Here is a 70,508-nt window from a genome sequence, read left to right as displayed (position 1 = left end):
TCATGACATGAGCCAAAATCAAGAGTCAGATGCTCAACTGATTGAGCCATCCAGGAGCCCCTGAATGATTCTCCTTTTTATTTATTTTTTATTTTTTTAATTGATTAATATTTCTTTTTTTTTAAGATTTTATTTATTTATTTGAGAGAAAGAGAGCGTGCATACATCCTTGAGAGAGAGAGCAGGAGTGGGGTGAGGGGCAGAGGGAGAAGCAGACGCCCCACTGAGCAGGGAGCCTGACATGGCACTCTATCCCAGGACTCTGGGATCATGACCTGAGCTGAAAGCCGACGCTAAACCAACTGAGCCATCCAGGCGCTCCTAAATGATTCTCCTTTTTAAATAAATTTATGTGTAAAAAGTAACTATTTACATATGGGAAAGAAATGTCACTTTTTATAAATAAAAGGTATATACAAGCACACTTTAAATGTACTACTGTTATCGTTAATGTGGAAAATATTTATATGTACATTTCTGAAAATCATCTCACATACTTCTTGTGTGCGTGCCACACTTTGCTAAATAATGGTAGTGTTGGCAGTCACTATACCCAGGCTGAGTTCAAATCCTTGTTCTTGGTAAGTGTGACCAATGACCAACATAAAGCAGCAAGTTGCTTACTTTCAGTTTGCTCACCTGTAGAAAATGACTTTGCTCTCACTGCCTTCATTGTCGTGAGGACTGAACAATGCTAGTGAGGAGTGCCTGCCCCATAATAACAGTGCAATAACTGTTAGTCTGTGTTTATTGTTGTTTTTATTATTTTAATCCTCAGATGTCCTCACTGTGTGACTATAGTCATCCCAAACAGGATGCACTACCCAAGGAAGATGGTGTAAAAAATGGTGACATAGATGTAGACTTTAGTCAGCTGAAACTTGATGACAAAGGTCAGTGTAAAGATGTAGTCCTGTGTCATTGCCCAAAAACAAATAGCAAAGTTTAAAATATTCCTAGTGCCCATTCATTAAATCAAAATAAACATTTTTAATTGACTGAATGGCATCATTCTGATTATGAACAATAAGTAAGTTCTTATTACATCTATTTAACATCTGTCAGGTTACTTAATATATTTGATAATGTCAAGTAATAATATAAATTTATTCTTCTGGCTCATACTTGCCAATCTGAAAATTCTTTCCTCTGTCCAGTTTGTATCTATGTAAGTTGTATTTTGTTTTTATTTTTGTCCTCTATGAGAAGAGATTATAATCATTCCAGAAAGATCATTTATTCAATTTTTAATGAAATAGAGCTGCAGTACTGATTAATCCCTTTTTAAAGATGTTTACTATTCTGTGTATAAAAATGTGTCTTGTCTTCATCAGTAAAGGATAATTTAAAAATCAGAAAAATAAGGCTTTTAATAAGCTAGGAATCAGTGTTCATTAAAAAAAAACTGGAAGCAGATCACTCAGAATAGTATTTTTTATTCAGAGACTAGCGAAAAAACCTTTCCCAAAGAATCTTTATGCTTGGTTTATACTTTGCTGATATTTATTTTTACATAAAACTAGTAATTGTCCTCATGCTGATTCATTCTGAGAAGATTTTTAGATAATTTCTCAGAGTTTAATATTATACATAACTCATATCTACTTCTGTTCAATTTGTCAGACTGCAAAAATTATCAAGAAGTAAGTGAAGACTGGTTTGATGCTAAAGAAAACCTGACAGGAGTTGACTTGTCAGGAATACAAGAAAATCAAATAGAAAAAGACAAAGGGGATCCAAAGTCTCCACCAGGTTGGTTCTTAACAATTTGCTAAGAAATCCTACTATATCTCATTTTGTAACCATCTTCTGTGTTATTCTGGGAACTAAACTCTTTTAATATTTTATTGTTTGTGGCTTTCCTTTATAATTACAAAAAATGAGAAATTGGACATTTAGAGGTCAATTTTTCTAGAGAGTAAATCAGTTTAAAATGTTCATTTCTTTCAGAAAACCGCTTAAGCTTAAATCCCACATTTCTTTAGCAGTAGAGGTCCAAGTCCTTCCTGCCACTCCGGGCCAACACCGGTGCTCCTCCCGGGCACTCTCTTCCTCCGAACCCTCAGCAGATTTTGTCAGATTGGCATGAGGGATCGAAACTGTCTGCTTTCCCTTATTTCCCTGAAATAGATCAGCTTCATCTTTTGATAGTCTTTAATTGCTTATAGTAGTTGGAATTTCCTCTAGTATCTAGGATCATTGCCCTTCTATAATTGCTAAATATATGCTACCTTTTATTTTATTTCTGTATGCTTCCATGGATTTTTATTTTATATAGTAGCAATGGTTTTATTGGGCTTTTTTGCTTGTATAAATAATGCTTACCAAGATTTTTAAACAGGGGCGCCTGGGTGGCTCAGTCGGTGAAGCGTCTGCCTTTGGCCCAGGTCATGATCCCAGGGTCCTGGGATTGAGCCTCACATTGGGCTCCCCACTCAGCGGGGAGCCTGCTTCTCCCTCTGCCTCTCCCCCTGCTTGTGCTCTCACTCTCTCTGTCAAATAAAATCTTTAAAAAAAAAAAAGAGAAAGATTTTTAACAAAATATAAGAAAATTTAAATTACATGAAGTTTCTCCAATCTGCAGTAACCACTATGAATATTCTTTACCATTCATTTTTATGCATATATTTAATATGCATGTACAGTTTAAAATAAATGACATTATATCATCTAGTTTTATCATAAATACTTTTTTCCTTCCCTTGCATTATTTTTGTCCATATCACTTAGCACATACTGTGTACTTATCTTACTTGATCTATGGACTACCTTCCCACATCACATATTAGCTCAGTGAGGTTGGATTTCTTAATAGTTTGTTCACTACCCATCCCCAGTGACATGTACAGTGTTCTGCCCATGGGGTAGTTAGTCGTTCTGTTGTATTGAACAAGTGCCAGTTGAAGAGGATGAGTCGAATATATGTCTCCTAATACTATTCACTGGAGCTTCTTGCTCTCTCCATACCCCAGTGTAGAAGTATACAGATAAATAAATAGTTTCACTCTCCTCTCTAAAACTGTACATTATAAACCAAAGAGATTACGCAAGCTAAAGGAAGTAAGTTAATGAGGAAGGTTGGGTTATTATTGTCTTGAGATGAAGGAGTCTGCTTGAATTCCAGCACCACCGCTTAACTAGATTCATGATCTGAACTCTGAAGACTTCAGCAGCCTCCTCTGGAAAATGGAAATGGATAACATTTGCTAGGTCACGGGGCGAAGTTGGGGCATCCTGCCTGCAGTGGGAGGGACACTCAGGTGGTGTTAGGCTATTATTATTGAGTGAAAAAAATAAAACTTGGAACTATCCCATTATTATATAAAAATATAAAACAAATAAATTAAAACTACTCTAGGAATTCATTGAACAGATGTTTATTGTGTATTCGTTTTGACAGTAGACTGGAAGAATCTCAATTCAGTGAATCCTTTTTGATTTTAGACCAAGTTCTCTTCAAAATGGAAACCATGAAAATGCATTCTGAAAATGGAAAAAACTGTATCTGTAATCCTAATATTTGTGGTTCCCAAAAAGTCCTATGTAAATCAAGTTGTTTATACCCCCCCCTTTTTTCCTAATGTGCCATTACCACTAACAGGCTATATACCTGCTATTGATATTTTTCTGATTTCAAGGTTTTGTTAGTGTGATGTTTCTCCACAGGAATATACATAAGCCCTAGCCAGAATTAACATGGGGGCAGTTGGGGTCCTCTGCACATCCAGCTTCCTAGATAGCTCTTCTTGAACCAACGACAAATGAAAGACAACTTTCTTAGTGATGATGTAATTGATTATCCTGATTAGATGTTATTGACCCATTTTTGAGCTACAAGAGACTTAACATCAACAATCCAGCCTCTTTATTTTGAAGATGATATGTTTAAGGCCCTAAAATCTTAAAACTATACTCAAGGCTCTTGATCTTCAGACTAGTGCTGATATTCGGTAATAACTTTATAATAAGCTTTGTGATAATAAAAAATTTTTTTCACATTTCTTTTAAAATATTGAAACAATAATGGTCATATATTATGTTTCTCTACAAGCAGAAGTGAAGAATATTGAAACTTTACGAAAAGATAAAGGTTATTTGATACATGTTGGCGGTCTCTGCCCTTCAGTATCTGAGGTATGCCAGGACTTATTTTCTGAGTTTCTTTTGAAAATCTATTAATTGTTCATATTTTGATTATTTTTTATTTTTTCTACCTTTCACAAACTTTTATTTTTCTTTTAGGCTGATTTAAGATCTCATTTCCAGAAATATCAAGTTTCTGAAATTACAATTTATGATTCTTCTACTAATTATAGGTAGGTTTCCCAGATTCAGTAAGGTGCATTTACTGGGCGTGTGCTGTGTGCCAGGGGTTCTGTAGTAGACACCAGCCACAGTGGCGGTAAAGTCAAGGGCCATTTCCACAGAGCTTTGCCAGCCTGGTGGAGGGAGACACGTCGACAGATAGCTACATCACCAATGTGCCGTTCCTAATCAAATCTTCCATTATACTTTTTAATTTGCCATTAATGCTTATTGATTTTTGTGCACTTAATCCTGTTTCATTACCATTTTATAGGGGCAGTAGAGTGCATTAGTTAAGAAAATGGGCTCTATAGCGAGATGGCTTATGGCTTGGGTTCTGTTCCCAGTTGCATCAGTAGCTTGCTGAATAAATTTGGGCAAGTTAACCTTTCCATACCTCAGTCGCTTCATCTGTAAATGACGATAATAGTAGTACCTTCATCGCATTGCTATGAGACAATTATTAGTTAATAAGTAAAGCAATAGGAATATAACCTAGCATATAATAGGCACTCAGAAAATTGTACTTGGTTTTATTATTTTAAATTTTAATTACCTTTTAGTTGATGCTTTTGTTTTTTACATCATCTACATACAGTCATTTCTAATATGTATCATGCTACTTTCTGTTTTGTGACATTGTGAGAACCTTCAAAATTATCAAATAAAATGGTGATAGCTTAATGGAAATGCCTTAATTATTTTACCACTAATGGGGATAGCTGTTTATTTCAGATATAAAAGTCTTTGCCAATTAAGAAAGGATCCTATACGGGTGCCTGGATGGCTCAGTCAGTTGGGCATCCAACTCTTGATTTCGGCTCAGGTCATGAACTCAGGGCTGTGAGATCGAGCCTGTGTCAGACTCTATGCTGGGCATGGAGCCTGCTTAAGAATCTCTCTCTCCCTCTCCCTCTGCCCCTTGCCCCAACCTGTGCTCTCTCTCAAAAAAAAAAAAAAAAAAAAAAAAAAAGTAGTTGTTGAGTTTTATCTTAAATGGAGTCACTTAAGAGCATGTGCTTTTTTATTTGACCTATTGATGTGTTGTTAATACATTCCACTAATTAAAGTAGTTTTGTAATCCTGGAAGTATTACTTGATGTGAGATATTCTTTTAGTATTTGTTGAATCCTTTTTTAAAAAATCTTTGTTTTTTATTACAGAAGTATTATACATTCCGTGTGGAAATTTAGAAAACACATTTTAAAAGAAAAATAGAAGAAATTATAACAATATATCCATAGTTCTGTCTTTTGAAAACAACTCCTTTTCAGATACGGTGTATGTCCTTCCATTGACACATCTAGGGCTGGTGATTTCAGAAGGATGACTCTTGGCTAACTTTCTCAATCCTATGGTTAAAATTCTGGTTAGATTTGCCAGCTTCTTTTTTGGTCCTCTTATTTTTCAGTGACAAGGTCCTAAGGACATTATCTTATATATTCTGTCAAATGTTTTTAAAATTTGCCTTTCACATTTAAAAAACCTTTGATCCACATCGAGGTTGTGTTTTGCGTATAGAGATTAATTTTACTTTTTTTAGAATGGATAACCAATTGTCCTAAGACTACTAATCTATGTAACTCTGCCATATAGCAACTTTGCAAATGTTTTACATTAAATTTTAATATAAAATTAGTAGAGAATTCATAAGAAATGCTGTCTTTTACTTCCCATCTTTGTTTCTTTTTTAAAGACTGTATTTATTTATGTAACAGAGAAAGTACAAGCAGGGGGAGCGGCAGGGGGAGGGAGAAGCGGGCCCCCAGCTGAGCAGGGAGCTGAATGCAACATGGGGCTCAATCCCAGGACCCTGGGATCATGACCTGAGCCAAAGGCATATGCTTCACTGACTGAGCCACCCAGGCGGCCCTAATTTGCTTTTCTTTTCTTTTTTTTTTTTTTAAGATTTTATTTATTTGAGGGAGAGAGAGCAGAAATGGGTGGGGACAGAAGGAGAAGGAGAAGCAGGCTCCTCACTGAGCAGGGAACCCCAAGCAGGGCTCGATCCCAGGACCCTGAAATTATGACCTGACCCAAAAGCAGATGCTTAACCAGCTGAGCCACCAGATGCCCCTAATTTCTTTTTATTTAGTTATTCTAAGTAAATATTCTTTCTAATCCCGAGGTAAGTATAGTAACCTTTTTATTTTTAAGGGCAGCTATTCTTGTAAAAGAGACGTATGTATCTAGTAGTTACAAAGTGAAGAGGTAATTTAGTAATTAACAATCTTTTGGTTTTCTGCTTTTATATGTTAGATATGCATCCCTTGCTTTCAAAAAAAACACTGATGCAAAGATGGCCATGAAAGAAATGAATGGGATAGAAATAAATGGAAAATCAGTGAATGTGCGGCTTGTTAAAACTCCTGGAGAATATACATCACCACTTTCCTACAAAAATGGAAATAAAGTTAGTTGGAGTAATTTGGAGAGAAGCACCAACAAAGAAATTAGCTCAGTCTCCTCTATTTCAAGATTGCCCAGAACTAGGCCGAGGCAGCTGGGATCTGAGCAAGACAGTGAGTTTTTTCCTTTTGACCAGAAGGTTAGTTTTCTTGACGGAGCCCTTCAGTGGTCTTTGTATGGGCTGTACTGCAGTAAGTCTTTTCGTAGAACAAATCACTCTAGAGTCAGGGAGCTTGAAGTGGGAATGAGAATGTTAATCTGTGTCCTTTCTAACCAGGGATCCACCCTGACCTGTTTTTTGTACAAGTCCAGGTGCTCTGGGGGGTGGGGGATGTAGATTTTTGTAGGTCTGGCTACAGACTATTTCTCTCCACCTTTATCTAGACTCTTTGCCAGTGCTTTGCAGTCTTTTGTCCCTATTCTCGGGTAGTATTCCTGTCTTAAGTAGTTAATTACTCTCTCATTATCCTTTGTCGCAGTTAATCTTGGCTCATAATCATTTTTTTTTTAAGATTTTATTTATTTATTTGACAGAGAGAGACAGCCAGTGAGAGAGGGAACACAGGCAGGGGGAGTGGGAGAGGAAGAAGCAGGCTCCTAGTGGAGGAGCCTGATGTGGGGCTCGATCCCAGAACGCTGGGATCACGCCCTGAGCCGAAGGCAGACTCTTAACGACTGTGCTAGCCAGGCGCCCCAATCTTGGCTCATAATCATTAAAACTATAAAAACCCATCCCCCCACCCATCTTCCTTCTGGTAACCATCATTTTGTTCTCTGTAGTTAAGAGTCTGTTTCTTAGTTTGTCTGTCTCTCTCCCTTTTTCCCCCTTTGCTCATCTGTTTTGTTTCTTAAATTCCACATATGAGTGAAATCATATGGTATGTGTCTTTGACTGTCTTATTTCACTTAGCATACTACACCCTAGCTCTATTCATGTCATTGCAAATAACAAGATTCCATTCTTTTTTATGGCCGAGTAATATTCCATTGTGTATATATACCACATCTTCTTTTTCTATTCATCAATCCCAAAAAATGAGTAATCTGATTAAAAAATGAGAAGACACGAGTAGACATTTTTCCAAAGGAGATACACAGATGGCCAACAGACACATGAAAAGATGCCTAACATCACTTGTCAGGGGAATGCAAATCAAAAACATGATGAAATACCACGTCACACATGTCAGAAGGGCTAAAATCAACAACACAAGAAACAGGGTGTGGCAAAAGGGGAACTCTCTTGCACTGTTGGTGGGAATGCAAACTGGTGCAGCCGTGGAAAACTGTGGAGGTTCCTCAAAAAGTTAAAATCAGAACTGCCTACCCTGCAATTCAGCAATCATACTACTGGGTATTTACCCAAAGAATACAAAAATACTAATTCAAAGGGATACATGGACCCCGATTTTTATAGCAGCATTATTTACAATAGCTAAATTATGGCACCCACCCAAGTGTCCATTGATTGACGAATTGTTGTTTATTTTATTACTGAATTTTGAGACTTTTTTTATGTTCTGAATACAAACCTTTTATAAGATATATATGTGATTTAGGGAATACTTTTTCCTACCTGTACTTAGTCTTTTCCTTCTTTTAATACTGTTTTAAAGGAGTTTTTAATTTTGATGAAATGCAATTTATCAATTTTTTTCTTTTTTAACTCGTGCTTTTAGTGTTGTATCTAGGAAATCTTTGCAAAACCCATGGTCACAAAGATTTTGAGTTTATTTTTATTTAATACATGAGGTATTATCACCTTTCTTTTCTCAGCTTCTCAAGATTTATTCATTACATTCATTTATTTAGAAAATATTTATTATCTACAATGAGAGGCAGAACCTGGCTCTGCTATCTGCTCATTATGTGACTGGACAAGTTACCTAATCTCTGTGTCTGAGCTTTGTTATCTTAAAATGGGAATAATCCTGCTTCACAAATGTGAGATTTAAATGACTTTCATACAGAAAAATCCTTAGAACAGTGCCAGGCACAGAAAATGCACTTGGTCAATAGTAGCTGTTACTGTTGTTGAGCAGTAATTTGGCTCTTTCTTGGGAATCTCATCCTTTCTGTGGTTTGAACTATCAAACTGTTGTATCCCAAACTTTATTTATTCAGCAGTTATTACATACCAATTGTATATATAAATATCCTAGGCACTGGGAAAGCAGCAAAGAACAAAACAGAAGAAAAATATGGGTTCTTGTATAGCTTAAATCTAGTGAAGGGAGGCAATAAGCAATTAAGTAAAATAGATAATGTTCTGATGGGATAGAGTATTTTATGTATTTTGCCCTGTCTTTTCATCTAGACTTTATAAAGTCTCAGCTGTTCCTCTAGTTTGAGTTTTTAATGGGATATATAGTGCTTTCATACAATTTATAGCTTATTTGCATGGTTAATACTAATTAATCATTTTAATTTTGTCTGTTCGATTGGATTGTAAGATTCATAGGTGGAGGGGTTTCTATTTTACATGACTAGTTTTCCTTCCATAGTATGTGTTCCAATTCTGGACACATAGTCTGTGTTGATTACATATTTAGTAAATAAAATGTAGAATATTTATAATTACTATGTAAACCAGCGTTTCTCTGTCAGATTAGCTAAGAGAACTAAGCCTCCATGCCATAAGCCTAAGATATCCACTGTATGTAGTGAATTAACCTCTCTCCTGTGCACTGGGAATGAAACTAATTGTGTCCTGTCTTTGGGGAAATTGAGAAAATAGTTAACATCTCTGTTCTGTGGTTCAGATGAGGAATCCCAGTTGAGAAAGGCTGATTTAGACATAACTTCAAATATTTTGTCACTATTAGAAAACATGTGTGACTTTTTTTTTAATACATGGCTCTGAACACAGCTCAAGTAAATCTACTTGGTATAAATAATCCCAAATCAAAGTAAATTTCTTAGGAATTTTTATTTTACCATTTGTAATTAAAATTTTTTTAAATAAGCTGAATGTCTGTGTAATGGTCACTGATTTTAAGAAAACTTTAAAATGCTTATTTAGGGTGTCAAGAAGAATTGTAAGCAGATTGAATCTGCTAAATTATTACCTGATACACCTGTTCGGTTCATACCTCCAAATACATTGAATCTGCGTAGCTTTACCAAAATCATGAAGAGACTGGCTGAACTACATCCAGAAGTTCACAGGTAATGACTACAGTTCTATTTAAAATGGTTTTAATATTTTTATGTAAAAATATAGTGATAACTTACCCATATTTAGAATGTGTTACTTTGGAAAGGACAGATGCTTATGTGTGTTTTCCTTTTGCATAGAGACCATATTATAGATGCTCTTCAGGAAGTAAGATTAAATCATAAAGGTTTTCTGAATGGCTTATCTATTAATACTATTGTGGAAATGACTTCATCTGTCTTGAAAAATTCTGCTTCCAGTTAGGAGTAAAAGAAGCAACAAGAGGTAAATCAGCATATCTTTTATATTTAAATATTACTTACAATTTTTAAGCTATTTATTTTTTAAATAAAAATAGTATTAAATTTAAAGTAATAAAATAATGATATTATAAAATTAAAAAGCAAACATACTGTATTAACTATTAACGTAAAGCCAGTTACCCAGCGCTTAATTGCTCAAACAACATTCATCATCTCATAGCTTGCAGGTCAGTATTCAGGAGTGGCTTAGCTGGGTGGTTTTCACTTACGAACTCTCGCAGTGTTGCAGTCAAGATGTTGCTTGGGCTGCAGTCATCGGGAGGCTTGACTGAGACTGGGCTGTTGGCCACATGGGCCTCTCTTTGGGGCTGCTTGAGTGTCTTTACATTGTGACAGCTGGCTTCCCTAGAGAGAGTAAGATGGAAGCTGCAATGTCTTTGTGACCTGGTCACACTATGGTTTCTATCACATTTTAGATGTGAGTCACTGTGTGCAAACCACACTCAAGGGGAAGGGAATTAAGCTCCCCCTCTTGAAGAAAAGTGTATCCAAGAATTTGTGTTTCTGTTTTAATTACATGCACAAACATGGGATTCTTTGTTATAAAGTAGTGAATGGGGATTTGTTTTCAGTTAGAGCTGTCTAGGTGATTAAAGCCAACTTGCTATAGAGAACAGCTAGAAAAGCTGAATAAATGTAAAGAATATCTGTTTAAACAAGGCACTGGGGAGCTATCCACGTAATCATGAATTAGTGGGCCAGGGTACAGAGATGAGTCTCAGAAAAATATGCCCAATGTTTGGGATCACGTTTCCCCTGGTATTATTTGCAGAGGGGTAGCTAGTTTAAGGGACCCTTCTGATAACATTGAAGCCAGAGAGATGGGGCCTTGGTGAACTCTCAACAATGGGTTGGAACCCCAGCAAGCTGTACTCTAGTAGTAACTACGAACCACAAATAGATAATTCTTCAGAGGGACTGTAACTCAGCTTCAGAATTTATTCCCTCAGTTAGAGTGAAATGATATGAGGTTATTTCTGACATGCACCCAGCAGAAATGAAGATAAGAATTCCCTGGAATAAAGTAATGTCATTTTAGGCTTCAAATTATTTCTACCAACAATTTTGCGCATACTAGTTATTTTGTAAGTAAGAGTGCACAATCCAAAATAACTAATAAATGAAATAAGGCCACATGAATGAAAACTACTAGATAATAAACACTAGATAACAGAAACCAGCCACAGGGACTCCAGATATTTAAGTTATCAGACACACTTAAAGAATATATGCTTTATGTCATAGACTGTTTGCAAAAATGGCCATGATTCCTCTCTTCCTGCATTCGTGACCCTTTGCAATGTCACTTTGAAGCTCCTTTCATCAAGATGTGGAATCTGTTTTCCCACCCACTTGAATCCAGACTAGCCTTTTGACTTACTTTGACAAGTTGTGCCATTTCCAAGCCTAGTCTTCCAGAAGACTTGATTACTCTGCTCTCTCTTGGAAATTTGCTGCAGCCACGTGAAAAAGCCCTAACAGTCTGTTAGAGGACAAAAGATTACATGAAGGCTAGCCAAGGCATTCCAGCCTATAGCCAGCTGCACCTAAACGTGACAGAATCTGGCAGAGATCAGGAGCCCCACCCCCACCCCACCCCCAGCTGGCAGCCGTCCATAGAGGCCTGAGCAAGCCCAACCAAGATGCAAAAAATCCCTCACCTGAGTCCAGCGCATTGCTAAACCGGCAGAATTATAAACTTCAATAGGTAGTCATTGTTTTAAGCTACTAAGTTTTGAAGGTGGCTTACTGCACAGCAAAAACTAAATGGTTCAGATGTATTATATTCAGGGTGACAAAAGACAAGATTGAGAATTTCAATATAGAACTGAAAATTTTTTAAAAATGAAAATTCCATTAATAAAAAAAGAACAATTTAAATTAATAACTCAGTTAATAGGTTCTATAGCATATTAGACAAATAGTTGAAGTGAGAATTAAAAAGCTAGGTCCGAAAAAAAAAGAAAGGTCAGGGAAAAAAAAAGAAAGGTCAGAAGAAACTATGGAATGAAGCACAGAGAGAGAAAAGGATAGAAAACCTGAGAGAGAAGGTGAGGGAGAGATAGAGTGAGACAGTCTATGTATGCAAATGGGTTTTAACAAAAAGAAGGGAAAGAAAATAGAACAGACAAAATTTTTGAAGAAAAATGGCTGAAATATTTTTTAAATGATGAAAAACATCAAGCCATAAATTCAGTAACACTCTTTCAAATGCCAAGCAGGAAAAATAAAAGACATCATTATATCAGAGAAAAAAACAAAGCTCAAATCTATAAAACAGCCAGAGAAACAAGAATTTACTTCAAGAGTACAGCAATTAGATTGACATCTGATTCTTAACAAAAGCCGTCAAATAATTCTACAAACCTTGGGTTCTATACTCAAAAAAAGATCCTTCAGGAATAAATGTGAAATAAATATATCTTTACTCAAATAAAAACTAAGATAATTTGTTACTTAGAAGTCTCACTTAGAGTAAAGACAATACTAAAGAGTATTCTCTAGGAAGAAGGAAAGTGATTTTAGATGAAAGGTCAGAGATGCAGGAGAAGTGAAGATAAAAATGTGGTATGTATCAATTAGTATTGACTGTATAAAACAAGAATAGTGGTATTTTACAGGTCCCATAAAAATATATGACAATAGTAGCATCTAAGTTGAAAGGAGATTAGGTACTTACTCTTCTAAACACCTTGTAGGTTGGGAAAAGGGTAAAATGTACTATGTTGGGGGTCCCCAGTACTACCTCCCCCCAGGCTCAGTGATTCACTTGGAAAACTCACATGACTCAGTATATGGTGTACTCATGTCTGTGATTTATGACAACACAATAAAACAAAGCAAAATCAACAAAGGGAAAAGCCATACATGGTGCTGTCTAGAGAAGAACCAGGCATAGGCTTCCAAGAATCCTTTCCTAGTGGAGTCACTAAAGACCTGCTTGTTTCCTCCAGTAATGAGTATGACAAAACATATGAAATGTTGTATACCAAGAAAGCTCATTAGAGAATCAGTGCTCATATTTTTATTGGGGCCTGGTCACATAGGACCCACTGCTTAGCACATACCAAAGTTCCAGACTCTAAGAAGGAAAGCAGCTGTTTGGTATGAACCACATTGTTCATACAGTTTTGGTACAGTGAGCCACTCTTATCACTTCTGGGATTGGTGGAAACCCTTTCAAAATCCAAGTTCCTATATTCTAGCCAAGGGCCAACCTTGCAAGCAGGTCTTTGTAAGGAGAGCAGTCCCAATCCAGCTGTGTTAACTCTCCTTTTAAACATATACCAGTTGATACCAGACTTTGAGAGTAAGTAGAGGATGCATGTTGTAATCTTTGGGGTTATCACTAAAAGAACAATTTTTAAAAGCATACACAAAATGAAGTTGGAGCCTTACCTTATAACCATGTACAAAAACTAATTCAAAATGGATCAAAGACGTAAACATAAGAGCTAAAACTATAAAACTCTTAGAAGAAAACAGAGGAAAAGCTTCACAACACTGGATTTGGCAGTGATTTCTTGGATATGAAAAGATAAGTTAGACTTCATCACAATTAAAAATGTGCATAAAAGGATACTCTCAACAGAGGCAGCCCACAGAATGAGAGAAAGTACTTGTAAATAATTTATCTGATAAGGGCCACTATCCAAAATATATAAAGAATGTCTACAACTCAACAACAATTTTAAAAAAACATAATTTTCAAATGGGCAAAGGATTTGAACAGACATTCCTTCAAAGAAGGTACGCAAATGACCAATAAGCTCATGAAAATATGCTCATTATCACTAGTCATTAGGAAAGTGCTGTCAAGACCACAACGACACAGCACTTCACATCCATTAGGATGGCTATTACTAAAAAAAAAAAAAAAAAAAAAAAAAAAAAAAAAAAAAAAAACAAAAAACAAAACCACAAAAAACAACAAAAAAAACCCAAACAGAAATGACAAATGTTGGTGACGATGGGGAAAATTGGAAATTTTGTGCATTGCCGGTGGGAATAGTGCAGCCACTGTGGAAAATCGTATGACAGTTCCTCGAAACATTAAACATAAAATTACCATATGATCCAGCAATTCCACTTCTGGGTAACTGGAAGAACTAAAAGCAGGAACACAGACAGATAATTTGTATACCCATGTTCAAAGTAGCATTATTCATAAGAACTAAAACGTGGGAGCAACCCAGAGATCCATCAGTGGGTGAATAGAAAAAAATGTGATATATACGTACAATGGAATATTATTCAGCCTTGAAAGAAATGAAATTCTGACCTATGGTGCAACGTGGATGAACCTTGAAGACTGAGATAAGTGAAATAAGCCAGTCACAAAAGGACGAATACTTTATGGTACCACTTGTACAGGGTACCTGGAATAGTCAAATTCATAAAGACAGAAAGTAGAATGGTGGTTGTCAGGGGCTGGTGGATGGGGAGAATGGTGTTGCTGTTTAGTGGTAAGAGTTTCTGTTTAGGAAGACAAAGTTCTGGAGATCGATGATGGGGATGGTTGCAGAACAATGTGAATATACTTAGTGCCATAGAACTGTACACTTAAAAATGGTAGGTTTTATGTTATGTATATTTTAACCACAGTGTTTAAAAGCTTATAATTCCAATGTTAATTTAGGGGATATGGATTAATAAAAGTGTTTTTTTAATCTTCAAAAGTAGGTAATAAAGGAGAGTAAAATTTTGAAATTTGTATGCATCTCATAAAACACTTTCAAATATATAATGCAAATATAGAACTACCAGGAGAAATTGGCAAGCTTACAATTATAATGGGAGTTTAACATACTCTCTGATAGAAGCAGCAAAAATAAAATCAGTAATGGTAAAAATGATTTGAACAATCCAAATAATCAACTTGACTTATTGGACATTATATAGAATGTAAAGCACATCACAACGGCAAAGTCTCTTCAGGTCATCTGAAATGTTTCCAAACTTTGGCCATATGCTAGACCGTAAAATAAGTCTCAATAAATACTAAAGGATTGAAAAACAAGTGTGTTCTCTGGCTACAATTCAAATAACCTACAAATCAGCAGTGGAAAGATAAATAGGAAATCCCTATGCTTGAAAATAAATGCCTAAACAACCTGTGAATGGAAGAAGAAAACAGATAATGAAAACTAGAGCATAGGTTTTAGTTAAAGGATGATAATGAAAATCCTCCACATCAAAACCTGAGGGATGCTGGTAGAACTTTGGAAACGGAAATGGACAGCCTTAAATTCCTATGTCGTAGAAATGATACAAAATTTATGAGCGAATTACATAGCTCAAGAAGTTAGAAGAAAAAACAAAAGTAATAACCCAAAGGAAGTACAAGAAGTGTGAAAACTACTGAAATAACAAATATACAGTAAGGGTCAACAAAGTTGATTCTTGAAGAGATATAATAAAGTTGATAGACCCTTGAAGAAACTAATAAAGCAAAAAAGTGAAAACACAAAAAAGGTAATATTTTTCACAAAGGAAATATCACCACAAATCTTAATCATTGAAAAGATGAGAGGACGTTGTGAATGACTTTAACATATTCAAGTCTTTTATTAAATGGGCAACTTCCTAGGAGGATTCAGCTTAACAAAAACAGACACTAGAAGGTATAGAAAACCTTACTAGTCTTGTATTTATTAAAGAAATTGAATCATAAATAAAACTCTTCCCACAAAATAAAATTCAGGCTCAGATGGCTATATTAATGAATTCCCCAAACATTTAAGGAAGAAGGAATATCAGTCTGAAGTTTTCCAGTGAAATCAGTAGAGTCAGACACCAAAACCAGACCAATAACATTCCAAGAATGGAAAATTATAGACCAGTCTCATGAACTTGGAAGCAAAAATTCTTTTAAAAATATTAGCAGACTGAGTCCAACAATTTGTAAAAAGAATAATACTTTATGGCCAACTTGACTTTATTTCAGGAATGAAAGATTCATTTAACATTTGAAAATTAATGTAATTTACTCATGTAGAAAACAATGGAGAAAAATCACCTTATTATTTCAGTAGATGCAGAGTAGTTGATAAAATTCACCACCCACACATGATAAAATTTTGAACAAGCAAGAAAAAAAATGTCAAATCTTTTCTTCATGAGAAATCTCAGGGTTTGAGATTTTATTTTATGTACAAACTAACAAGTTGACTTGCCATAATTTCATTAATGCTGGCAAATGACATGAGCCTCCTGGGACAGGGACAAAACGGGTTTTTCCCCACAGCAATAGCAGTAGCCAGAATATTATTTTCTTGCCTCGTTCCTCGAGCCTCATGCTCCTAGGGCAACCCAGTGAGGGCAAGCTGACGCCACATGTACAATGGGTTATGTTACAGGAAGAACCTACACTTAGGGAACCCAAATATTTTATTACGGGCTGCAGACAAACCCACCAGACCTCTGTTATGGAGGGAGACATCTGTATGATACTGGACATATTTGTCTTTAGAATAATGATTTTCATATCGTAGGTATTCATTAATAAACCAGTTTGTGAGTCTACCTGTATGATACCAGCCGAGGTTCTTCCCAGTGAAAAAAGATTTAACATGTCACTTAAGTGATTTTCTGTTCAAGACATGCCACATTTTTACCACAAGGACAATCTGGTTTTCTCTGTGGAAACAGTCAGAACAGTTCTCTGTATGTATAATATCTAGTGGCCTGTTTCTGTTTTGATGTAGTAGTAGAGTTTAGTGATATGCTCGGTCGGGGGATAGAATTTAATGTAAATGAGTATTTTTTATATTCATAAATACGAAAAATGAGTTTAATGACAATGATTGGTTTAGTAGTAGAGTGTACTGACAAATAACCACAGTAGTCCCCCCTTATCTTCAGGGCATAACTTCCAAGATTGCCAGTGGAGGCCTGAAAGCACAGATCGTACCAGACCTTACATATATACTGTGATTTTTCCTATACACACAAACCTGTGACAAAGTTTAATCTGCAAATTAGGCACAGTAAGAGAGTAACAGCAATAGCTAATAAAACACTTATAACAATATAGTGTTAAAGGCATGTGAATGTGGTATTTCTCTCAAAATACACTGTCCCTAGCCTTCTTGTGATGGTGTGAGATGATAAAATGCTCCCGTGATGAGATGAGTGACGTAGAGGGTGATGTAGCATTAGGCTACCACTGACCTTCTGACAGTACTTCAGAAGGATGGTCGTCTGCTCCTGCTCCTGGACCCCAGTTGACTGCGGGTGATGAAACCTCGGAAAGTAAGAGCCCAGAGAAGGGGGCACTTCTGTGTATACTTCTGTGGAATATTGAATTTAGCATAATCAGTATGTTTTATGGTTGATTTCTCCCTTCTTTTCTTGATCTATATAGAATTTCCTTGGAAAGCATGAGTTCGTCCTACAGAGAATGTTCTATACCACTTAGGAAAAAACTGTGTAATAGCAAGATGCTGTGATTAAATAGGCTTAAGGAGTGGATTTAGCTGCATATATTCTACTTTATAGCCTTCCCTTCACATCTAGCAGCTGTTGTTTCTACAATATTACCATCTTCTCTATATTAAAAATAAAAGATAATTTTAATGTTTATAAACTTTATATTTCAAACTTGTTACTTAGAGACTTCAAGCTTTTGGGTTAGAAAAAATGCTCATGTCTATTTTAAAAATTTTTGTTAAATCGATTTTTAAAAATAGTGACCAAGAGAAGGTTTATTGTTTCAGAGTCTATTAAATAATATGCATACGTGAAAAATATAATTTTACCCAAAGTTCTTAGTTCCAGTGTTCAGTTATCTTAAGATTCTTAATTGGACCACAGGATAACAGATAATTAAACTGAATTTGAATTCATAGATACATAACATTTTGAAATGTGTATATTTTTAGGCTTCCAAGACAATTAAATTAATGCTCTGATACATTTAATGCATTTTGACTTTAGTATACTAAACATTTAGGTGTATTTTCCCTATTTTCACTAAGAAGAGTGAACCCATGCATGCTTTGGTAAAGCGCTTAGTCACCATGTTGCTTTTTTTTGTTTTTTGTAGTAGGTTCTGTTATATTAGGTTAAAGTGTTAAGTTGCAACAATTTTCAAAGCCTAATTTTATGTCCTATAAATTTCTTTAATGGATTACTTTTTAAAGTAACATACTGTTTAAAGTTGCAGTTTTGCCAATATTAAGATGAACACTTAAATATGCATTTTCTTCAAATGTTTAAAATGTTTAGAGCATTCAGTAGTTGGTATCATTTGATTAAAAGTTACTCATTTAACATTTATATTGATGTATTTGTATTTAATTAAAAGCAGAATCTGTAGTGCCATTTTAAATTTAATATTTTCTTCAGGTTTGATGGCATTTCCCAGGTGTGCATGAGCCTACCAGTGTTTATGTGGAGTACACATGAATGGGAAGGCTAACCACCAAATTATGCGATTTCAAATTTTTCCTCCTTTTAAGGGATTTTTGGTTTTATTGCATATATTAATTTGTCTCCAGCTATTACCAGATCCACATATTCTACCCATATATATTCTACCAGGATTTGGGTTCCAGGATGGAAAAAAAAAAAGGATTCTTAAATGAAACTTGAGAATCCTTGCTTTTGGCCATACATCAAACTAGTAGATTCCAAGAATTGTGGAGATTTCTTCCTATATGTTAAATCATATGTTTATATTAAAAGGCTGCATTCAGAGTTAACATTGAATAAGCTGAAACATGGACTAGACATTATTTTCAACATGCTAGCAACAATAAGAAGCATACCTCTAGTCATTGGTTTCCAAAGGTTTTGTTAAAGTGAAATCCCCCTTTAGAATACAAACAGACCAAGTTACTGCATTCAATTTGGGGAAAATATAGAAAGGATCATTTGATATTATAATTTTCAGGTTTCTTGAATAAAGATGTCCTGTTCAAAAACTAAAGGTAAAGCTCAGATAACTTTTGTATGCCAAAAAGTTATGACAGTAAATTGATCACTGTTATGAAGCTTCCCAAGTTAAATGTAACAACTGGGGTCATTGCTGAATCTCTTGGAACTCAAGTGAAAAAATCAATATTTAGCTTAGTCTCTAAAAATCTCTAATTTGACATTAGTCAATAATATAAAACTCTGGTAGAATTCTAAAGACTGATCAAATTATCCAAGTTTTCAAATATCTTAAACTAGCAAAGTTTCAGATAATTTTAGCATACTTACATTATTGCTCGGACTCACTTTGCTTTCATACTGTGCTATTGGGACAATCAAGAACACTCCCGCTATACCAACTAGAATACACAAATAATTATGTTTAGTGATCACCAGACACCTGGAATGTTGTAGATACCCTAAGACTATCACCAAAAAGTGGGATCAACACTTCCCGGTTGGCTCTGCCTGATGCCAATGTCATTTCTGGTCAAAGGAGATAATGTGTGTAACTGAGCAGCCCAGTATAATCAGTAGTTTCTTTTTAAAGGAATAGTTCTCCAGCCAGTGTTCTGCGTATATTAACTCTACTGCTCTTTCACTATTATCATTGTTACTTATTATCAGGTATTTACCTCCACATAAAATGTTTATTAAGTGTTAGCTCTTCTGGTCAGAATAATGACCTCCAACCCATCCTGTCCTCACCCCCCAGGCGTGTGAATATGTCACTTGGCAAAGGGAATTAAGGTTGCAGAAGTCAGTAAGATCACTAAACAGCTGACCTGGAAGATGATCCTGGGCTATCTGGGTGGGCAAAAGAGAAAACCAGAGAAATAGCATTTCTAGAAGCATCTCTATCTACTGTTGCTGGCTGTGAAGACGGAAGAAGGGAGCCAGGAGCCAAGGAATGAGGGTGGCCTCTAGACGCTGGAAAAGGCAAGGAGACAGATTGTTCCCTAGAGCCACCAGAAGGAACGTATCCCTGCTGACATCTTGATTTTAGCCTAGTGAGACCTGTGTCAGACTTCTGATTTCCAGAAGGGTAAGATAATGAATTTGTATTGTTTAAATCACCAAGTCTGTGGTAATGTGTTACATCAGCGATAGGAAGCTAATGCAAACAATAGAAGATTGTTTATAGGTTCCGGGTATCTTTGCCCAAATTTGAGTATGGGTGGGGGAGCGAAAACAGTTCTGCGTGAGCTGTGAGTGCTATAGAGCTCCTCGACTGCTATTGTTTACGTAGAACTTATATCTTAATAACAGCATGATAGTTAGGGCTGATAGCAACAGTGTCCTCACAGATCAGAGAATATCATTATTATGTGTATTATGGGCACTGATTGCTATAAATCACTTTGCTTTTATTGCCAGGAAGCTGAAAGCCTAGTAGCTACTGCTTAAGAATGCAGGCTCTGAAGCCAGGCTTTCAGGGTTCAAATTCCTGCTCCAACTTTGTTACCTGTTTAGCCTTGGACAAGTTAGGTAATTTCCCTGTCCCTCAGTTGTCTGGTGTGTAAAATGGAGGCAAGTATCTTCCGTTGTAGGGATGGCGTAAAGTAGAACACAGTACTTGTTAAAATAAAACAGCCTTCAGTCAGGGTGTGCTGCTGGTAGTGCTGTCAGCCAGTGGGCTGCAATAACGCCTCTGACTGTGTTGTATCTCCTGCTATTTTATTTTCATTTTACTTATTTTTTTCTCTTCTATGAACATCCGTAACCTGCCTCAATATTAGAACAAAGCAGACCATAGAAGTTAGTATATTAGAGGGTACTTGATGACAAATTATAAAAACACAACTCTAACAAAAGTTTTAAAAAATCAGCTTATAATTGATAACTCCAGGAATGAATTCAGGTTAGGCTGGATCAAGAGGCTTCTGGCATCATCTCTCTATCACACACACACACAGTCCTGAAATACTTAGGAGTGGTTACAGTGCTCACCAAGAACATCTGGGAAACAGGCACATGGGCAACGTTCAGATTGAGTACTTGGTACAGAGCTTTTTAACTTTTATTTATCAACACTTAGACTTACAGAACAGTTGCAGAAATAGTACGGAGTTCGTGCGTGCCCGTCATTGAACTTCCTCTAGTGCTAACAATTTATATGACCACAGCAAAATTACCAAATTTTGATTTACTAGGTCGGTTCCTAAGTATTTTCTTGTCTTTCACGGTCTTGATGCTTTTGATGAGTATTGTTTGGCTACTTGGTAGAATGCCTCTTAATCACAGTTGATCAGATGTTTTCTCCTGATTAGACTGAAGTGATGCATTTTTTGAGAAGAGGGCCACAGGAGTGCTGTACCATCAGTACCTCACATCTGGGGGTACGTGATAGGTCTCTCACAGGCCATGTCCTTCACTTGGTTATGGTGGCCTCTGCTGGGTTTCTCCACTGGAAAGTTACTGTTTCTCCTTTACAGTTGAGGGAGCTCTTTGACAGTATGAAAACTTCGGCTCACTGGTTTCGGCATCCATCAGCAGATCTTGCCTGAAACGACTATTCTTGTGGTGTTTGTGTGATGATGATTGGGTATGTCTTTCCTTCCTTCTACGTTTATTACTTAGAATTTGCCTGTGAGGAAAAGCTGTCCTTCTCCCCCATGTATTTATTCAGTTGTTTAGATCAGTGTGGACTCACTGATGTGTACTTGGTCTGTGAGTTATAATACAATACTATCATTTCTTATGTCGTTACTCCGATTGTTCTACAAGGACTTAGGAGCGACCAGCCTTCAGAGCCCTGTTAGGTTGGGTTCTGCATCTCTGAAAATCACCCTCCTTTCTCGAGTGCTCATTTTCTGGCACCACAGGCTGTTTTCGGCTCATCTTACTACCCCTGCCCTGGAATCAACTACGTCTCCAACAAACTCCATTTTCTTTTATTGGAGAATGCTATATGGAAGCCAGGATCCGGTCAGCAGGTGTGCTCACTGCTGTTGGAGTTGGTCTTAGGCCCTCTCCACACAGACTCACCTTGATTTACCCAGCCCTGGTAGACACCTGAAGGCACTGCGTTTCCAGACCATGGCCCTGTGAGTACAGCGTTGCATGCAGTTCTTTTCAGCCTTGCAGTGTGCAGTCAGCAGATTGACTGCTTTTCCAGTTTGCTCAGGTGTTTCTCATTCCTCACCCCCCCAGTGCGGTTATGTGACACATTTGTAATAGCGTCTCCTGGAGGGTAGAGGAGCCCTCAGTTCCCGTGTGTGAAATCTCATCTCCTGCTTTTCTGCAGTAGCTCTGGATAGATTGACTTTTATTACTTTATATAGTATTGAGATACTTTAAAAAGTATTTTTATTTCTTGGATGTTAAGATTTAATCTTAGGGCCTGCACCAGCCCCCCTCCCCTGCCCCCCAGTTCTTCTCAAGCTCCCTTTGCTCCCTGAGGTGGGGTGGCTGAGGGGGGTGGGGGAAGGGAGATCCCACGCTGGCATCTGGTGACTTTCCTCTCCGTTATTTTGCAGCTCTAAAATTCTCCGAGTGATGCTGGCAACACAGTTTTGTGCAGGATTTACTTTTCACTTGTTTTTTGTTTGCTTTTGGAGAGGGCATTTGGGGAAATCAGAAACTATGCAAGCTCTTCTCAGCCACTTGCGAGCCCCAAGTGTTTGGGTTTTACCAGCAAGACTCCCTTGAGGGATTTAAAACACTGAAGTTTGATGAAGCTCAGTGCTCCTGCAATGCTGTTTTTGTTTAATGCTTAACAATTGCACTACACAAACACATGCCAGAACTGAGTCGTTACTGCTTATAAACATATCTCTGCAACCACCCATTCATCACTGATGACGATGAAAACTTAACCTCTAACTTGCTAGCCTCGTGGTGAGGACGTCAGCAAAGTCTTCCCCTTTGTATCAGCAAATTATTGAAAAATTGTACAGAACTCTTACTGGTTTTCTCTTCCAGTACTTACTGCTGTCGCCCCATCCCTGTCTGGTTGGCACTGTTTCCCAGGAGACCTCTTCTGTCGTCTGAATCCATTCCTCGGTGTACAGTGTGCTTTTTGCCTGGCCACCTGTAAGATTTTTTATTACTGGTTTTGAGCAACTTGATTGTAATGTGTCTTGGCGTATTTTCTTCTTCATGATTCTTGTGCTTAGGGTTTGTCCATATTCCTGAATTTGCAGGTTTATAGAACAGTGTCCACACAGTAGTCACATATTGCTGTCTGACAGGACTCCCAGTTACATGTGTCTTATGGTTCCCTGGTGCTTCGTTCTTTTTTTTTTTTTTTAAGTCTTTCTTCTGGGATGTAGTAGTTACTTGGAAATCATTTGGTTTCATCAGTTCTTGCTTTTAAGCTTTGTTAGGTAGCCCCAGGGAAGCCTGTGTCATTTTTCTGACGACAAAGGCAGTACCGTGCTAATTACTCTATCAGACGTTCTGCTTCTCTCCAGGTTTTCCCACCAGGATTGGTGGAAAGCGGAGCTACTCCAGGCCCTGTGTGAGTTCTCGGGGATTGTGCCAACCTGTTCCTTCTTGGTGGTTCTTTTCTCTGCCTTGGACAGTGTCCTTCCATGTGAGCACCAGTCAGTATTAGGCCGAGGCTAGGGGAGGGGACGTGATTTCCTGCAGACCTTCCCTGGCAGCGTTCCTCCCCGGTACTGCAGAGCCCTGCCTCCCTAGCCGCCTTGGCCAGGGCTTCCCTGGACTCCCAGCTTTCTCCTCCACGCCATGAGACCCCAGGCTCTGTTTGGGTTCCCAGCTGCCCTGTGGTCTGGAAGCTGCAGGCAGCAAGCAGTCAGGGCTCATCTCACTTGTGTCCCTGCTGCCCAGGATCGTGGTCCTGCCATGCCTGTGGTCCAGAGTGGCAACTGTGGCTTCCTCAGTCTTGTCCAGTGTTTTTATTTAAGGCGGAAGGGTTAATCCAGTCCCCGGTACTTCATCGTGGCTGGAAGCAGCAGCCTTCTTATGTTAAATATGAATTTTTAGTAATGTTGTCCAGTTCTCGTTGACCCATCAAGGTTGTGTCTCTAACCTAGCTGTGTGCACAGCCAAGCATCTGGCCATTTTCTCACCTCTTCCGTTGTGCACCCTAATGTCCATCTAGCTGGAGGTGCCTGGGGAGTAGGATGGTTTCCCATGCTCCCTACCACCAGTTAGAAGTCCAGATGCTTCAGGGAGACTCTAGCCAGGGCAAAGTCGCCGACTCTTGTGTGTCATGGCTGTAGGGCAAGTGTTGAGATTGCCCACATTCCTACCCTTGCAGAAGAGGGAGCCTGTAGTAGTTACTGGGTATCTCTTGCCCAGACCCCGGTGCAGACTGGGAAAGACAGTGCCACAGGGTGTCTACTGCGCGCTCAAGTACACGCACGTGCACACACACACACACACACACACTTTGGCATTCTCAAGAGAATTGTGAATCTACAATGAACTTGAGAAGTACACTTTGTTTAGGTGCGTGCATCTGTTAGGGGGTATGTGTGGGCACATGGAGAAAGGAAATGGCGAATGGCCTCCCTACCCTCACATTGCATCCTATCTGTCGCAGTCGAGTTTCAAAGAGAAATTTTTGCCAAAAAAATGTCTCCTGCTTAGCCTGAAGATGAGAGTACAGGAGTCCCAAAGGGCCCAATGAGGAGAGGTTGCAGAAAGGTTCATGAGCCAAGAGTGGGAAGGGCAGCCATCTGCGAGTGGAAGGCGAGTCTGATGGCCGAGTGATGCGTGTCCTTGGCCCCCACTGGTGGCCGCTGTTGCCTAGCACATGGTTCACAGTGGAGCTGGGCCGGGGTCCCACCCTCACCCCTCACCGTGCCCTTTCCTCTGGCCTGCAGTCCTCTCGTGCATTTCTGCTGGCCAGCCCTCAAGACTTCTTACACTACAGCGGGGCCAGGTGTCCCACACCCCGTATGTATAGTTCCTGTCTCATGGGCTGTTGAGAGTTTCGATTTGCCCATTAGAGTCACAGGCTGAAGGGCAGGACCTGCATTGTTCATCTAGCTCCGTCTCGCACACAGTAGGGACTCAGATCTCTCTTAAATGAATCAAGTGGGGAAGCCAGGCCACCCACCTTTCTAAGGTTTGGGAAGAGGGGCTAATCAAGTCAGGAGCTTGTGCCCTCCCCTGCCATCTGATGCAGACCCCTCACTGCCAGGACGCTTTGGTGCCCCCAGTTGTAGGCATGCTGGCCCTCAGTGCCCTCCCAGCCTGTGTTCAGAAGAATGAACGGATGACCACCAGGTTGTCGGCTGCCTCCTGTTCTCGGAGCAGACAGCAGGTGGCTCTGCTCCCTTTCCTTTAGCTAGGGAACGGGTCCTTCAGGGCAGACCTGGGCCCGGCACCATGCTAAGTGTACGAAACCAGCAAAGCCGCTGTGGCCATTGCACTCAAAGCAGCGATTCTCCCCCCTTCCGCCTTCAGTGAGCATTTCTCAGTCCATTTCTCAGAGTTCTCCTTGGGATAAGGTGTTACAGGAAGGAACCACTATGAGGTGAGATCCAACCACCAGGAGAGCTTTCTTACGTCTCCCACTCACACCTCTGCACGGGGAAACCTTCTCCAGGGCTCTCATGTGTACCCCTCGGAGCCCTTCTCTCCCATACTATAGCCAATATGCCCAGGCTTCTTGTCCCCTCCCCCTGTGCGTTCTCCAGGCCTGCAGAAGCCCAGAGTGACAGCCTCTCATGGCAAGTCTAATGCTGTCCTCTTTCAGCTCGAGTTTGGAGTCTGATGAATTCCGTCGCAGGTTCTCCAGCCGCCTCTGCCCCTCATCACCCATCTAAGGCATCAGTCTACCGGGGCCATCTTTCAGTCCTCCGAAGATCCCTGTTCACTGCAGCCCCAGGGCGTTTGGGCACACCTGACCTGCCCGTCCTCCCAGGCACCCATGCCCTTGCTCATTCCGTGTAGGTCTCAGCGTTTATTCCAGTTCCTCATTGCTTGTCCTTTTCTGATTAGGTGTCTCCCCAAGCTCCGGGACTGGTTTTGTCCCCATGGGTGCCCCAGTGCCCGCACCTTGGCGGGGAGAGAGATGTGGTCTTGGCCTTTCACAAAGCAGACACCCCCCCCCCCCGGGGGGGACAGGAGTGGCCGGAACTAGGGAGAGGAAGAGGATGGTGCTTTGGTTGAGACTGAGGTGCCCTAGGAGACCCTCCCTGGCTTAAACACCTGCCTGTTAGGCGTAGGTTTCGGGAGCAAACCCTGCGGCAGTCGAGGCGCGTGGCCTCCCCGGAAGCCCGCGTGCGCGTCCCCCAGGGAGGGTCCGGGCGACCCGAGCTCGCTTCTCGCGGCGCGCGCTGCTCGCCGTGGGGTCGCCGCGCCTTGCCTCGCACGTCCGGCCCCCTCCCCGCGCCCGGCCCGCAGGTGCCGGCCCGCCCAGCGGACCTCCTGCGCCGCAGCCCCGCCCGGTCCCGGGGACCTGCCCCCCGCCCCCACCCCACCCCGGAGCCACGGTGGGCAGGGCCAGGCGCGCGCCGCCGCTTCCCGCCGCGCCCGCTCCCGCCCCCGGCGCCGCGGCGGGCTCAGTCCTTGCGGGCGGCCCGGCTCGGCGGCGAGCCATGGCCCGGAGCCTGCACGGCTTCCCGCGGCGCGGCCTCTGGCTGCTCCTAGGTGAGTAGGGCCGGGGGTCCCTCGGGGGAGAGGGGCGGCTGGGGGGGCCTCGGGGGCCCGGGAGTTCGCGGAGACACGGGCGCCTTTCCCGCGCACACCCGGGAACGCGCTTCCCCCGCACCTGTGCTCTGCGCCCTGCGCTGCGGCAGCGGCCGTGCAGGCGTCCTTGGCTCTCGCGTGGTAGCAGGCACCTTGCAGACTTAACGCTGGGACTCAGGTCCACGGCCCATTGATCTAGAAATTAGTTAAAGCTGAGAAGCCGACTGGCACATATAGCAGTTGCTGATTTGCAAACAAACCTCCCTAGGATGTCCTTTGCAACAAATGAGACCAGCCTTCTTCCTCTTGGATGTTTCCACAGCTTTTTGGTTTGCTTGTGAACTTGATCCTCTGGCTAATAGAAATTCAAAGAGGGACTCTTGGTGAAGAGGCAGAATATACTCAGCTTTCTGTTCCGAGAGAGATTATAAACTGAAACCCAGGGGCAACAGGAAGGTGCACCAGATTTAGCCTAATTTACCCTGAAATTGTCCTCATGGCTCTCCTGTGGCAAAGCTAAGAAGCCTTTCTAAACTCTTTTAGCTACTGGATTCATCTCATGTATGTAGTTACTTCTTAAGAAAAACTAAGTAGGGCACTTAAGTGGGAGAATCCAGTGGCCCGGGGGGGGGGGGGGGGGGTACTAGGGTACTTAGGGGCTTTCCCCAGAACAGGTGATGTGGGTCAGACGCAACTGCGGCACCGGTGCCCCCGAGTGCTGGTGCTGGTGGAGGGGTGAGCGCTGTGCTGGGTTTGTAGCCGGGCAGCAGCTGGGGGCGTGTGGCTTGTCCGTATAGATGGCCCAGGTCACCTGGGGGAGAGGGTGCTTACGACCGCCCAGGAGCCCCGCAGGGGGCAGGCTGGCCAAGGAGTCCTCTGCATAAAACCCTTAGCGTCCACTTGCCTGTAATGTGATCTGAAGACTGATCTTGCCCCTTAAAGTGTTTTGGCTGAAGTTATGTGTAAAGCAAAATCTACAATCGTATTCTCTCCTTTTGTGTCAGGATCCCTTTGGCTTGACATAGAATCTTTTAATCTCCTGAGAAATGAACATTTCTCTGCTAACAGGGCAGGGAGCTGGGTTGTGTCATTTTTTTAAAACACATAACTGACTAAAGAAATGCTCTTTACTGGATTCCAGAAGCTGCACCGTCTAAAGCCTGTGTAAATAAACACTATGTCATGAGTGCATATAAAGACCTTCCTTGTTTACCAGGAAAATAACATACATTCCGGTGCAAGTCCAGAGTCCTATAATCTTAACATTAGTCTGAGCGGTCTGGCTAATGTTATATCTTTATTTTTCCAAATAAACACAACTTTGTGAGGTTATCAGAGCCCAGCAGTAATTAGTAGAATCATGGAGCACACAGTGTTTTCTTCCCGACTTGTAGCAGGAGCCAGATCTCCTTGGCGATGCAGATTTTGCTACCCAAAATAGCAATGTGGAATTTCTTTTCTTTTTTTTTTTTTTTTTTTTTAAGTATGCTAGTCCATAGGCTCAAGAACTTCTCTGTAACAGTTTTACAATCAAGCTGTTGTAAACTTGGGCTTTGTGCATACTCTTCTGTTTGCAGAAGACTCCGATATGACCACACACATCTTATAAATTTCATACAGAGCCACTGAAAAGTTTTTCATCAATGAGCAAGGAAGGACATTTCCAGAGGACCCAGGGTTGCTCTGTGATGGCCGTGTCTGTTGTCAGCTCCGTCGGGCACCCACCTCCACTCAGGAGCGCTGGCTGATGCTGTTCTGTGAGCTGGGCGTGCTGGGGGTTTGAGGATATTCTTGCAAGGCCGCTGTATTTATTGAAATATGGGACTCTGTATCAGTACAAGCATAACTGTTTGGGACCGACGGGGATGTCACAGGAAATGCAATATACGTGACTTCAGATGGTCGTGCTGGTTTAAATCTGGAGGCAGTTCTCACCCTGGAATCCAAAGCCAAAGGATTCTTATTTGCTAATCATCTCAGTGTGTTTGTTTACTCTCCCTGTGTATCTAACCACACGGAGAGATTTCTGAATTTTTGTCTCCCTTCCATAGGCACTGGCCAGGCAGTACAGGTATGGCGGTCCCAGGCCGGAGCTGTTGAGCCACGCTATGTCCACACTGGAGGTGGTCGTGAGCACCTCGCCAGGGAAATAGATTAGGTGGAATCCTTCCTTAAGGCAAAGAGCAACTTCCGTTCCTTCTGATTTTTTTTCTCCCTGAATGAGCCAATTCCACAGCTTCTAATTAGCCAGAATTTGGGTCTGGCAGAGTGTGTGATGAGGTTGCCTCTTGTGGTGTGAATTCCAGTGAAAATGCTGAGCCCCCAAGGGTGGAGCCCCCAGGCTGGGCTGCCAACGTCCCCCGCTGGCAGGGGCAGAGCCCGTCCTTCCTGGGGCCCCCCCTGGCAGGATCAGCTCTCCTCCCCGGGGGCCCCAACTCGGGCCTGTCGACGGGCTCGCCTCAGGGAGGGCAGGGGGCCTGGGCTGGACAGTCTGTTTGCTGCCGGAGCCGAGGGGAAAACCCTCTCCCCTCTCGGCTGGATCTGAGTGCCGGCCGCCACATCCCATCCTGCGAGCCGGGGGCTGGGGGAGCACGACAAGACAGACAGAGCTCTCCTGACATGTTTGGAGCCCCTCCGATGGAGCCCGTGGGGGTGGAGTGTTCACCCTGTGACCCCACCGCGTTTGCAGGACAGTGGGCGGCAGGCACGCCCGGGGGCTTGGAAACCTGCGCCAGAGCCTGTCTCCCAGCAGGTCTCAGGGAAGCCCTCCTGAGGGAAGGTGCTGAGCTGAGAGGAGCAAGCAGGGGTGGGGGAAGGGGAGCCGGGCGGAGGCGGCCGCGGTGGCTTCACCTGCAGCCCACGGAGAGACGGAGATGATGGGGACAGTCCCCACACACAGGGAGCCCCCGGGCAATGGCCTCTTCACCAGTCCTCCCGCCCTCCCTGGCAGTTTGACCTCGGCCGAGTACTGTTTCTGGAGAACTCCCTTGTTCCTAGCGAGGAGGGTTATGTCAACACGGGAGCAACAGGAGGGCTCCCAACCTAACACGACCTCATTCATCTTCTCATAATGAAGTTATTGTTGTCCGTGGGAGATTTTTTCCCCTAAGTCTCTTTTATCTTCATATTTTCTGTGACGTGGAAAGACCTGACTCCCCTCACCCCTGGAAGCCCAGGTGGTGAGCAGCCCGTTGGAGCCGGGTCCGCAGAGGCAGGCCAGCCAGGACTCGGGGGGGCCGGGGGCCCGTGGGCCTGAGCCGCACAGCCAGGCCTGGCTGCCTTTGAACTCACCAGGCCTCACACCGGCTCCTTTATTTCGCCCTCCCATGGCGCCCTCCCTCCCTGCCGTGGGCAAGTCCCACGGTGCGCCCTGGGACCCGAGAGCAGAAGCCATTCTTCCTCCCCTCCGGCCTGGCCCTCACTTCCACTCTGCCCTCTGCTCACTGCCCTGCTGGGTCACTCCCTCTCCTCCCCTCCCAGGCGACTGCCTGGCTTGGGAAGCCTTCCCTGGTGGCCCCCTCGCCCTCCATCCCTGGGGTGCGCCACCCTCCTCCCACTGGGTCTCTCACAGCGTACTGTGTGCTGGGGTACAGCAGACTGGGCAGCGCCCACCCATGCTCTCCGGGGCTCTGCGCCCCGGGCCCACAAGGCCCACCGGGAAGGTGTCTCCTGAGCCACACATGGCTGGGAGGGCAAAAGGCAGCAACTGACCCAAGCAATTGGATACTGATGACTCTGCCGTATTGTCATGTACTCTGGCCAGTTATCAATGGGAATAAAAGCAAAACCCCATGTCAGGGAGGAAGAGGTCTAGAAAGCATAATCACTTAGAAACCTGGTGACACGAACACCCAAGGTTGGCTTTTTCTCTGCATGTTTATTGTCTCTAGAAGATTCTGTGGGTCTGTTTGTGAGAGGAAAGATGGCTGCTGGCTGGGTAGATGGACAGATCGGGGAGCTTTGGGGAAAGCACTAAACTGTTTCTCCTGGAAACTTCTGTCCTATAGCACAAGTGGGTCATATAGTGTCATGACTGGGAGGGAGTTCTAGTGTGTGGACACCAGGGAGGGTGGTCAACCGCCCACTGCCAGGGAAAACACATGGCCCCCAGTTAAATTCAAATGTCAGATAAACAATCGTTTGGTATAAGTATGTCGTGTGCAATACTTACAAAATTGTTTATCTGACACTCAAACTTAACTGGGAGTCCTGTGTTTTTATTTGCTAAAGCTGTCAGCCCCCACCATAGCATCCATGTTGGGTCAGATGTCCCCTTGGACCCTCAGGGACAAGGGCATCAGGCAGGTATCCACAACAAATCCAGGGGGTCCAGGGCACAGCAGAAAAGTATGGCCAGGAGAGACATTTGGGGTAACCTCAGAGTCGGGAAGGTGTGAGAGCCACAGACAGAAGGGATGTAGATGGGGTGCAGGCTGGGGACCAGAAGCCAAGGCCACGGGCAGACTGAGACAGAGATGTGGCAGCTGGGCACCACTGAGCATTTCGACAGGGGCCACATCCATGGGCTGGTGGAGAGGGAGGGCAGCCTTGGGGTGCCGTGTGGGAGAGGCTGCAGCACTGCCACCTGGGCGTGGTCAGCTGGCGCCCCCTGGGAAGGGGTGCCGGACGGTCAGCCGGAGCACCTGCCCACCTCAGACTTCCTCTGTGTCCTCTGGTGTTAAATACCCAGATTCCTGGTTCATCTGCATCTTAAACCCCAAGGGTGCGGGTCTTCCTTTCCACCTCCACCACCCACCGTCTGCGTTGGGCCCTTTCTGGCCGTGAAGATAACAGAGGATCTTTCTCGAGTTTCCTATTTCTTACAGCAGTGATGTTTCACGTTTTCTGTGAACTTGCTCATTTTATCCAACACGTAATTATAGAGATAATTATCTTATTTTTCTGTTGTCTGTGGACATGCGCCTTCTCAGCCCGACTCTGGACGGAAGGCTTCATGTTGTTCCTTGATCGAAGACAACAGCGGCGTATCTCTGTTACGCGTCTGCAGCCCCACCCTGAAGAACCAGTCTTTTTCCTTGTTCGCTTTTGTTCTTATTGCTTAGCAATGGAACTAGTCCAGTCACTTCTCTGCTTGGCCTCTGGGCTGCCTTCCCCAACTTTCTGTCTCCTGGCCATTGCTAATATTTTCTAGCGTTTCCGTGTTTGTGGTTTTAATTTCTTCTTTAGCATATGAATTATTTGGAAGCAAGTTGTTTAAAATCCCAAGAGCTCAGGCTCCTTGGTTTCTCCCCTGGTATTGCTGTTTTATTGCCCTGAGCCCAGGGGAGTGGGTCACGGACCACCCCTGTGTGTTCGGGTTCCTTCTCAGCCTTTCAAAATTTTCCTTTGTAAGTGGCCCAGAAACCAGGGTAGGAGCCTGAGGTTGTGTGTGTCGATTCTAGTCTTCGTGGTAAACTCCGTCACGTAGGCGTCCTTGTTTACTTTCGTCTCCCCGCTCCGTCAGCGGCTGTGGCAAAGCCCCGCAGGCCGTCGGGTGGCGGGAGGGCCCGGCGGCCGAGCCCTGTGTGCGCTGGGTGGACAGAGCCCGTGGGGCGCTCACGCACCCAGCCCTGCAGGCCACGGCTTCCAGCGGCCCCCTTCTCGCTCCTTCCATTTTACTGTTGTGTTTTTAACTGTGGTAAACTACGCATGACATCAAACTTACCATCCCGGCCATTTAAAGTTCTGGGGCGCTAAGGCCACTCACACTGCTGCGCATCCACCACCGCCATGGTCTCCAGAACTCCCCGTCTCCCCAGCCCGTAACTCTACCCATTAGACACGCAGCCGTGGGCAACACCAGCGCCTCCAGCCCCGGCTCCCACCGTCCCGCGGCCTGTGAGGGCGACGGTGGCGAGTACCGCCGGGGAGCGGGGTCCCACGGGCTTTGCGTTGTGGTGCCGGGCTTCCTTCGCACAGCGTGGGACCTTCGAGATTCACCGGTGTGCAGCGCGTGCCGGGTGTCCTTGTCAAGGCTGCATTACCGTTCCGTGGTGTGGATGGACCCCGCTTCGTGCATCCACTCCTGGGTCGCCGGCCATCCGGGTGCTCCGCTCCTGGCCGCTGTGACTAACGCTGCAGGGAGCACAGGTGCGCGCGTTCCTGTTGCAGACGTGGCCGCCTAGAGCGGGACTGCGGGGGCGCAGGGTAGCTCCGTGTTCGCTGTTCCCGGCCACGATGGCGTGGCCAGCAGGGACGCACGGAGCTCCTCCACACCCTCCCCGACGCGTGTTCTTGTTCGGGGCCTGACGGTGGCCGTCCCAGCAGGCGCGAGGGGCCATTCCTTGCTTTGTCAGGGATGACAGTGTGGTTTCTCACTTCCGAGTCTCACGCTTTCGGACACCGCTGCCCACCGTGTGGATGTCATTCTCCGTCACTCAGTTTTCTGGCCTGATCAAGCGTCCTGTTTTCTCATGGATTCAGGGGACACATTAACAGGTGCCCTCACGTTCAGCACAGAGCAGGCCCTTGGAGGAGGGCAGGGGGGAGGGAAGCAGGGTCTCTCCAGAGCAGGGGTGTGCCAGGAGGATCTCGGTCAGGTGACAAGCAGTGAATCTGCTTGATACAGGCTTCGTGGCAGCGAGCTGTTGTGCGAATGGGAAACGAAAGGGCCGTGGGCCTGAGAGGACTCCTCCTCTTTTCCCTTGACCGGCTGCTCGGAGAGGGGGTCGGGAGTGGGAATTCCTCCTGCTGGGGGTGGGGAGCATCTCGGGGGGTCAGTGTGCCTCGGAGGGAAGCACAGCAGTGGGGAGATGCCCAGGAACCACGCGGAGAATGCCGGGAGGGGCCGCGGCAGCCACGCAGGGCCTGGCTCAGGAGAGCCAGCGGGAGGGAGGCAGGAGCGGGTGCTCCGAGGGGCAGGGGAGTTCGTCCGCGGGGCCTAGGCATCTCCTCTGGGACAGCTCCCTGCAGGCAGTCCTGGTCCTGACCTGTCGCTGAGTCCCCTGCGCGGTGATTTTCTTGTAAATCGTATGTTGGTACCGCTGCCTTGGGTATTGTCAAACCTATTCCAAATGGGCTCCTGCAACTGGGGAGCTGTGAAAATTAGTTTATAAAATCCTGAAAATCCGTTTGCCCTCCTCTGGCGGCATCACGCGTCCCTGCAGGACGCTTGTGGTGTTAGTGGGGCGTGGGCTCGAGTTTGCGTCCCTGCGCAGACAGGACTCTGCAGACCTGCGGCGGCTCGGCTCGCTCTTCTCAGCTTGACCTCGCGCTGCTCCTTTGCAGGAGTGGTCCTCCCGGGGCGGGGAGGGGGTCCTACGCTCTCGTCCCCGGGGACCCTGCACGTCCCCAGACTTCAGTGTTGACTGGCTGGTGGCCATCCATCGCACGGGCCTCCCACCTCTGGAGCAACACCCTCTCGACTGCTCGTGGGGAAGATGGCCCTGAGGAAGCCAGCCTGCAGAGATGCCTCCACTCGGGTCTCAGAACCCCTGCGGCCCTCGGTCAGCCGCAGGCTCTGGGGCTGCCGTCTCTGGCGCTGAGGGGGCCGCCCTCACTGTCTCTCCCATGTGTTCTGAGATGAGCGTGCCAGGAACTGCATCCTGGTTCCTCCACTCCTGGGCTGTGTGACTCTGGGCAGGTCACTTAACCTCTCTGTCCCCCTCTGCAAAATAAGAGAGTAATAACGCAGATCCTACTAGTTATTCGCAAGGACTGAACAGGTGAATGCCTGTAGAGGGCTTAGGACAGACTTAGGCCACGTGAGGTGTGGTGATCTCCTCCCCAGGCGCACGTCCCTGGCAGGCAGCAGTGCGAGGGGAAGCAGGGATTCCCCCGGAGCTGGTGTGGGACCGACCTAGAGCCAGAACTGCATTCTAGCCGTTTATACCCAACTTGCTTCCAGAAGGAATACAGATGGGGGCTCCTGGCAGAGACACGGGTGTCCCGAGGTGCCCACGTATGACGTGGTGTCACCGCAGCTCCAGCACCCTGTAGAAGAGACAGAGGAGGAGCACTTCAGAGGACAGAAGAGAAGAAAATTTGAAACTAAGCAATCATTGCTAGTATTTAGGAAAACAGTAGCATCTAGCGCAATTCAGGAGACCCTGGTTGAGGAAAGGTTGAGGCCCAGCCCACGCTGAGCTTTCTAGAAGCCAGAAGAGGCCTGAGAAGTGACAGGGCTGTCACAGGCGAGGATTGGGAAGCTCCCCGCACGCTCGCTCCTTCCTTTCCTGTGCAGTCAGCCCCCCAGACTGCCCAGAGGCCGGCTGCAGGCAGGCGCTGCCTCCGGGTGGGGCGCAGGCCCCAAGTCCCTGCGGTCAGCGGCTCAGGACGGGCTCCTGCTGGCGGTTACGACGGGTCAGAGGAGGGCTGTGGACCGGGCAGGGTGGAGGAGGTAGATAGCTCATGGGGCCTTGAGGGCCGAGCAGGACTTTTTACTGGACACACAAGAGTGTTAATTTTTTCAGTTTGTTGTTTTGTTTTTTGTTTTCATTTTTCCAAATAGGCTGAGGACGGCTGAGGGCAACATGTTCAAACCGAGTTCTGGGTACGTCATGCTCTGGGGCACTCCGTGACAGCCCGGGCATGTAGCTTCCTGGGGATTTGGGTTCCCAGGGGGTAAAACCAGGGGAGTCCTGGAAGTGGGTGGCACTCTCCCCGCCGGCCCCGTGAGCAGGAAATGATTCACGGCTGCAGCAAGAACCCGCAGAGCGAGGTTTCTTCTGGTGGCTGTTGAAGATCTGCAGGGAGCAGAGCGATCACATTTTATCAATCATAGGCTCTTCTAAGCTGTGGGAATATAAAGGAGCATAAAGCAAAAAGTCAAGCTCATCTGGAATCACACCGCTCAGAGAGCTTGGCATCTCCTTCGTAATGATTGTGTCCGCAGCCTCCCTGGGGAGGCTGTAGAAGGTCGGATTGTATTTGGAAGGTTCCAACAGGTGTACACCTGTGTGGACTCTAGACTGAGCACATATCGCCCTCGCCCCTGCAAGTGTCCTGGCCTTTGTCATCTCCCCTGCCTGCCCCTCCCCGTGTCCCTCCCCAGCACCCCTGCTGGCCACTGGGGGCAGGCCTGGAGTGTCCCATGAGTCGCTAAGCATGGCTCACGTTGAAACCCCGCAGGGGTGGGCTGCTTGTTTTGAGGCGGGATCGCTTCCGGGAACAGCACAGCCTCTGGAGCGCAGTCCCGGGGGCCCACCTGGTGCAGGAGGCGCCCACTTCTCAGACCCAGAGGTGAAAGCGCCTGCCCACGCCCCAGGCCAGGCCTCCTCCGTGCGAGGTCTCTGGAGGTCCCTCCCCCGGCTCACAGGCACCTCGGGGACACTCGACTCGGGCCCCAGCCGGGCCCCCTGCAGGAAGGCCTCCCAGCTGCTCCCCTTCCCACAGCTCGGCCCCACCCGTCACCCCCACCGCCCCCCAACCCCAGGGCTGCAGGGCAGTGCAGGGTCTAGACGTCTCCCTCTGCAAATCCAAAATCAGCAGCAGCACGCAGGCCTTCCTGCCAGACAGGCAGCCACAACCCAAGGAAATGGGCCCCGTCGGGTTCACACTTCTGGGGCCCTCATCTCTCGTTTGAAAACCCAAACCGAAGGTCTCCGCACGGCTGTCCGGCAGCCCCGAGCCCAGAGGGCCCCCCCACCCCGGGAGCCCGGCGGCCCTGTCTGTCTGGTCCCCAGTCCTCCGCCTGAGGGGTCTGCCGCCTCAGGTGGCCAGTGTGCCGTCTCCCCCTGCGGAGAGAGGGAGCTGTTTCTTTGAACTCTCCCTAAAAGGACAGCTAATTCCTAAATAATGCCCATGCCGGGGAAGGTTCCTGTGCGAACACGCCGAGGACAGAATGCCGTCTGCTCACAGCCTCCGCACACGGCCTTTTAAAGACTCGACTACGAGTGATGACGTTTGCAGCCAGACAGGAATGGGACCCGTTTGGCCCCAGGCAGCTGGTTTTAAAACTTCTGGCAATTCTAGTCGGTTTTAAAACTGTAAGGTACCCTCGTTCCAATGGAAGAAATCCCACGAGACCTGTTGAAGAAAAACTAAGTGTTGTCTCCTGTACCTAAAAATGAACCTGGTTCCAGATTCTCGTGAACAGCCTGCCCAGCTCACCCCAGTTGTGGAACGGCCGCGGCTCTGCGCTCCCCCAGGACAGGGGGAGAAGGCAGTGTGTGTGGGGAGGGATCTTTCATCCCGGGGCCAGGGTCCCGCCCTGGGGAGGAGCAGTGGCTCACGGAGGTGGGAGCTGCAGCATCCAGGGGACTAGCCCAGAGGCAGGCCAGGGTCAAGGCCACGGGGCCGCTCGTACAGTGGACGTAGCTGCCGGGGCAGCCAGACAGGGCCGGCCAGGGGAGCTGGGGCCAGGGGGCATCTCTCTGCAGCCTGCGGGCGACAGGAGGAGATGGGCCCGGTTATACCGGGGTGGGGACAGAGCAACAGGAGGGACTGTAGCCTGGGGACGTGCCCTTCCTTTTGGTCCCCAGGTTGGGGGCCCCCAGCGGAGGGGACGGCACCACGTCCCTCGGGGCCGGCTCTGCTGGACGATAGTGCAGCCCCTCCTTCCCCAGCAGATTCCTCCGGTGCTCACGTGAGCCCACGAGTCCTGCCTGAGAGGCACATCGCCTTCACCCGCCCGAGATCTGACCCTTCCAGAGCGGGACGGGAGCCGACAGCCGGAAGCTCCCTTGCTCCACTCCCACGCGGACCGTCACTGACGTTCTGCTGGGGTCCCCGACTTGACGTTGGACAGATACTGACGTGCAGAGCCGCTGTGTGCCCGGGAGGCCGCGCACACACGTCTGAAAGGCTGGGAGAGGAGAGGTGGCCAGCATGGTTCGGAGAAAAAACCGCTCTCAGGGCCCAGAGGCAGTGGGCTGGGGGGGCTCAGGGGAGGTGGCTGGGAGCCCTCGGAGGAGGGGTCAATGGCCGCGGACAGGCCACGTTTGGGCCCGGAGTTCGCTGGGGAAGGGCGTCCCTGGCAGGGAGACAGGCAGGGTGCTGGAGGCAGGGAGGGGGGTGACAAACGGAGGGGTGACCTTGGAATGAGGCTGGATGGGCAACTTGGGATTCCTTCTGTGAGTCGGTGTCTGATTCCTCCTGAGTTCCCCGTGAGCCCCCGCACCTCACCTGTCCACGGCAGGCGGGCTTTCTTAGGGGTACCTGATGGGGCAGGTGTCGCCCCTTCCCCAAGCCTGCCCAGACCACGCCAGGGTCATCACCGCTGGTCCTTGGGGCGCACCCGCCGTGCCCGTGTGGGCTCCCTGAGGCACACACCTGGGCTGCTGGGAAGTGGCAGGAACTCAGGTGGGTGGGAGGCTCCTAAGGGCAGGGGGGCGCCCGGCTCTGCCCTCCTCTGCTGCTCGCTCCGGCCAGGGCTCTCCTTCCCGGGGCGTCGAGGGACAGGTGGCCTCGCCCGCCTGGGGTTCCTTGGGAGACCCTCCGAGAAGCTTTCCCCACATGCCAGCCTTTCATCCCCGCCCTCCCCGCCCGCCCTTTCTCCCTAGCTTCTCAGGCCAAAAGCCCAGGAGCCTTCCAGGGTGCCTTGCCAGCCCCAGTGGGACCCGTCCCCAGGGGACGCCCTTCAGGGCAGTGGGCACAGGGACGGCTGGGCCTCCCCTCTACCTGTGTGTGCCGTGGGGCTTGCTGTGTGTTTTGCCCGGGGTTTTCTTTTTCTTTCATTGTTGTGAAATTTCGCTGCGTCGGCTTCAGCCACCCTGCGAAGATGTGTGCAGCCAGGAGTCTGTCACTTAATTGGTTCAATGAATTAGTTCCCCCTCCCACGCACGTCTCACGTTCTGGTGGAATCGGTGGGTCTCAGGGCCTTTACGTAAATCCTCTGGAAGCACGTGGAGCCCCCAGCCTCCACAGAGGTTCTCCTGCTGTATGTCTTTCTGGAACCCCCGGGGTATCAGTTCCCTCTGAGCACGGTCACCCCCCCCGACCCCAAGTCTTGGACCCTGCACGGCACAGTGTATGGTCACATGCTTGGGGCTGGGCACCTGTCCCCTTCCTGAGAGCGGCCATTGTCTTGAGGGAACAGCTCTTGCCCACTGGTGACGTCCTGGCGTGTCTTCCGGAGCCACAGGCTCTGACCATACTTGGACCTCCTGCCCAGCCTCCGCCAGCCCCGCACCACTGCCCTCTCCTGGGACTTCCGGAGGCCGTGGGGAGGGGACACCTGAGGGCCACTTCAGGCCTTTGCTGCCAGTGCTCCCAGCTGCCTGCAGGTGGCCTCTGTGGCTGGCCTGCCCCCAGGTCCTCAGTGTCAATCTGTGCTTCTGTTGAAGGCTGCCAGTCAGCTCTGTAACAGAGCTGTAACCAATACTATTCTTTACTTCTTCCTCTCCCAGTTTGACGCCTTACTCTGGGAGCCCGTTGTTGCCTCTGCCCCACCCAGGGCTTCAGCTTCCCATTCAGCACTCCATTCTGGCATGGCTATGGGCTGGGTCAGAGCCCTGGTCTGCCGTGTGTGGAATTCATCCTCCTGCCCACCCATCTCTCCATCTGTCCATCCATCATCCGATTATCCATCATCCATCCATCCAATCATCCATCCATCCATCCATCCATCCACCCATTCAACCATCTGTCCATCCATCCATCCATCCATCCAGTCATTCATCCATCTACCCATGCACCCTCCCGTCCATCTACCTACCTATCTACCTATCCACCTACCTACCCACCCATCCAGTAACTAGCCACTGAGCCCTCAGGAGTTGCATTCTAGAATGGCACTTCACAGCCTGCTGTTATCACCCCCATCTGTGACCCCCATCACCCCCTCCATCATCTGCCCCCAGGTCTACAGCGAAAGACAGGTCAGGCCCTCCACTACACTGCCCAGCTTCCTGCCTAGTCCTCAACCTCTTGGGACTGGGCATTGGCTGAGTGTGGGGCCCACGGTAGGTGAGACAAGTTCCAGCAAGCCTACACCTCTTCTGGTCCTGGGATCTTGGACCCGCTTCTGAGCCCCAGAACTTCAATTTCCCCTTCTAGTAAGGTGATGATTGCAGTAGGACCTGCCTCCATGATATCTGCATGTGAAGAGCTTCGGGCAGTGCTCGTGCATCATAGGGGCTGGAGTACCAGTTCCTCTACTTTGTACTCTTGGAACATGAGGCAGAGAGGGGCAGGAGTCTGAGGGGCCATGGGGTGAGCCCACTCAAGTACACACCCCCTTCTAGGTCATGTTTCAGAGTCAGGGACCCCAGAGCTCCCTACACAATCTGTGTGTCCTGAGGGCTACCACCCTTTCCTTGGGTGGGCCATTCCACCTGCTGTCTTATGCAGTCCCCAGGCCCGAGAGCTGCAAGGGGCAGCTGGGTGTCCACACATGTCCGTGAGGCCCATCAAGGAGTCCAAGAATTCCTGGTGGAGCCCTGGCTTCCCAGATCCAGGCTTCATCCAGGAATTTGGAAAGGCCATGATGGTAGGGTGGGGCTGGAGAGCCTTGTGGGCAGACAGCCGGCATAGCTTGGGGGCAGTAGGTGGGCCAGGCCTTGAAGAGGGCAAGTGAAGGGCCCCCACCCTGGCCCTGTTGTCCCAGAGACGGGCAGAGGAGGCGGGTGGTCAGCCTGAAGAGGAGGAGGGGGGAGGCCAGGAGTGGGGACCCAGGGAAAATCCTCCCCTGCCCAGCAGCCACCGGAGCCACTTGTGAGCTAAGGGGGGAAACGAGGGAGTTTTGATTTGTGCGGTGCGTTGCTTAACTTGTGGAGCTCATTTCGTCAAGTGGGAGGGCAGAGCACACGTCACATCACAGTTCGTCAGCTTGGTTTGTAACTGGTCAGTATCCGGACCCAGGCGATGTGAGCCAGGGCCTCCTCAAGGCTGCTGAGCTGTTCCTGGGGCTGAGAGCTGCAGCCTGGACCCCACGTTCTGGCCCGAATTGGCCAGTGGCCTGGTGGCACCACGGGGAGGAGCCTGCGTGCAGTGCCGGAGGTCCTTAGTTTCCCCGTGTGTGCAGTGGAGGTGCTGGGAGTTGCGTCGGGGGTTGGCGTGAGGATGGAGTGGTGCCTGAGTGTCAGACCCCGAGCCCGGGCCGGTGGGCACCCTGCTCCTGACGGTCAGTGCCCGCAGAGGGAGGTGCGACCCCCTGGCCCAGTGTGCACAGAGCTCCGGGAGGAGCCATCAGGCCCTCGGGCAGCAGGCAGGGCCTTGCCTGGGTTCTGCTGGGGTCCTTGAGCCACAGGCTCCCTCTCCAGGGATCAGGCGGAAGCGGGCTCTGGGCCGGGCCCCCCACAGGTGCGCAGGGAAGGCGAGGGAGGGCGGGCAGGGTCGGCTGACGGTTCCTGGGCGCTCTCATTGCAGTGCACCCTCTCCTCATGGCCACGGCCTGCCAGGACACCAACTACGGCGCTCTCCTCCAGGAGCTCTGCCTCACCCAGTTCAAGGTGAGCATGGAGGCCATCGGGAAGTCGCTGTGGTGTGACTGGGGCAAGACCATCGGGTAAGTCTCGGGCGCCCCCTGGTGGGAGGGGTGTGGTTGGGGTGGGGGCCCCAGGGCTTGGTGCGAGGAGTCCACTCAAGGCCCCTTTGAGGGTTTCTTTTCTAAGGTCTAGGGTGACAGAATGTGGCCATGGGCGGGGACAGCCTAAGAGGGAAGGAGGGGGCCAGCAACAAGTGAGTGTGGATGGAGGAGGCTGTGTCTGTGACGACCTGGGGCCAGGGGCGATGCTGGGCCTTGTCCAGAGGGTCCTCTGTGGTTGGACGGTTCCATCTGGCCGTGTCCCTCTGAGATGCTCATGGCCCATCCAAGGGCAGGCGCGTGGGGGACGGTCTAGTGCCTGTGGAGCTCCGTGACAGGAGCCCCCGCTTACAGGGGTGTCTCTGCTGGTTCCCTCGGTCCCCATGGTCAGGCTGGGGCTGTTCTTCCTTCCCTGCTCTGGGCTCAGAACTTCCTGCGACGATGGGGCAGGCTGTCACTAGAGGCGTGGCTCGTGAGTCTCCAAGGACAGCTGGCACTGAGCCCCTTCCCCTTTGTGACTTCGGTCTTCCTGCCAAAATGCCCTGCTTCCCACCTGGCTGGCTTCCTCCACGGCCTCCCTCGGCCTCCAGGGCCCCAGGCGCTCCTCAGCGGGCCCAGGCTCTTGGTCTTCCGGAGCAGGGACCGGAACGTGGCGTGTGTTCGCTGGAGGAGGGAGCAGGTTCGTGGGATCAGAACAGCCCGTTCTTCAGGCTAATTGGCCTTCTGCCTCCACAGAGGGATTTGTGCTTAAATGAGAGATTGCATGTTGATACAGTGCAGGGGAGACACGGTTGTGTTGCTGAAGGCAAGCGCTCCCCCTGCTTGTCCTGAGTGAGCGACCGTGCATCAGTGTGGATGGCCTGCAGGCGGGGGCCCGGCGGGAGACAGGGGAACGCCAGTGATGTCCCCAAAGAAACAGGGGTGACGTGTCTTTAGAAATGGGAGTCACCGCAGACTCTAGTGCTCTTGAGACAAAGGAAGAACTTACCACTGAGGCCACAGAAGGCGCCGTGGTCAGAGCCACGTGGCAGAGCAACAGCAAGCAGAAGCAGGGCTGAGTGAGGGGGACGTTGCCAGGAAACTTTTGTTTAAAAAGAAAATCAAGACATTGGAGGGAGCTGGAAGCAAACGTCCTCATCGTCACGGTGTGTCGGCCGGTCAGCTGGGAGTGGCCAGCCGCAGAGAGAGGGCACGTCCGAGTCCCTGGAACCCAGCCCTACGCTGTGTGACAGAGAACGAGTCTTGCTAACTGGGTGACTGAGATGGGAAGAATATCCTGGATTATCTGGGTGGGTCGGGTCCTTACATTGTCTCAGCTTGGCCTTTCGAGCAACATCAAATTGGCGTTCGTGTCCTTTGGACGTGCCCTCCTCCCCATCCTTCTCTGAGCACGTCCTTACTTTCTGGTACACGAGATTTTCCAGGACTGCCTTGCAGCTTTTCTGCCCTACTCCCCACCCCCAGAACCAGCCATTTCTGCAAGGAGCCCTGGTTCCTTTTATTGAAGAATGATGTCGTGGGGTACCTGGGTGGCCTAAGTCAGCTAAGCGTCCACTCCTGGTTTCGGCCTAGGACATAATCTCAGGGTCGTGACACAGAACTGGCCAGCACACTGTGCTTCTGAGAGTCAGAGAAGCAGCATTCCTCTCACCCGCTTTCCCCCAGCCCTGCCTGGCCCGTGGCTCCCACCCACTCCCACCCGCTCCCACCCGCTCCGCGAGGCGACCCATCTCATGCATTTCTGTGTCTTCCCTCTTGTGTCTCCTGTGCGTAGATGAGCAGGGGTATGGGTTTTTCTCTTACATGCTTCTCACATGGAGTATATTATACTAGAGGTAGTCTCCCGCTGTACTGTAGTGTACTGTGCTGTAGATATCCTTTTCCTTTAAAGATTTATTTATTTGAGAGAGAGAGCGGGGGAAAGGGCAGAGGGAGAGGGAGACAAGCAGATTCTCCGGGGAGCACAGAGCCCGACACAGGGCCCGATCCCACGACCCCGAGATCATGACCTGAGTCAAAATCAAGAGTCGGACGCTTAACCGACCAAGCCACCAGGGCGCCCCTGCCGTAGGTAACCTTATACCGTACTATAGATATTCTCATGCTGCTCTGTGCTGAAGATGTTCTTTTACTATGCTATGCCGTAGGTATTGTTACCCTGTACAGTGGATTATTTTTGTACTAGACTATAGATATTCCTTTAATTTTTTATTTAAATTCAATTAAATTAACATATACTTGTATTATTAATTTCAGAGGTAGAGGTCAGTTGCATACAACACACAGTGCTAATTTCTTCAAGTGCCCCCCTTAATGCCCGTCCCCCAGTGACCCCATCCCCCCACCCACCTCCCCTCCAGCAACCCTCAGTTTGTTCCCTAGAGTTAAGAGGCTCTTATGGTTGCCTCCCTCTGTTTTCCTCTTATTTTATTTTTCCTTCCCTTCCCCTATGTCCTCTGTTTTGTTTCTTAAATTCCATATATGAATGAAATCATATGGTATTTGTCTTTCTCTGACTGACTTATTTTTCTCAGCATAATACCCTCTAGTTCCATCCATGTCATTGCAAATGGTAAGATTTCATTCTTTTTGATGGCTGAGTAGTATTCCATTGTATACACACCACATCTTCTTATCCATTCATCTGTCGATGGACGTCTGGGCTCTTTCCATAGCTTGGCTATTGTGGACATTGCTGCTATGAACATTGGGGTGCAGGTGCCCCTTCGGATCACTGCATTTGTAACTTCGGGGTAAATACCCAATAGTGCAACTGCTGGGTCGTAGGGCAGCTCTATTTTCAGCTTCTGGAGGAAGCTCCATACTGTTTTCCAGAGTGGCTGCACCAGCCTGCATTCCCGCCAACAGTGGAAGAAGGTTCCCCTTTCTCCGCATCCTCCCCAACATCTGTTGTTTCCTGACTTGTTAATTTTAGCCGCTCTGACTGGTGTGAGGGGGTGTCTCATCGTGGGTTGGATCTGTGTTTCCCTGATGCTGAGTGACGTTGAGCACTTTTTCATGTGTCCGTTGGCCATCTGGATGTCTTCTTCGGAGAAATGTCTGTTCATGTCTTCTGCCCATTTCTTGACTGGATTGTTTGTTTTTTGGGTGTTGAGTTTGATGAGTTCTTTGTAGACTTTGGACACCAGCCCTTTATACAGATATTCTCATTGCACTGCTTTTTTACCTGCCAGTATATGCTGGAAATCCGTTCTTATCAGTGCATAGAGAGCCTCGTCACTCATTTTTGCAGCTGGATAACATTGCTCTGTGCATAATTTTCCAAGCACTTTCCCATCAAGAGGCATTTGGTTTTCCCAGTATTTTCCAATTTCAGGGAATGTTGAAGGGAAGGACCCTGTGCATATGCACGCTTATGTCAGAGCTGTGTCCCCAGGACGGCTCCCTGGGCACCGGGCTGCTGGGTGTGAGGTGGGAGCATGCTGTGCTGAGCGTGGCCTGTTTCCCCCCAGGAGGGCCCGCAGCGGGCAGCCCCACCCGCAGCATGAGGGAGCCGCTTCCTGCCATCCATCTGCACACCACGCTGTCAGGCATGAATCCTCGCCTCCTGCTCAGCCAGAAACAGGGTCTCCCTAGTGTGTCGGTTTGCGTTTCTCCAGTGACAAGTTCATCTTCTGTTCTCTTTTCTGTGAATGTTTGTTCGTGTCTTTTCCCCTTTTCTATCAGGTTTCTGGTCCTTTTTAAAGAGTTCTTTATTTCTATCTTCAAGATTTTATTTTTAAGTAATCTCTACCCCCCACATGGGCCTCAAACTCACAACCCCAAGACCAAGAGTTGTGGCTCTCCGTCCACCGACCGAGCCAGCCGGGCGCCCCTAGAGAGTTCTCCGTGTTAGAGGAGACATTAGACCCTTGTCTGCCGTGCACGTGAGACGTGCTCTCCCAGCTCGCTAGCTGTCTTTCCACTTCGTTTCCAGTGTTTCTGCTGCCATGTCTCCTTGTTTCCATGTGCGCATTAGCGTGTCATCCCCCACATCTGAGTCACAGCTGGACGGCCTCTCCCCACGCCGGGGTTCAGGGGGATCCGCTCATGCTTTCCCCTCAGTCTGTGGTCTCAGGGGCATGTCCCAACCACTGGCGCATCTGGACTTCATCCTGGGGGGCCACGCGCTAGGAAGCAAACTGTCTCCTTCCGGGTGAGCTGCCCAGTTGTCCTGTTCGTTCATGAGCCCACCTCTGTCCCCAGTGAGCTGAGATGTCACTTTGTCCTATGTCATCTCCCTCCATGCTTTGCCCGCGCCTTTGTAAGCGCTCCCTGATTCAAGCCTTCTCCATACCCCCTGCATCTATAACCAGAATTTCTCCTCCAGGACGGTCACTGGGTCCTTACTGCCTACTGATGCTTACTTATCACTCACCTCATTCCGAGGAAAGAGTTTATTATTACAGCTAGCATTTATTAAGCACCTACTATGTGCTAGGCATGGTGCCAATCACTTAGCATCTGTCGTCTCCAAAGTCTCAGCTCTTGACTCTCCCCAGGGGTACGAGATGGCTCCCTCCTGATTCTCAGGGGAGATGTGGACGCCCTGACTTTATAGAAGTGGGAGGTGGTTGATGGCTTTCAATGACCATCTCAGCCGCTGCCAACGTCCAGTGGGCCTGGTGGGGTCCGTTTGCGGTGGGCTACCAGGCCCGGTACTCAAGCCAAAGCCAGACTTTCCAGAGTCTCCTGGAGCAGTAGAGGTCTGGGGCATCTTGGAGCAGACAAGCTTGTCCAGATGATTGGATACAGGAAAAGAGAGGAGGGACCCAGAGAGAAGACTGGGCATGGCGAGGGGTGGAAGAGCTCCGTGTGTAAGCAGGAGGGCCACCAACACGACAGAACACAGTGTCCAGCAAAGGAGCAGGACCCCCAAGGTGGGGCAGTGACAAGCAGAGAGCCAGACTGCAGGCTGGTCCCAGGGAATTCTCCCAGGCCCGGCTGGAGGACGGCAGGCCAGGCAGGTGTCTGACAAAGGGTGCAGGTGCGGGGAGACACCCCTCCCTGAGCCGAGTGCAGCCAGGGCCTGTACCTGGGGTGCAGGTGGCGTCCCAAGAGCAGACCTGGGCAGTCGCTGGGGTCTGGGATCCAGCCCTAGGCTAATGTCGCGGGTAGAGAACTCAAAGGCACGAGGCCAGAATTCCCTGCTGCCTGCAGCCTGAGGTCATGGCTATCCTAGCAGCTGCGCTGGGCCTGATAGGACAGAGGGAAGTTCTGGATTCTGCTCCGAAGTCAGAGGATTTTCTTTGTGTGTGTGTGTGTATGTGTTAGTCACCATACAGTACATCCCTGGTTTCCAATATAAAGTTCGATGATTCATTAGTTGCATATAACACCCAGTGCACCATGCAATACGTGCCCTCCTTACTACCCATCACCAGCCTGTCCCATTCCCCCACCCCCCTCCCCTCTGAAGCCCTCAGTTTGTTTCCCAGAGTCCATAGTCTCTCATGCTTCATTCCCCCTTCTGTTTACCCCCCCTTTCTTCTTCCCTTTCTTCTCCTACCGATCTTCCTACTTCTTATGCTCCATAAATGAGTGAAACCATGTAATTGTCTTGGGATTTGGAACAGCTGCATGGCAAAGAAGACTTACCTTCCGCCCAGGTGACAAACGTGAGCCCCCCAGCCTTCTGTAGAACGCACACTCCGCAGGAGACGGGGACAGAATCCACCGTGGGGCACATGGGGGGCCTGCTCATGCCAGCTGGCTCTCTGGCCCCCAGGCTCGCAGGGCCACCTCTTGTGTCAGAGCAGACGGAGACCTCATGGGCCCTGCTTCACTTAGGACTTTGGATGGAAACACTGGGTCATTTGTGAAGTACTTCTCAGCAGTACCATGCGTCATTGCTCAGAGATAGAGACCTCGAGAGAAAGCAAAGGGCTGGCAAGAGCATTCAGGCCGTGTTCCAGCAAATGGACAATGACCCGCCCTGGGACTGTGGGTCTGTTTTGTTTTTGTACTTCAAGGGTTGTAATGGAGCTTATCCTGGGACCTTAGCTGTCCCGCATGGCTCTGCATTTAAATCGGTCCATGCCTGGCCTTGGACCCTGACCCCTGCTCCTCTGTCCTGAGAGTGGCTTGGGGGCTGCTCCAGAGTCCTTTCTTGTTTGGGGAGCTTGGGATTTCTCAGATTCCCCAGGTGTCTGCCCTGTCCCGGTCCCAGGTCCCCTCAGGGCAGATGGGCTCAGCAGGGCAGGTCCCCACCCCCACCCCCCATCCCCACCAGGCGCCAGACCAAGCCCATGATTTCCCCAGGGTTAGCTTGTTAAACTGCAGGCCTGGTCAACTAGTGGAAATGTAATGTCATTTAATGTATTAACTGGGAATATAATCTAATTTGGGGAGCTACAGAGAACATGGGAAAATGTATCATCAGAAACTCTCATCTCCAGAGACGTTCCTGTGGGTTTTGGGGAAGGAGAGAAAGAGCAGAACAGAGAAGGAGAAGAATCTCGAACATGAGAAACTCAGGAGGAAATGCTTGGCTTTGAAGTGACTGCATATGGGATTTTCTCCCCAAGACAAAAAGTGCTGGGTGGATTTAGGAGTCCCCTCGGGCAGGGGAAGATGTCATTGGGTCCCAGGGGAGTGCGTCATCACCTTCCATGACCAGTCCTCGGAGAACCCAGCTTCACCTTCACAATGGTCAAGGCGCCCCTCCTGTCTCTGCCCTGAAGCTTCTGGATGTGTCACTGCTGGCCGGTCTGGCCCAGTTTCCAGCAGCTTGCTAACACCATCTCCCCTGCCCACCTCCCTGGGGTCCCTCCCCACGTGCAGACCCTGTGCAGGGCCTGGCAAGCCTTCCAGCGGCCCAATTCTCAGGGGGGCTCTCCAGCCCTGGGAAGTGGGGGGGCAGCCCGGAGCGTTAAGGGAAGGACACAGAGCAGATGTTTAGGGTACCGCTGCAGAGCTGTGACCTCAGCCAAGAGCACGGGGCCCCAAGCTACCCACCTTGGCCCCCCGCACGGCCTCTCCCGGGGCTGCCCATCCCTCTGCTGCTGGAACAAAGAGCCTTCTTGTGTGTCTCCCTTCTAAGAGTCAAGTCAGGAAATTCTTCAGGGCTCGGAGGCAGCTCTGGAGCAGCTGCTTTTGTTATGAATCCCAACAGGAACTGAAAGGGAGGCATCCTTCTTCAGGCACAGAGGTCTCTCCAGGGCAGCGGCTGTGTCCTCGTCCTCGGAGGGACCCTGGCTGCACCCTCCCGTGTGGCCATGGCTGAGGTCTCGGGACGGGCCACGCCCAGGGAGCTCCGGAGCCCGCTGGCTACCTGTGCCCCCCACCCCCCGTGGGGGCCTCCCACCTGGCCGTGAGCTCCAGGGCTGGCTCCGGGTCTGTGCAGCAAGGCATGTGTGCGGGAACCCGCCCCGTGCTCACGAGCGCTCGGCCCCCCTTCTCGTCGGCAGGCCCTGGCCCACGTGCCCACTCCCCGCCCCATCTGCCCACCTGGCTGGGTGGGGGGGTCCTTCCAGTGTCTGCAGAGCCCAGGTGCACAGGGATCCTGACTTCTGGAGGCCTTCAGGGAGGGGGCTGCTGTCCTAGGAAAGTGGCCCAGCTTGCCCTTTGGAGCGAGGCTGGTTCTGCTGAGGCCATCCCTCCTGCTCCCCAGCCCGGGGCATCACTGGGGTGCTCTGGCCCTGTGGGAAGAGGTGTAGACACAGCTTTTCAGGGCCAGGGTAGGTGCTGTGGTCCTCACAGCTCTCTGCGCCTCTTAGCCTTCCCTCCCGTGCCCTTGGTGTGCAAACGTGGAGGGCGGGGGTTCGGACCCCTGAGCTGGGCCCAGAGCTCCCAGCAGCCAGAGGAGCTGTCTGCATTTTGGGGGGTGGGAAGCCCTCACAGGCAGCAGCAGCATTTCACGGGGCTGCCTCCTGTATGCCTGCTCTGGGGAGGGCTCTCATGATGAGCCCCACAGGGTCTGTGGATGGCCACCTGTTGGACTGGAGTCTTTTAGGGAATGGGAAGGAAGACCCCCCCCCCTTCCTCCTTGAGGAAGCTCCCAGAAACGTGTGTCTGCAGAGGCCAGAAACCGAGCAGTCCCATGTGGTGGGGGGGACGCTGGGAGCTAGGGAGCAGGACCGCCGGCCCTCGCTCCTCCATGGTCAGGGGCCACCGCATCGTCCTTGGGCCCCTTCACGTCCACCCCCCCGGGTCCTTCTGGCGGCGGCAGAGGGCACGCATGCTTCCCCAGACACAGCGGTGACCGCGTGGAGCCGTGGCACCACGCCTGCTGTGACAGCCATCTCCATCGAGTGATGAACTGCCTTGCTCCCCCACCTCCTCTCTCGGTATGGGGATGAAGTCAGGCCCGTGTGTCACAGTGTAAAAGGTCAGCAGCTGGGCGACACTACACAGATCCCAGCTGGGAGCGCAGGAGTGGGCAGGTGGGACGGATCCTGGTGACAGGGACCCGCGGTAACTCGCCTTCCACTCCCGCCTCCGCCTTGGACTCGCTGCTGTGACTCCCCGCTTCCGCCCAGCCAGAAAGGCCCCAGAAACGTCCAGGCTGTGCAGACAGGAGTTCGCAGTCCGGGGAGGGGGGCCGGGCTGGCTCACGCGGTGCTCCACCGAGCCTGCTCTCAGGCCCCCCCGCCCCCACCCGGGGCTGTGCCCACCAAGGGGGGCAGGGAGCACGTGGCAGGAGACATGCAGCACCACACATGTCAAGCTTGGTGCAGTGGGTGCGGCAGGGTGGGGGTCACAGCTGCTGCTCCCCCCAGTGCTGTCCCCCCACTGCAGACCTTCAGCCTAGCACTCCTCCTGCCCCCAGGGTCTCCCTAGGACCCGTCCTCGGTCATTCTGTTGGTGGCCACCTTTGGGGCACGCTCGGGGCCAGCGACGTTCGGTCCACTGTGGCAGGGCCCCGGGGAGCTGTGGCGCGGGGTGGCCGTCCGCCTGCCCCACGCGTATTTTGAGGACGGCTTTCTCCCCCAGTGGCTCACGGGACTTCAGCCCTGGGCACTTGTGCGCAGGGTGCCCTGGATGCGTCCGGGACAGGTGCCTTCTAGCTCTGCCTTCCCGCTTCTCTCAGCTAAAGACACGGAGAAGCCGCTTTCTTAAAAATGCACTCCTTCCGAGTAGCAAGAGGTGAGTTTACCCTCACGGCCCCGGGCCAGCTGGACGCGGCCAAATTAACATCCTGATTTTCGCAATCCTGTTCTGTTGAGCCGCTTCCAGGTTTTTACTGTTATAAATGATGTGGCTCTGGGAACTCTGTACATACAGCCTTATTTCTTTTTCTGACTAATTTCTTTTAGAATTCTTGCAAATGAACTTACTACAGCCCATGCCACGAACATTCTGTGGTTCTTTTTTTCTTTTTTAAAGATTTTATTTATTTATTTGACAGAGAGAGACAGCCAGAGAGAGAGAGAACACAAGCAGGGGGAGTGGGAGAGGAAGAAGCAGGCTCATAGCAGAGGAGCCTGATGTGGGGCTCGATCCCACAACGCCAGGATCACGCCCTGAGCCGAAGGCAGACGCTTAACGACTGCGCCACCCAGGCGCCCCTCTGTTCTTTTTTTTAAGATTTTATTTATTTATTTGAGAGAGAGAGATAGTGAGAGAGCACGGGAGAGGGGGAGGGGCAGAGGGGGAAGCAGGTTCCCCGCTGAGCAGGGAGCCCGATGCAGGACTCGATCCCAGGACCCTGGGATCATGACCTGAGCCAAAGGCAGACGATTCACGGACTTAGCCACCCAGGTGCCCCCATTCTGTGGTTCTTGATAGATTTTGTCCAGTTGCCATTTTATTTTATTTTGTTTATTTTGATGCAAAGAGGTGGTTTTATTAAAGCACGGGGACAGGACCTGTGGGCAGAAAGAGCTGCTCTCCCGGTTGCCCTTTTAAAGAATTGTACTAATTTATATTACCGGCGGCATACGAAACTCTATTTCCTCACAGGTTTCTGTGTATTGAGTTTGTACAGACCTTAGTTTTGCAAGTTTAGGTGCGATTCTCTCTGCTAATGTGCCCGCCTGTGGCTGTTGGGAAGGAGAAGCTGTTCTCCTACAGCTGTTTGCAGGTTGTTTCTCCAGTGCAGGTTATCTGACCATAACTTTAGCCTCTTATCTTCTGAGTCACTGGGAGTATTATGAATCTTGTTTTACAAACTCCTGAACATGTAGAACTTAGCCATTTGTCATTTGTCCTAAATATGTTCTCTTCCCCTGTCCCTTGTATTTACTGTGGCGATGTTCGTGTCCCGTGTGTGAGAGATTATTCAGTTTACACGTGTGCCCTGACTCCTCGGAGCTCTGTGACTTGGGCATGGTCCTGTCCGTTCCAGAAACTCAGTCGTCACGATTTCGAGGGGGTCACATGGCCACAGTATGATGTTCTGCTTCTATCAAGCTGTTATGTATTTGGAATAACATTTCTCTTCTTAACACAGTGAGTAGTTTACATTAAGACAGGAATTAACATTTATTTCCTTCCTGCTTCAGCGATGCTAGCATAATTTGTCAAGTACTATTTCTGACCTCCGTTGTTTGGTTACAGTAGCTTAATACATGATATGTTCTTGTGTGCATTAGAACTGTTTCAGTTAATTTTTATTTATGTCTTGGGGCCATACCCTTCCTTCCCATCACCATGGCTCCATAATATTTTCTACAATTTAGAAGATCTCATTCTCTCTTAGTGTGGTCGTTCTCATTGCATTTCACATTATGTTTTGCTTTCTTTGATATATTTTCTGCCTGTTTTTCCAAAAGAATGAAGAACCATTCTGCCAAGTTCCGTAAGAGGTCATATTGAGATTCTAATTGAGATGGCCAGTCACCAATCGGTCAACAGAGAAGTGCCATCTGCTCTCAGGGATCCTCCCCGCGGCGAGCATCTCTGGCCCCTGTGTCCTGGCGATGGCAGCGGGCCTAGCGGGACTCATTGGCTGTTCCCTTCACATGCTGTCACTTAGCCATTAGTACAGAACGATCACAGCGGACCCGGCACAGAGCTCCAGCGGGACTCCGCTTGCAGGAATCCTGCTGATCCCATCACTGCCTAACCTCACTGGGCCTCTGTTTCCTCCCCAGTGAAATGAGTATAAAAACATTTCGCTTCTTTGACATCTCCTGATTTCCCTCTACAGAAGTTTCCTGGAACTTTTAGGATTAGGGTCACATTTGCCTGATGGAATATATGTGCTCAGCTGACCACAGGGGTCAAGAGTGGGAAATAATTTATGTGACGAGGTATTTATCTATTCCTCGCAAGTGCGATTGAACACGTCTCGAAAACCATCAGATCTACACGCGTGGGGGAGGATTTCTTCTTCTAGTTTGTTGATTCATTTGGGCTTTCTGTTTCTTGTTTCCTGTTTGTATTTCAGCAGTGCTCCTCGGGTCTGTATTCTTCACATTCTTCCCGAAAACGTAATGATGCATACTATCTCCTTAAACGTTTCAGATCTTCTGTATTCAAAATTTTGTTTAATCTTTGTGTTTTTCTCGTTCCTTTGTGTTCTCTGTGTAGAGGCCACGTCAGTCAGCAGAGGGAGATGACAAGGCCCACTTTTTTGTTCATCGTGCCCATTCTTACAGGTCTTTAGAAAACAGATTAGGTTTTACATAGCAATGTCTTTTAAAATTTTTTTGGCTTTAACTTTCATCATTCACTTTTCCCTCTTTTTACCTTTCCGAAAAAAAAACACTTGCTTCTTTCAGGAGATCGAATTTAGATGCTGATTACATCATCATTTTTTCTCACCTTTTTTTGAACCTAATAAAAGCAGTTAAGGCCGTGTGGCTTCTCCCTCGGGACCTTCTCTGCTGCTTTCTGCAGGTTTTGAGATGCCTGTGTTTCCATTGTATCAGACAGTTTTTTCCTTAGGCAAGTTCATTTTCATTCTCAAATGTATTTCTGTTTGGTTCTTAGTCTCTTCTTCTCTTGCTGGAACAAGAGAACAGAGAGTGGATAGTTTCTGCTCCCGTATTTTGTTGAGATTTTCTTTGAGATCTCGCACACGACCTTCTGTAAACACACCACCAGTCCTTGAAAACGAAGCATGTTCTATTTATCCCGTTTCATTCCCACGAAACAGCAGTGACCTCCGCGCTGTTGGGCCAGTCAGCTGCTTCCCGTGTTCCTGAACATTCTCTGTGCTTGATAATGGAGGAGTGGGTTCTTCGGTTTCTGTGTCATTGTTCTGCGGTTTCTGGGCACGTAGATCTTACTCTGTTTCTGCAGCATTTAGATGCCACGGTGGTCTGCTGCGGGGATCGACCGGGAGCTAAGGTTACGACTCGGCACGTGTGATAGTTTTTGCCCGACGTTGTTCTTGGCCTCGTGTTAGCGTTGAAACACCAGTCTACGGCCCCTTGACGTTCACTCTCGCCTCCTCTTCCTCTTCTGGTGTCTCCTGCAAACCGTATGTTGCAGGGAGAGCCGTGAGCCTCATCACCAAGAAAACGACCTCGCGTGGGTCCCTTCTCTTCAACCTTCAGGTGTTCCATTTTTTTGTCTTGATTTTTTATCTTTTTACGCTGATTTCTTTTTTCTTCCCATTGTCAAAATGTGATGTCTTTTATCTTTCCAATGAGGTTGACAATTGGAAAACTCTTTGTCACTCAACCAGCTGCGAAATGTGAAATACAGACGTTCTGTCCTGTGTTGGTTTTCTTACAGGGTCAGACCACATATCCTGGCCTCCCCTCCATGAAAGAACCAGAGGCTGTCTCTCTCTCTTTCTCTCCTCATTGATTTAAGTTTCTAAAACCTGCTTCTCCTCTCCATCCTCTATTTTTTCTTCTTCACACCGCGTGGTTCTGACTTTTGTCAGCAATACCCCTTGGTCTGATCGGGCTCTTGGCTACACATCTTTGCAAATAGGCTGTGAATGTAGGCATGTCTTACTATTTTTAACTCGTTCCCTCTCACGCGTACCTTTTAAATTCTGGCGACTGCTTGAAGTAAATCCTAGAAATGAGCAGTATGAGTAATACGTTCTCAGGAGTCAAAAATATTTCAGGGGCTTTAGAAAGCTGCCTTTCTACAGGAGTGACAGCTTGGCAGGAAAATACACCTGCGACAAGCAGCCTTGTTCCTCAAGTTGGTGTAACTGGTGTTCCATTGTCTCTGGGTTTTTATCATGTCATCAGAGAAGGCAGAGATGGTTTCTTCTGTTTTAAATGTGACCTTTTCTTTCCAGTGTGGTTGCTTGCAGGTGGCTAGAGGCAGGGACAGGGAAGGGACGGTGACGGCGGGGGCGGGCAGGATGTGGGCCCAGAGCCCCATGACTGCTTAGGGGCTGCCTTCGGGGAGCCTTTGGGCAGCTTCCAAAACAGACCCTCAGGCCCTGGGCAGCCAGAGCCCCCAGGGACAGGAGCTGCCAGGGGGCACCAATGCCTGGTTCCCCTCCTCCAGCTTGTCCGGTGCCGGTAGGGGGAGCTTCAGGACCCCCTCCAGAAAGCCCGGTGGGCCTGCAGGTCCTTGTGCTGCTTCTGTCTCTGTGTTCTCACCGTCCTGGGGTGCTGGGCTGCTCCGTGGTGCAAGCTTGCCCGGGCTGATTCTGAATCACAGAGAAGCAGCTGTGGATGGCTGGAAGCTTCTCTCTTGCCGTGGGTGGCAGCGGCTTCCCTGCCTGGGGGAGCACATGCTCGCAGGGAGACGGGACGGAGTGCTGCCAGGCCGGGGACCGGGGTGGCTACTCCTACCCGTCCCAATTGTGGTTCTCCCTCGAAAAGTTAGGTAAGGGCACGTGGGTACCATGAGGAGTTCAGAACCAGATATTTAAGTGTTGGCCGTTTGCTGCGGACTCCACAGGGGCTGGGTCCATGCTGTGCCTGGTGGGGACCCAGGAGGCAGGACCTTCACCCCCTCCTGGAGCCACAGCCCCATAGGGTTTAGGCTTCAGGACCTGGCCACACTGCCTCCCAGCACTGTGGCCGCTGGGGACCCCTCTTTCTCTCTCAGGGTGAGCCCCGGGAGTAGATGGAGGGTCCACGGGTGAGGGTCTCAGCAGCTCCATCAAGTCAGGAGGGAGATGAGTGTTCTTCCTTCCCTCAAGCACACCCCCTCCAGGCCAGTGCCGGGGAGACCGTTGGTGCCTGGCCTCACGGGGCTTCAAGGACAGAGGCAGAGGCTCCCCGACAGTTGTGGGGTCCCCGGTGGCCAGGTGCCATGTGTGCAGGGAGCGGGCACCTCGGAGGGAGCTTGTCAGCCTTGCTATCAGCCAGCGACCACTGTGCCCCCATGACAGGTGAACACACCACTGCTCAGTGCTCGGATTCTCACCGCCAGGCGGGACACTGGGGTGTAGAATGTTCCATGACCCTGCCCTTCCCCCCCACTCAGTGGTGCCCTGAGCTCCGAATGTGATAGGCCTGGGGCAGTGAGGGCACAGGTGGCAGGGGCCACTTGGACGAGGCCGAGAGTGGGTGGGATGTTGGGGGGGGGGCGGCGCAGGCATCCCTGTGGGGGAGGACTGAGTGGGGTCCCTGAGAAAGATGGCATCATGGAGACAAAGGGTCTTCGGGGTGGGACAGACAGCAGTGGAACCAGGGTGGGCTGGAGGGAAAAGCCCTTCCCTCCCGTGGCCTGCATAGCTTCGCGAGGGTAATGTCCTGGGGTGTCAGTGTCCAAATATAGCGCCCCCGCTGTCCACCTAATCCTGGGACTCAGACACATACACCCCCACATCCCAGCGAGGGTGGGAGTGGCAGCTTCGCTTTCCCGTACCTGGTGTCTGCACGGGGGGGTCCCAGACCTCCCTGGGGGTTACAGCAAGGACAAGGGTGTGGGTCACACTGATTCCTGGGCCACAGCGGGCACAGCTCAGTGATCAGCCACAGTTCCCTGGGTTCTCTGACGCCTGCTGGATTTTACAACTGTGGATTCATGTCCCTGAGCTCCACACCCCAGGAGCCTGGTTCCTGTCCCAGCCTGTTCTCAGAAGAGGCACCATGCCCTCGCCCGCCCGGTAGGCGCTGTCCGTGGGGAGCCTGGTTTGGCAGCACCCCGGGCGCTGTGTCTGCTGCCAAAGCAGGCTGCATGCGGAGCCAGGGATGGATTTAGAAACCTCTGCTTCCTCCCGGCGTGAGCAGAGGCGCCCGGAGCTGCCCGGCACCGAGCCACAAGCAGGAGCCGTGGAGGGAGGCTAAGGAGACCAGGCCCAGGGGGGACAGGGTGGCCGGGGTGCCTCCTCCCCAAAAGGGGCTTCTGGGGGCAAGCAGGGGAGGTGGCCGCCGACATGGAGGAGCTGAGCAGACATGGCTCAGACCCTGGGCCCCCCCTTGGGCCACCTCCACAGCTCCCTTGTCTGTATGGAGAGGGTAGGAACGCTGGTCCCCAAAGCTGCTTCACGGAGTAACAAGTCTATAGGATTATGTCCCAGTATCTCCGGGCCCGTGAAGGGCAGAGAGCCAGGCCGTCAGCAGTCCTGGGTGGAGACCATTGCCCTCAGCGGTGGGGGGCATATGGTCATCCTACCCGAACCTAAGCAGGTCCCCATTCTGCACACCCGCAGCTCCCTGGATGGCTCCCATGTGGCCTCCTTAGTTACAGGGCATCCATCGCCAAGGGAACCAAGACTGGGCCTGGCCTGACCCCAGGGCCTGGTAGCATGTGCTCCAGCAGGAACCCACTGCCCCTGGTGCACAGGCTGACCAGCCCGACCACAGCAGGGCAGCCAGAGGGATGCACCCCCCTCCCTCCGTGTCTCTGTGGCCTGGGGTCCCCAGAGCCTGATCTCCCAACACGGCACCCTGCGGTCCCCCGTCCCCCTCTAGGCCCACCGGCTCCTACACCCGCAGCTGTTTCTCTGCAGGCTGTGCCCCGTTGAGGAAGCCAGGAGGCCGCTGAGGAGCTAACACTCTGTCTGCAGACCCCGGAGAGGAAGGGGTTCGAGCTATACCGTGGCCTGACTAGTGCCAAGCTCAGGAAACCAGGGCTGTGTCTAAAGCTGCCTGGTGTGGCGGCAAAGCTCTGTGTTGTCCACCAAACTCCATTTCAATCTCCCAGAAACACAGGAAACACTGGTGTCCCCTCAACGGATAGCAGTCAGCTTGACTGGTGCTTTCCCCATGGATCTGGGGGTGTGGGGGGCCTCCGGGTACCGTGGCTCCCTGGTGTCCAGCTCAGCCCTAGGACGGTCTTCCCAGACGGAGATACCACAGCTCAGAGACACCAAGTCTCTCGCCCAAGGACACACTGCAACTTGGCAGGTCGTAGCCTTCACAGGGTGGCTGGCCAAGGTGGGGGCTGAAGCCCCACAACCTGCCTGGAGGAGGGGGTGCTCTTCCCCATTCCGCACACTGCCCCCTGCACGGCATGGCCCCCACACGTTGCTTCCAGGCCCCGCACACGGCCCCCTGCACGGCATGGCCCCCACACATTGCTTCCCCAACTGGCCTGGATGCAGAGCTGAAGAATCTTCCCAGGGAGTGCCCCCCTGCTACCCCAAAGTGCGCTCCGGGTTCCAGGCCCAAGGGTGGGCTCTGGGGCTGGTGCGGGAATGCAGAGCTCTGCGTGTATGGACTGTGGGTCTGTGCTTATGAGACGTGTGTCTGGGGGTCTTGGGCCTGCCTGCAGACCCCGTATCCAGGCAGGGAGGCCCAGTTTCCTGGATACTGAAGGCTGGAAGGGTCAGTGCCCTCCACCACCTCTCCCTCCTGGCCCAGGATTAGGGAACAAGGGCTCCAGAGTCACAGACACGTCAGCCTTGTGCCCTGAGCCCTCCTGGGCCCCACAGAGGGGCCAGGGTTCCACGGGGAACTGGGAGGAGCCGCCCTGCCCTTCCCAGCGTCGCAGTACGGTGGGGAGACAGCTAGCGAACGGGCAGCTGCAAGTGGATGAAGAGGGATGGGTGGGAGATGCGGGGAGGACGCAGCCAGGGCGTGTGCACCAAAAACACCAGGCCCGAGTCCTGACTCGGAGGAAAGACAAGTCCACGGGCAGGGGGCTGGGGGGTTCGAGAGGAGAGCCGGCGGCCTCTCCTGCCACCCTGCTCTGGAAGCCGGCATGGAAGAAACCACTCCTCTGCTGAACAGGAGCCTGACACCCTTTCTGGCTCAGGGGTCACAGAGCAGGTCGCGCCACCGTGGGTCTCGGGAGGCAGACAGAAACCAGAATGTGTGAGAGGGGCCAGGTTCAGGCTCCCAAGGCTGAGTGTCTGCCGCATGCCGTTAGGATGGGGGTGTGGGGGTCACCTCCAGGGGCAGGGCCCTCGGGCCTTGTCTGTGCTGGCTGAGAGGGGACTGCCCCCCGGGGCAGCAGAGTGGAACGACCCCAGACCCCCGGCTTGCATTTCTCCCTTGTGGAATGTCTCCGGGGTTGGGAGGCCAGGAGCCCAGAAGCCCAAGGCCCAGTGGGGTGGGAAGGGGGAGCACCAGCCCGAGGAGGCCACAGAGGGCTGTCCAAGCGTGGCCAGGCCTTTCAGCTCTCCCCTGACCCCTTCTGCTATGTATCAGCTGATGCATGTCCTGGATGGGCGGCGGGCGGTTCTGAGGAACTGCTGGGTCCTAGCCAGCAAAGGAAATACCAGCTGCTTTCCACTGGCCTTCCTCTTCTTCCCTGGAACCTCCAAGGGCTGTTTGTTCTCTGTTCTACTCATATTCTTCATTTTCTGAGGAAATGGCACTTGTCCACCTCCCTCGGCCAGGCCCGGGGTCAGGGAGGTAAACGAGCCCAGGAGCCGGCACCAAAGACGTGACATGGACTTGACCTCCCCCATTCAGCGGGTTTGTTCTGGGTCTTCAGGATGTTGGTGGGAACCTCGTAGTCCGTGCACGTGAGCGCTGCGAGGGTGGACAGGCCTGGAGCTGCTCATTCCCTGGGCCCTCTGGGGACACGAGTTTGCCAAGATGTCCGGGGTCCCTGTTCTACAACATAAGGAGATAAATCGTCGGAGGAACCTTGGAAAGATTCGTTTAAAAGTACGCGTTTGGGTGCAATGGTCACACTAAGGCCAAAGCCGTCTTGTCCGAGCCCTCCGGCAGGTCAGGCCCAGGCCCCAGGGGCTCCAGGCCCTCGGCCTCGTCAGATGCCCGGCGTGGTCGGCTNNNNGAGCTGCCGGTGCGGGGGGCCTGACGGGGTACCGTCCAGCTCCCCGCTCCGGCTGCCAACTGCAGGGCTGTGGGGTGAGTTCAGGTGCACAGGAGGCTCGGCAGCCCCACACGCCGCCCCCCTCCCCGGCCCAGCACACGTTCCCAGGCTGATGCCAGTGGAGCAAAATGTTTTTTAATCATGAACGAGTCGTCTTTCGCGTCACCCCGCAGCAAGAAAAACAAAAGCTGTCCCGCCCCACGCGGCCTCCTGGCTCACTTGCGCATGTGTCCACAGGAGAAGGAGACCCCATGGGCTTGGGTATAGCCGCCCTGATGGACGCCGGCCCCTGGGTCTGGGGTCCAAGGCCCTTTGCAGAGACGAGCTGGCCCGGCACGCTCCCTCGAGGCCTGCCGTGGCTTTGTCACCGGAGGAAGCAGCCCCTGCGGTGGCAGCCCCGCCCTGCTGTGGCAAGGCTCCGCGTGACGCCAAGTCTTGGGTGGGAGCTCTGACACCGGAGACGGAAACCACAAGGGAGAGGACGGACCTGACCACTGGAAGACGAAATCAGCCGATCGCCCTGTAATGGAAATGCCCCGGGGTTCCAATAATGAACCCGACAGGGGCCGTTGGTGTGGGAGAGAGTTTTCTCTCATTAAGAAAAGAACCTCTTGGTGGTTTTACAGGGTTTTTTCTTGTTAATCAGAAATGAATGTCGAATTTTATCAAATGCCTTCTCAGCTGGTGCTGAAATGGCCGTATGTCATTTCCCTTTGACAGGTTGGAGTGAGATTTCGTAGTTAGTTTGAAGCCTTCCTGAAATGAACCTTGCTTTAGGGTGTCCTGTGCGACTGGCTCAAATCTGCTAGCGTCCTCTGTGTACTTTTGTGTCTGTTCATAAGTGAGTGGAGGACGTCTGTGGACATCTGTGGCTCCAGGGCACGTGGGCATGCCATCCTGAGAGGCTTGGGATCAGGGTTTTTATTAACTCTTTAAAAAGACTTGGGCAGGGGCGTCTGGGTGGCTCAGTCGGTGAAGCATCTGCCTTTGGCTCAGGTCATGATCCCAGGGTCCTGGGATCGAGTCCCGCCTTGGGCTCCCTGCTCAGCAGAGAGCCTGCTTCCCCCTCTCCTCCCTGCTTGTGCTGTCTCTCGGTATCTCTGTTTCTTTTTCTCAAATAAATAAAATCTTTAAGTAAGTGAGTAAATAAATACATAAAAGACCTGGGGAGCTCAAAAGCTGCTCTTATGATCTTAAAATTTGAAAGAACTTCCTGAGTCTAGCGCCTTTTGTGAAAGTAATTCTCTACTAACATTTCCATGTTTCTTCTCAGATTTTCTACTTTTTTTAAAAGATTTTTTAAATTTATTTATTCATTTGAGAGACAGAGATTATGAGCGGGGGGGGCAGAGGGAGAGGGAGAAGCAGACTCCCCGCTGAGCAGGGAGCTGACGTGGGGCTCGATCCCAGGACCCTGGCATCATGACCTGAGCCCAAAGCAGACACTTAACCGACTGAGCCACCCAGGCATCCCATCCCTAATTTCTTCCAGATTATATGATCCAGCCATATAGATTACATGGCTGGTTTCACTGCAACTATTTTTCTGAAGAATCAGCTATTGAGTTTGCTCACTCATTTTACTGTTTTTAAAAATATCGCTAAATATTAGTTTTTAACAATTACTAGCGCATTTAGATGATTTGTCCTTTGGAAAGATTTATTTTGTTGTTTTTTTTAAAAAATGTCTTGATTTGGAGACTTCATGTATTTTCATGTTTTTGTTTAGTAATAAGATGGTTTGCGACAGCGGATTTTTCTCAGGATTCAGTTTGGGCGCCATCCCCTTAACTTTTACGAGTAGTTTTGCCATCGTGTTCTAAATAGCGTGTAAACGCATTGTCAAGTTCTCGCTGGACCTCAAGATTGTGTGAGTCCTCTTTAATTTCTGGAGATTTGATGATTTTTTAAAATTTATCCTTTTCTTACTAATTTCTGCTCTTTAATATTATAGTCAAAGACTACTGACGTATGATTTCCATTGTGGGAATCTGTCATTTTTCTTTGCTGTCTAAATAAATCCATGGCCTTTGAAAAGGTGGTTGATAATCTGCAGACCAGACACGTCACATGAAATCACTGAATACGGTGTGTTCGCTTTATTCTAGTTTTAATCTGCTCAGCCCTGTAAGGGGGTTGAAGTCTGCCATGTGAAGGAGTGGTCGGCTCCGTCTTGTGCTTCCCACATCTGTAGGCTGTCTGTGCACGGGGGAGCTCTCAAGACACTGTCCCAGGGCGCCTGTCCCTCTTGGCACACTTCTGTGGCCCGGGGCTGTGTCGTGCTGCGGAGACCACCCCTCCCCCGGGCCCCCCTGTCCCCATCTTCTCTCTTCCTTCAGCTTTGGTTCCCTTTGCCTTTAAGGTGACCCCGGTGAACAGGGTTAGCGGGATTTTGTTTTCTTCTCATGCTGTCCTTGCCTTCGTGGTGTTTGCAGGTTAGTCATTGAGACTGACAGCAAGTGAGCCATCCCATGAATCAAGTGCAAAGTGATACGTCTATGAGGGAAACGCCACTTTACCAGGAGGCCAAGAGGCCTTTTTGAGGAAGCGACATTAGGGATGAGCAGAGGTGGGCCTTGTGAAGATGGGGTTAAGAGCCGTCTAAGTAGAAAGAGCAGCATGTACAAAGATCCTGAGGCAGAAACATCACCAGCATAGTTAGCTTGTGACCAGCGAGGAGGAGAGGACATGGTTGAGGGTGGGGGCCACACGAGGCCTTTTGAATTCAGCATGGGAAAGCATTGAAGGTATGAAGCAAGGTGCTAAGAATTGGACAGTGGGCTGGGGGTCAGGGGAGGGTAGGGGTGAGGCAGCCAATAGTGAACTGGGCACCGGGGTGCGGAGGAGAAGAAAGCAGGGAGGGGTTTGATGGCCACCCCTGCCTAAGCTGGGTGGGATAAAGGTGAAGGGGTACAGAGAGGCCAAGGCCCCTGGACCAAATTTAGTACAGAGAAGTGGAAGCTGGTATTAGCAATGTGGGCTGTAATAATCCACCAAGACAAGTCACTTCTGCCTACTGCTGGACACAGTGACCGGGCCACAGGAGGGGAGGAGACACCTCTGGAGGAGGTGAGGAGAAATCCATGACACCTCAGGGGCTGGGCAAAGTTTCCCAGGTGGTGGGTGATGGGGCTGAGGCAAGGAGAACCTGGAAGTCAGGTGTGTTGACAGCTGGATGTGGATAGAACGAGCTTCACATGGGGGTGGGGACGGTCACAGCTGGCCCAGGAGGCAAGGAGCCTGCAGAGTGTGGACGCCCTCCCTGAAGAGGCGAGGGAGCGAGGACAGGGGAGCCTCTGGGCGGGGACAGGCCAGGCTGCGGATGGAGGGGAGAGGTTCAGGAGCCCAGAGGGAGGTCCTGGGCCTGGACTGCAAGGGAGGAGGTGGCAGGCCAGAGAAGCATCCCCAGGGGAGGAGACCAAGGAGAGAAGGTGCCCAGGAGGGGCGCCATCTGGTGGCCTCGCCCCCCCTGAAAGGCTTCGGCTGGAGCTTGTGGGTCAAGGCTGCAGGTGGGGCTGGGAGCCCACAGGACAAGTGCAAAGCGGGGAGGCTTTTAGCAGCAGTTTCTTTCACCACTGTCCAACTGTTGGCTGTTTTTCATAATGACAAATCTGCAGTGAGCATCTCCTTACATTACTTGTGTCCGCATTCTATGTTATTAATTTAGGATAATTCCCAGAAACAGAACTACCGGGTCAAAGGGTATCCCCAGGGGCGCCTGGGTGGCGCAGTCGTTGAGCGTCTGCCTTCGGCTCAGGGCGTGATCCCAGCGTTCTGGGATCGAGCCCCACATCAGGCTCATCTGCTGGGAGCCTGCTTCTTCCTCTCCCACTCCCCCTGCTTGTGTTCACTCTCTCGCTGGCTGTCTCTCTCTCTCTCTAATAAATAAATAAAATCATAAATTAAAAAAAAAGTGTATCCCCAGTTGTGAGGTCATTGACGCATACTGCCAAATTCCTTTTCAAAAAAATGTTATCAATTTATCTGTTAGTGATGCCACAAGTGCCTGTCTCATTTCACTACACCTTCGCCAGCAGTGAGCATTCTTATTTTTAAATCTGGATGTTTGCTTCTTTTTTTCTTAATAGTGAGATTAAACGTCTTCTCAGATGCGTGTTAGCTGTTTGGATTTCCAGAAGAGCTGTTTAACCAAGTGTCACGGGTATCTCACTCTGCGTCTTGCACCCACCCACACGCCTCTCCAGCTCTCTGAAAGCCTCCCCCGCCATGTCATCTGGCATTCCTCCTCCCCTCCCACGGGGGGTGTGCAGAGCCGCTGGAGGCCACGCGTGATGCGTGATCCCAGACAGGCGGAGCAGATACTGAGGCAGATGAAGTAAACCTGAGTCCAAAAGTGCTTCCTCCTCAGACTTTGGAGGCTGAGACACACGTTGCCTCGTCAACGTCTGCTCAAGTTGATGGAACAAGAAGTGTATACTTCATGAGCCACTCGCCAGTTGTCTGAGAGGAAGCGATGAAGTAACATCCACTTATTGGGCACCTGCTGTATGTTGGGCCCTTGACCTTATTTAACTTGATCCACCCTGTAACCCTGCCAGGTGGTCTCCTCATCGGAATACAGGGAGGCCAAGGCTCACTCAGATAGGGGACGTGAGATCCCCAGGATCACTTGTGATAAGCCATGGAGCTGGGATTTGAATCCAAGTCTGTGGGGTGTCAGGGCCCAGACTCGGATACCACACATCAGGGCCAGTCAGGGCTGGGTGGGGGACAACACCGACCACAGGTGTCCCCAGAGCAGACCACTTGCCTGGGGCATCCATGGGCATCGGCCTTCTTGTCAACAAGACATGTCATGGCGCCCTTGACTTAGGTCCCAAACATTGGAAGCTCCCACCATAGTGTTGAGGAAAATGTCAAGCAAAGTTTGCTTAAGGGCCCAGAATAGAAAGTCTCAGCCCCCCCCCCAAAAAAAAGGATAATTGTTCAGTTACGTGAGACCTGAAAATAGAGGGTTAAGGCAAGAATATTTTTCGTGATTATTTTGGGCCCTTCAGTCAGTACTATGTTCTACTGAAGAGAAGAATGTCTGCACTCTGAGGGGAATTCTCTTATCACACCCTTGCTGACAGGGCTCAAAATATTTATTGAAAGTTTCAGCTGTCACTTCTGTATAAATAAACAGGATGTGGACAGCCGACTGCGTGTTAGAGATATTTTTAGACGGGGGTGGCTTTGCAGACTGGAGGGATAACATTTCAAGGAGAAAGTGCCTGAGCCCAGAATAGCCCACCAGAGGCTCACCCTCCGCGTGGCCTCAGCGTGGGGTCTGAGGAGTCTCATCTCCTAGTCAGGGGCTCTTCCCCGTCCTGGTTGGCCAGCCCAGAGATGGCAACACGTCTTTCTAGGGACATCCCCACTCCACCCCTCAGGCACAGAGGATGGGGGACAAGGTTTAGGACCGACTGCCCGTCACCGGTCCTGCTGACTAGGTGTGTCAGGTGGGCCTGAGGCAGGGGAGGAGTCAGTCATTCAAACCAATGTTTATAACACGTAAGCCTGTGGCCGATCAACAACCAGCCCAAAAGGCTGGACTTTGGGTGTTAACAATACGTGACGTGTTCAGCTTCTACTGGGCCAGGCCGTCCATCTGTGCTAGTCCGTCTCTCCTCATGGCGAGACCAGCCTGGCATGACTTCCAGCCGCTCTGTCCACTTCTGTTTTTACTTGAAACGCGAGTCCGTGCTCACTTGGGAAAATCGCACACCCCAATGGGCCCGGGTCCCACCACACCTGCTGCCGCCTCAGCCTGCTCACTCCCTCCCGGGGCCTCCCGCACCCCGTCCTCCCGTGAGGACTGAGGGGGCCCGCGGTCCCCGTGGCCTGGCTGCAGTGACCCAGAAAGCAGCCAGGGCAGAGAAAACAGGACTTCGCGATTTAGAGGCCATGTCACAGGAGCTGCGGTAGAGGGGCGCGGGAGGGGCGCGGGGTGCTGGAGACACCCTGGCCTTTTCCGTGAGCCTTTTCCAGCCGCTTTATGTTGATCTGTGGCCTCTGCTCCATTTACTCACTTTCTAGATCAAAAATCAGGAAGATCAGAAACGTATCTTTTAAAGATCCTCATTTTTACTGTTTATGGAGTTCTTCATCTGTTATGTTCCTCTGACTGAAATCTCAAACCTTTCTTATAGCCCCGATCTGCCGGCCGTGAATTCTCTCAGCTTCTTTTAGTCTGAGTCTTTAGTTCAACTTCATGTGTGGAAGCTACTTTTGCTGGGTATGGGCTTCTGGGCAGACGGGAGTGTGTTCCCACCACCACTGTCAATACTTTGTCACCCCGTTGTCCCCAGGCCTGCACAGTCTCGGTCAGAAGTCTGCTGACATCCTGTCATCGCTCCTCTGTAGGTGTCTGTCTTCTCAACAGACTCTAGGATTTTTTCTCTTGGATTTTTTTTCCTTATCTTTGGCTTTCAGGGGCTCGTTTGAACTCGATGTGTCTATGTGGTTGTTTATTGGCTGTTGCTGTCACTTTGGTTTTTGCCCTGTTTGGGGTTCTCTGACTTCTTGGATTTGCAATCTGATATCTCACTATTTTTGGAAAATTTTCAGCCATTATCTCTTCACATACTTTTTCGCCCCATTTCTTCTCCTCCTTCTGGGACTCAGATTACAAGTTGGAGTTGATATCATTGACAGTGTTATTAATTCACCACAGGGATGCTCTGTTTTTTTCTCTTTGTGTTTCTGTTTGGGTAATTTCTACTGACCTACCTTCAGGTTCACTAATTCATTCCTTAGATGGCACATCTGCTGATAAGCCCATCGAAGCAATTCTCTCTGATACTGTGTTTGTTTATTCAATTTCTAACATTTATCTCCGGCTTTCTTACAGCTTGCATTTCTGCTGAAATTCTCTGTTGGTGTCTAGTCTGCCTTCTCCACTGACCCTTTATCATATTCATCTTTTTGAGGACCCTGTGTGACAGTTACAACATCTGGGTCATTCCACAGTCTGATTCTGTTGACTGATATATCTCTTGACAAGGGGTTGCTTGGTTTCTGTTGCTTTGGAATGAAAAGTTCATGATTCTGTGTCGAATATTGGACATTCATGTATGGGACAGCAGACACCAAGGTAACTAGTGTTTCTATCTGGAAATGGGTGAGCCTCTTCTGCCAGGCTGTTAGGGTGGGGTGTGAGTCAGTCTTGTCAGGAATTGGGCTGGGCTTGGGCTTTATGGTTGCTGTGGTTACTTTCGGAGCACCACAGGCCTCCATACTTCTGACAACAGGCCACCGTTGCCTTGTGCTCAGAGTTGGGGCTGGGGAAGTGTCCTCAGTGCCGTGTCCCACCCTGCATGCCTGGGCCACACAGTGGGTCTCTCCCCACCTCGTCTGGGCGGCATACAGCTACTGCTTGTTATTCTGTGCCAGGTCCATCCTGGTGGCAGAGCCTCAGCTCAGACAGGCCCATGCCTTCAGGCACCTCCCTGTGGTGGCCAAATCCTGCCCTGCATCTGTGGGGTCTTGGCTGGGAGATTCCTGCCCCCCCCCCCAGTGGCAAGAGACCTCTGTTTGGTATCATGCAAGATCCTAGGCCCAGGATGGGTTCCTGCTGCTCTCCCAAGAGAAAAGAGTCTTTTCCCCTGTCCTTCTGTCAGCCACAGAGCATCTTTCTTGTGTCCTGGGGCTGGCAGGCTGTACCATCCCTCCCTCAGCAGCTTCAGGCTTTTGCTTCCCAGGAGAGAAGGGCCTGGGAATGTCAGATGGGCTATGGGTCTGTTCGCCACAATCCACTGCTCTTCCTCCAGGGGTCTAAGGCTGTCAATTCTTACGTGAGAAGTATTCAAGAAATGTATAGTGTTTGTGCCTGGCCCCATGTGGCAGCCAGTCTCCTGCCTGCCCCTCAACTTTCTCACGAGCACCCACTGGAGCCTCTTGGGAAGAAGTGGTGAGTCACAAAACTGCCAGTGTGTCTGGGGCTCCAGAAATTCCAGACTGACCTTCAAGCCCACAGTTGGCCTGTGGCAGTTTGTTACAAATGCATTTCTTCCCACGTCTGGTATGGCAGCTGTGTCTTGTTCCCATGCTCTGCCCCAGGTGGGACAGTCCCTGCACTGCTCCACCTTGAAGTAAGTTCCTTCACTGCTTGGCAGTCTCTGATGGACTCCAGAAAACAAATCATTTTTTTTAGTTTCTTTGGCTTTTTTTTTTTTTTTTTTTTTGCTTATTGTTCAGGTAAGAGCAACTACCTGGTAAGCAGAAGCAGAAGTGACTCACCTTCTGGAAACTACATCTTCATTTCCCCTAGAGTTGAATCCTCATTTATTAAAAAGTATTAAAGGTCGAACCACCATATCCAGCAATTACACTTCTGGGTGTACACCCCAGAGACCTGAAAGCAGGGCCTGCACGAGACGTTTGTCCACCCGTGTTCGAACCGGCTGTGTTCATCACAGTCGCTAAACACGGAAGCACCCAGGTGTCCATTGAGAACGGATAAATAAAATGAAGTAGGTGCAAACAGAATGTGATTCAGCCTTGAAAAGGAAGGAGATTCTGACACCCGCTACGTGATGACCCTTGAGGACACTATGCTCAGGGAAATAAGCCAGTCACAAAGAGACAAATACTCTACGATTCCACTTACCCGGGGTCCCTAGAGCGGTCACCCTCAGAGACAAAAGTTCGAATGGTCGGGTGCAGAAGAGGGAATAGGAAGTCAGTGTTTTGTGGGGACAGAGTTTCTGAAGATGAGAACGTTCTGGAGATGGACGGTGCTGACGGCTACACGACAGCATGAATGTATTTACTACCACCGAACTGGACACTTACAAATGGTTAAAATAGTAAAATAAAATTGTGCTATTTAAATTTTACCACAATAACAAAGAAAGAAAAAAACAATCGACTGGTGCCTGCCCCGTGCCAAGTACTCTTCCAGGCACTGGGATTACAGAGGTGGACAAAACAGACCAGATCCCTGCCCTCATGGCACTTATACCCGATAAATAAAACAGAAATGTTTCTCTGTATGATGAAGGGTGGCGAGCGCTGTGGGAAACGCCAGTGAGAGTGGGAAGGTGGGGGCTGGGAGATAAGGCCTCACAGGGAGCCCGGCCTTCCAGGCTGAGGGGCGTGCATGGCGTGAGGCTGGAGAGGCTGCGGATTTGTGCGCTGATGGCTTGTGGACCCAGGCCGCTGTCTGAGCACGCTTGACCGGGCCGCCTTTTGGGCTGCCCTGGCATGTGGCATCCCCGTCCCTGGAACCCCAGAAGCAGGGAGGGACGTCCCTAAGCCCCAGCTCACCTTCCAAGGTCTGGACATGTGCAGGACATCTGGGGAGCCCCTACGAACCGTCTAGGGTCTCCCTCTCCTAGAGCCTCGGCTGCTGCCACTGGGCCTGGACCTGCGGGGCGCTTGCCGCGGTGGGAGGCGGGGTGAAGCGCCCCCGGCTGGGTCCCCCCGGCCCTCGGCCGCGCAGGGGCTGATGGGCTGCGTTTCCGCCTGCAGGAGCTACGGAGAGCTCACAGACTGCACCAGGCAAGTGGCCGACCGGCTGGGCTGCTTCTGGCCAAACGCGGCCGTGGACGAGTTCTTCGTGGCCGTGCACCGGCACTACTTCAGAAACTGCCCCGCGTCCGGCAGGGCCGTGCGGGACCCGCCCCGAAGCATCCTCTGTCCCTTCATCGTGGTGCCCATCCTGGTGACCCTGCTGGTGACGGCGCTGGTGGTCTGGCGGAGCAAGCGCCCGGAGGGCATCGTGTAGGCGCGCGGCCCGGGGGGCCAGGCGGGAAGGCCGAGGGCCCGGCCTGGCCTGGGGAGAGCTTCCGGGCCCTACGTAGTGCAGGCCCCCAACCCCCTCCCTTCTCCCCAGGAAGAGCTCTCAGGATTTCGGGGTGGTTGCGGCACAGGCGTTAACCCTGAGGGGCTGGAGGTCGAAGCGACCGGGGTGGGGATCCCGGGTGCTCGGAGGGAGCGCGAGCGCAACCGTCACTATTCCTGGGGCTCTGTCTCCCCACGTCCCAACCTCAAACCAGACTCTGGATAAGTAGTTTGTGATTAAAAGGGTGTCCCCGAATGCGGGCCGCGTCATTATTTCTGGGGCTGGATCCCTGAGGGGAGAAGGTTGGAGGAACAGCAGCCCCTTCACATGGCATGTGCCTCTGTGAGAAGGGCCATCCCGGGGCCCTGCGGGGGGATGGAGGGCCGCGAGGCGCTCGTGCCCGGAGAGGCCCCGTGCGACTCTGATGCCCCCCCACAGGAGCTGGCACCACTGGTCCGAGCACTGCGGCCCACAGACAGGGTGAGGCCGGTTTGCTCAGTTTTTGCTGAGGCCCCTCCTCAAAGACTCCTTACCAGCCCTCGGGTCCAGGTACCCACCTCCATTCTGTCCCCGAGGGCTTTGCCAGCTGTTGCCAGGCTGCTGCTGCTCTCCCTTTCATAATTCTTTCCAAACCCTGCTGACAGCCACCTTCCAGAAGGTTCTGAATCCCCGAAGGGACCTTCCACACTGTTCCTCCCCGATGTCTTCTGAGCTCAGACCTCTGCCCTGAGGTCCCTGCGGCCCCCAGCCTGCCCTACCCTCCAGGGCCTCCTGGCCCAGGCCCTGCCCCTTCACAGGATGACTGATGGGATGTCATGGCCACACCCGCAGTCTCGTCCTCCCCCTCTGCCCCGCAGGCCAGCCTACCCAAACACAGGGGCCCAACGCCATTGCCTCCTGGAATGTTCAGCATGAGCGTACCACAACCACGTTGTGGTTGTGCTCAGCTGAGCAGACCAGGCCCCAGATGGACTCCCGCAGCCTCTTCCAAGGCACCTGCTGTCCCGTCATGCGTGGGCCCCTAGTCTGCAAATGGTTTCCCGGCGGAGATTCTTCAGCTTCTGCGCAGAACCATGGGCACCCGGCGTGGTCGCACCTTCTCAGAAAGGAGCCCAGGTGGTCCTAACAGTAGGATAATTGCCTCAAGGACAAACTGAGACCCCGGTGTCCACATATCAGGACCTCGGGGAAGGGCTGGTCAGGCTGCAGTGTTAGGACCCAGCCGCCTCTGCCTTCACACGTTCCACACTTGCGGCCCCACGACCTGAAGGAAAGGGGCCACTGTCTCTATCCGTCCCTGAGTCCCCCCCAAGGAAGCCATCTTGCGAGCGGGTTACGGTTCAGGCGGTGGGCAAGGAGCAGGTGGAGGAAGAGCTGGGGGCTCAGGGCCCAGGTGTCCATGGGTCTCGGCAGTGGGCGACATCTCGGGAGCAGGAGGTGGCAGGGAGAGGGTGTCGTGGGCTGGAGGAGGTCTTCATAAGCCTCGTCACCTGAGAGCAAAGGTGACCGGTGCCACAGGTAAGAGGTCAGCCCCCAGCCTGACCTCGCTAGTCA

General features: G+C 49.9%; 2 protein-coding genes across 2 annotated transcripts in view; both read left to right on the top strand.

The window, feature by feature from the left end:
- The window catches only part of RBM44 (RNA binding motif protein 44), an 18,626-nt gene extending 8,474 nt beyond the window's left edge, over positions 1 to 10,152 (top strand). The window contains exons 8-14 of the mRNA XM_008690285.2: positions 779 to 893; positions 1,624 to 1,752; positions 4,055 to 4,134; positions 4,243 to 4,316; positions 6,565 to 6,853; positions 9,737 to 9,882; positions 10,012 to 10,152. Coding sequence (XP_008688507.2) covers positions 779 to 893; positions 1,624 to 1,752; positions 4,055 to 4,134; positions 4,243 to 4,316; positions 6,565 to 6,853; positions 9,737 to 9,882; positions 10,012 to 10,135 — 957 coding nt within the window. The 3' untranslated portion in view covers positions 10,136 to 10,152. The remainder of the gene's footprint in view (positions 1 to 778; positions 894 to 1,623; positions 1,753 to 4,054; positions 4,135 to 4,242; positions 4,317 to 6,564; positions 6,854 to 9,736; positions 9,883 to 10,011) is intronic.
- Positions 10,153 to 26,557: 16,405 nt separating this feature from the next.
- RAMP1 (receptor activity modifying protein 1) lies at positions 26,558 to 69,209 on the top strand. The gene is made up of 3 exons (XM_040638679.1): positions 26,558 to 26,682; positions 40,969 to 41,107; positions 68,642 to 69,209. The coding sequence occupies exons 1-3, from the start codon at positions 26,631 to 26,633 to the stop codon at positions 68,895 to 68,897; spliced, it is 447 nt and encodes a 148-aa protein (XP_040494613.1). The 5' UTR covers positions 26,558 to 26,630; the 3' UTR covers positions 68,898 to 69,209.
- Positions 69,210 to 70,508: the final 1,299 nt, after the last annotated feature.

Source organism: Ursus maritimus, unplaced genomic scaffold (assembly GCF_017311325.1).
Source record: "Ursus maritimus isolate PB19 unplaced genomic scaffold, ASM1731132v1 scaffold_1, whole genome shotgun sequence".
NCBI classification, from domain to species: Eukaryota; Metazoa; Chordata; class Mammalia; order Carnivora; family Ursidae; genus Ursus; species Ursus maritimus.
The sequence above is the reverse complement of the archived record's forward strand: the minus strand, read 5'-3'. Positions and strand labels throughout refer to the sequence as shown.

Coding starts and splice junctions, on each gene's coding strand:
- RAMP1 (XM_040638679.1), top strand. CDS start 26,631: ATGGCCCGGAGCCTGCACGGCTTCCCGCGGCGCGGCCTCTGGCTGCTC. Junction 26,683..40,968: donor CGGCCTCTGGCTGCTCCTAG/GTGAGTAGGGCC, acceptor CTCTCATTGCAG/TGCACCCTCTCCTCATGGCC. Junction 41,108..68,641: donor GACTGGGGCAAGACCATCGG/GTAAGTCTCGGG, acceptor TTCCGCCTGCAG/GAGCTACGGAGAGCTCACAG.